Source organism: Periplaneta americana, chromosome 4 (assembly GCF_040183065.1).
Source record: "Periplaneta americana isolate PAMFEO1 chromosome 4, P.americana_PAMFEO1_priV1, whole genome shotgun sequence".
Classification (NCBI taxonomy): domain Eukaryota; kingdom Metazoa; phylum Arthropoda; class Insecta; order Blattodea; family Blattidae; genus Periplaneta; species Periplaneta americana.
This window is the reverse complement of record NC_091120.1, coordinates 26,779,281-26,851,369: the sequence shown is the minus strand read 5'-3', so window position 1 is coordinate 26,851,369 and position 72,089 is coordinate 26,779,281.

Genomic DNA, 72,089 nt, shown 5'->3' with positions numbered 1-72,089 from the left:
TTCTTGTGGGTTTTAACATTACTAGGCTTCAAATTTTTATTTTTAATTCGTTAAACTTTAATATGACATTTACTAAAAATTAACTCTACAATTTTTTTACGTGGTTTTTCCAAAAAACGGTTAAAATACGAGGTGTTGAATACTTACGTGGCGAAACGTTTTGCTTGATACGAGCGCCGGGCTAAAGACTCCTCTGGGAATCGGAACACTCGTTGTATGTGCCATTACATCAATGGGAACCACATTTCCTGCCGGTATTCAATTTATGAATTCCATAAATGTAAATTATAAGGTAAATGATGGGATCGCGCGTGAAACCAGATGAAGTTTACCCCACATAATAAACAAACTGTTATTATTACCTGCAGGGCGCCTGGGAACCTCGTCAGGAACATCCCAACTATAACAAAATACATTAAACTTCGCAATTGCAATTAGTAATTCCACGAACCATGGAACTATAATGATAGCGAAAGAGATGCAATTGGATTCGTGCAAGATAACACATGGGATCCAAACACAGAAAAATCAGCCAAACGCAATTCATAAAACTGGTGACCAAAAATCATAAAATAGGTATGTTATAGCACTGAAGTTACATTCTGTCACAGAAATCTCAGAAAACTAATTAATGAAGCAGCCTACGTTAGACTAGCCTACTAGCGAATGTTGACTAGTTACACAAACGATTTGTTAATATCTTAAATAAGTTTATGCTCGACCATGCCGAAATGTAGTAATTATACACCTGGTAGCAGACCTTTAATGCATGTCATTAAAGTACACCTACTCATTAAAGGTCAGGTCTTTCAGCCAATGACGACTCAGGTTACAACTGTCAGGTCAGCTTTCTACCGTTATAAAACCGCAAGTACCGATTATTCTCGAATATGCAATCGAAAGAGAATTAGCGAAAAGTCACGGAGGCTGGAAATCCAATACTGTCGCAGAAGGTTATGTTCTGTTACTATAATAATTAGCGTTAATCGTAAATAATATGCAAATAAATTCAACTTGTCATCTCGTTTTTCAATGTCGAATTCAGTAATCAAGGTTACAATATTATAATATTACCAAGTTTAACGGGACTACGTCAAGGTCAATGACATTATTGTTCCTCGGAAAAAATCAATACTTTCGCGTCTGCGCACATCTAACAATTCAAGACCTAGAACAAGGTCACTTCCGATCTTGAGAGTTACAAATAAAATGTATACATCTGAATACCGGTAATTTCAAGTTAGAAATATGGTCGAGCATAAAAAGTCGTATGAAACTCGCCTATAATGGTAATTAAGAAGCTCGTATGAAAATTATGAAACGAGCGCAAGCGCTCGTTTCATAAATATCCATACTCGATTCTTAATTACTATCATTATAGGCTCGTTGCATAATGTACTATAATGTTTCCGTAAAGATTAATTTTTGGTCATACATAATTTATCTGTTATGGTAACAATTGTTAGTAGAGGAGAAAAATTCGCTCCGGCGCCGGGAGTCGAACCCGGATCCTTGGTTCTAAGTACCAAGCGCTCTAACCACTGAGCTACGCCGAAGTTCAATCCACAGCATCGGATCGAATCCTTCTTCTCTAGTGCTTTTCCCGGGGCTGTGGATTGAACTTCAGCGTAGTTCAGTCGTTAGAGCGCTTGGTACGTAGAACCAAGGGCCGGGAATCGATCCCCGGTTCCGGAGCGAATTTTTCTCCTCTAATAACCCTTGTTACCATAACAGATAAATTATGTAGGACCAAAAATTAATATTTACGTAGATTCTTCGCCCAACAGTGTATATACTGTGGAATCCCGGCCACCAAGTCACTCAATTCAGTGCGCTCCTTGTATAATGGCAGTTGACTTTAATATATGTCAACGTATCGATGGGTGAGAACCAGACTGTTCTAAGTCCAATTTTTTTATAAGAAAGAAATGTGTTTCATTGTGTTACAGTTCTTGTCTCCATTACATCAATCGAACAAAATTGTTAATATTTCTCTACATAAGGTTGCTATGAAGCTATTCCAAATTGTTTCATGAAGCTTTGAATGTCAGTAGCTTAAAATAGGAGGAAAAAATTAAAGCCGTTTTGGGACATATATTCACTTTTTGTTTATTTTTAAGCAAGCTCCATTAATTCAATTGTAAACAAAACTATTTTACGTCGTGTATTATTCCCATATAAATTCACACAAAGATAACGAAGAAAATCCGTGGACAGTCGAAGAGAAATTTCTGTGCAGAAATAGCATGCCCAAAACCAGCTTAATGGTATCGCAGATATTTAGGCCTGCCTTTCCGTGAAAAAAAAAAAGAATATATATACACACACACGGGTTTTTTTTTTGACGACATGGAATAAAATATTTTGACCTCTCGCGAAGCACAAATGTAATTTTCCATACAAGATATGCTATTACTAGATTATAAGATAGATCATTTGAGAATACATATAGGCCTACTACATTTAAATACATTACCACTATACAAGCAGATAAAATTACGAGAACAGCAGTTTCAGGAGAATTTCTACACCAATCTAGAAGCCGTAAACAAAATTCCTTTTGTAAATTTTTCAGTATCTACGCAGTTAACAATCTTTTTCCTATTCCATCTCATGAAAATTTTAGATATGTGCAATAATTATCACTGCCCTCATTACATATTTAAAGTACAAACCTCTCTGTCGCCTACCAAACGCCTCCTTTAACAGGAACTCTATCGGGCGATGTGGCAGTTGGAAAAACTCGACAGGGCAGTTCAGTAAATAAGAAAACGCAGTTTTTTTTTCGAATGTTGAATCTTTCGTACACTACTTTTCACACTTGAATATAAATAATTGATTAAATGACGATCTTACTCGTGTTAATTATGTAAGCATGTGCGGCTTACAACTGTTTCGGTGCTATTCGACACCATCCTCAGAGCCTACTAGATCTCGGCGCTATCTCAACTTCGCTGCCTGTTGTGTGAGTGCGTTCGTGTGATGAAGAGTTGTGTCAAATAATGTGTGTTCTAAAATGTTGAGAATTTGATTGGGGTGTGTTTTAGTGTGTCTGTATATTTCATATTGTTCTAGTTTTTGGTTTTTGGGTTGTATGTGTAGGATTTCCATGTCTGTATTTATGTTATTGTATGTGTGGTTAGCATTGGTTATGTGTTCGGCATATGTAGATGTATTGTGTCCTCTGGTTATTGCTTTAATGTTTCTTTGTATCGAGTTTGGAATGATCTGCCTGTCTGTCCAATGTCTGTCCACATTAAAGCAATAACCAGAGGACACAATACATCTACATATGTCTAACACATAACTAATGCTAACCACACATACAATAACATAAATACAGACATGGAAATCCTACACATACAACCCAAAAACCAACAACTCAACATACTAGAACAATATGAAACATACAGACACATTAAAACACACCCCAATCAAATTCTCAACATAGATCAATTTCAGAACACACACACTATTTGACACAACTCTTCATCACACGAACGCACCCACACAACAGGCAGCGAAGTTGAGATAGCGCCGAGATCTAGTAGGCTCTGAGGATGGTGTCGAATAGCACCGAAACAGTTGTAAGCCGCACATGCTTACATAATTAACACGAGTAAGATCGCCATTTAATCAATTATTTACTTTTTTTTTTTTTCGTGTCTTGCAGATATGTCCATAATGTTTACATGGTGTCGGACAATGTACGTTCCGTTTTGCATAAGCACAGGGGCAAACACTAGAATGTAATTTAGTTTCATGATTTCCCAGCATTTGACAACAAAAGCAAGTCACTAAAGAAAATTGCAATGCACTTGTGGTACTCTACATTTTTTCTTAATTCAAAGTAAGTTACAAATTTTATTGTAAAGTATCTTGAAATATTTACAGCGCGTAACAATTAAAACAATTTGGTGGCTAGTAAAAAAAACGTTATTCTGTTCTAAGATATTAGTTATGCGTTTTAAGTTGCTCTAGTCTTAAGTCATGGAGAAATGTTTCTTCGAAAATGGTCTTAGGATATTTATGGATCTCAAAAGAAGGAGAATTGTTATGAAAGATGTAGGGGAGTGTTGGGTAGTATCGGACATCGGGTAATATCGGACAGTGAGTCTCTTTGATCTACCACCAGATGACAGTACCTGAATGACTGGTTACGTTTCTGTGATGTCGCATACAGAAAAGTAACCATGTCATTCAGGTACTACGATATGGTGGTAGATGAAAGAAACGCACTGTTCGATATTACCTGATGCCCGATACTACCCAACTCTCCCCTACACAATGGAGGCAGTTGAAAATATTACACTGGATAAAGATTGAAGCTGGTAGGATGATTGAACCACGAGGAGTAGGCCTAGTTCTATGAAAGAGGCAAGGAATGAAGAAACGATTTAGAGATAATTTGTAAAAATCGTTATTTTAAGCAAAGAAAATAATTTCGCTATCCTATAACATTTTTTTTTAATAAAGAGGCTTACTGGCAACAGGCGATGTGCTACAACGATTCTCAGGAAGAAACGAAGGTTAAAACAGGGCAGCGTAAGAGAACATGTTAATCAAAAGCTAAAGTCATAATTGAATTTACACATTTTGTATTTAATTAAGACCGGAAAGTCATGTTTAGCAATATTAACTTTCCTTTTGGTAAATTCTCCCACTTAGTAAGTATAACATATTAAAACGCCGTATTAACGAGCACTACATAACCTATTCAAATTAAAATCATTTTAATATATCCAACTCGCGGACTAATATCTACGCGTCTGGCCGCATTAAAATTGCCAATCAAGTGAATGGAATTCAAACTAATTTTGTGCAGTCGCATGCCATTATTATACACACCGGGGTAGTCAAAACGTGTTGTCATAACAATAACCAGACAACAATTAAAACACTTCTTTTCCCAAATATTAGGGAGGACTATTCCTTCAGATATCGCAATTAAAGACGAAAAAATGGGAAAATAAATAATTAAAAGAGACGCGATCCAGATATATATTTGTTAGGTCATCCTATCTCTAGGTCTATCCTACTTTCACGCGTATATGAGAGGGTTTCTTCATCTTACCCAGCAATGATATTCTTTGTGCCGTCATTTTTACGTGGAACAACTCATCTTCTACACTGAATTTTCTTTTTGTTGAGAAGATTCTCCAATCTATACTAATAATAAATCTGTAACCAAAATTTTTCTGGTAATTTTCGATTTTCCAAAAATAATTGATGTTAACATGTATAATTAACCATCCTGAAACCGAAAATCGCTTTTTTGAAATTTTTGTTTGTATGTCTGTCTGTCTGTCTGGATGTTTGTTACCTTTTCACGCGATAATGGCTGAACCGATTTATATGAAAATTGGAATATAAATTAAGTTCGTTGTAACTTAGATTTTAGGCTATATGGCATTCAAAATACTTTATTTAAAAGGGGGGGGGTTATAAGGGAGCCTGAATTAAATAAATCGAAATATTTCGATTATTATTGATTTTCATGAATCATATTACAAAACAAAAGTTTCTTTAAAAATAATTTCCGATAAGTTTCATTCTATACAAAATTTTAATAGGACTGATATTTAATGAGATAAATGAGTTTTAAAATTACAATAACAACACCATCTAAGGCGCTGTACTGAAATAAAAACAAATGACTTCGTCTATAAGGGGCTTTGGACAACAACAATCAAAAGCTATTAAACATAGCCTAAGAGAATTTTTCTGTGTTTGTATGAAGTAATATCGGAAGCTAATTAATTGTGTAATTATTATTTCACCATTGGAAAGTGTAGTTTCTCTAGATGGACATAATTCTACAATGTTGGTACAGTAACTTCTGAAACATAGGCTACAGCAAGTAATATGAAGTATACACATTAAAACTAAATGATATGTCAATCTTCATTAAACTATGGTTGCATGTAATAACAATTAAGAAACATGTTTAGGAATTATCTTTGCACCAAATGAGTGCTCTCTGGACCAAAATGACCGCATTTTAATTATTTAAATACAATTTAAATTAAGTAACATATTAAACGATTTATCCTTGTATCAAACACGAATGTTCCCTGGATTAATCGTCCTATTTTAATTATATAATTACTTTATATTTATTTCTAACAGGTGCAGCGGAGCGCACGGGTACGGCTAGTATTAAATAAATGTGTACAATTAAATTTATGGAAGAAGAATAAAGTGCACAAGATTTGCTGATGATATGCCGTAGTTAGCAGAAGAGGAAATGATATTAAAGGAAAATGCTACTGGAGCTAAATGACAGGTGTGAGCAGTATGGGATGAAGATAAATGCAAATAAGACGAAGACCATGGTGATAGAAAGAAAAATACAAAAGATAAACTTGTGAATTCTAAATGAGACAGTAGAGCAAGTAGACAGCTTCAAATACTTCAGGTGTACTATAAGCAGTTACATGAGCTGCTGCCAGGAAGCCAAGAGGAAGATAGCAATGGCAAAGGAAGCTTTTAATAGAAAAAGGAGCATTTTCTGCGGACCTCTGCGAAAAAAAAAAACTAAGGAAGACACTAGTGAAGTGCTTTGTATGGAGTGTGGCATTGTATGGGACAGAAACCTTTTCACTAATTATGGTACGTTTCTACGCGCATCTGTAAGCAACACCATGGTAACATATTGTAACATTTGAGCAGCATAGGTACGAGTCCTTTTAAATAACCAAATAATATAATCTACTAAACACGCAAACGAACAATCCAGGAATTATTCGCTTTTCGACAACAATATAAGAAACAATGAACATCATGGTGTTCTTTTTAATGTCGAATAACATAAATAATGCAAAAAAAAAAACTCTGAAGAATATATTTCACGGTGTAACATCAGACTGAGCTAAACACGTATATGTTGCAAAATTAAATAACCGTTTAGGAATAACATTAAATATGGTATGACTTCGACAAAAGTATGGGATCTGGAAGATATCTATACCTATTTTTAGCAGTTAAAATCGTCCGATATCACATCAAGAGAAAGACCAATTGTGCGTTCGAAAGAACCAGGGGCGTCATTTCAGTTTTGACTTGGAGCGGCAAGATTTTTTACGGAATACCTTATAAGATCTATCATGTGGAGAACCCCCCCCCCTCTCTACTTCCTCTGAATTGAATTGTTTTTCACACCGTAAAGTGGGGTAGATTTTATCATTGGCTGAGGTAAGATTGCCATTTAATAAATAAATAAATAAATAAATAAATAAATAAATAATATCAGATGCACTGAACATTTTTAAAAGTTAATTGCTTTCCTGTACTTCCTAAGTTCTTTTATTAAGTCGTAAATAGGGATGATATGGTACATAAAAAGGAGGTCCATAACTCTAAAGTACAGACGTGGACAAATTATTAGACTAAAACGTTTTTCTTGGACACATAATATAATTCGTCATATCAACTATCAGTATAATTCACAGAGTCTCTATTGTTGTAAATATGATTGTTTACATCTTCTGGTATATTTTTTCCAATGGTTAAGTATATTTTATCTGGCTGTGTTGGTACTACTGATGTTTTAATTATATACTGTAGAAGATATTCAACAGTTTGTTTTCCCATGGCCTGCAAGAAGACCGGACATGAAGGAAATTGAAAATCTGTGTTCTATACTGTAGAAGAAAGTGAACAAAAAGAGGCTTACAACAAAGCATGGACTCATTTAAGCACCGTCTGATATCTGGCTAAATAATGCTGATATTAAAAAAAAAAGTGTCAAACTTCGGTTTCCAGCATCCCTGACAAAATCAACGTGTTAATAAAGAATAAGGGAATGTTCACAAAATATTAGTAACCTTAAGACTCAATTTTCTGTTCATTATTTCTGTGCAAAATAAGTTTTTGTTCATTATTTCTGCCGATAAATACAGCTTTGTTGTACATATAGTTAATTTGGTCTAATAATTTGTCCACGTCTGTAATTGGGAATCATTGCTCTAGGCAACCTGGTGCACACAGTCAATGTGACATTCCCAAGTAAGTTTACTGTGAAAAAAATACCATGGAACTTCACCGATTTGTGTAATTAAGATTTTTCACTATGTCTATAGCGTCATAATTTAATGCACGACGACTGTGTAAATCTATATATATATATATATATATATATATATATATATATATATATATATAATTTGAACTGGTAATGGAAATTACGGGAAAACGGCTGAACGGATTTTAATAAATTGCCCCTCATTTTGAAGCTTGGAACCCAAAGTTTTTCGGAAAAATAGTAGTTTTCAGTGAAATGTCAATTTTCCTACATAATTTTCCTATTTTCCAAAATCCATCTGTCGTCAGTTTTGAGAACTAGCTAATTGCATTCAGGAGAAGCGAAGCGAGCATCAAGTCGGCCGTGTTGCATTTCATAATAAAACAAAACACACACTACAGTAAACAATATTACACGAAGGCCATGATCTGCAAGAATACTGACATATTTAGAGCTCAAATTAAATTGGTTATTAAAAACTTAACTTACTAAAAATAATTTACAGGTTCGATTCTGTGGTGTGTAATTTTCTGGGTACAGCTGTGTAGGCCTATTGGATATTAAAAACTACAAAACTTGAGGTGGTTTGATGACATTATTACTATTAGAATTGAAATATTATTGTAGTTAATGCCGTGATGTGACTATTTTTCATTAATTATACATACATATTAATGCTATATTGATGATATGAAAGTGAAACGTTTTGGGGTTATATAAGTAGATGTAGAGAATAACTTAAATTAGATTTTGATTTCTGTATTTTACTGAGTGGCGGCTATATAGTATATGTTACTGAAAGCTATAAAACTTACGTAAGATAATAATATTATTAAAAATAAAATATTTTTATAGTTATTAATCAAGTGGGGTTGGGCCTTTTTCATATATTTAATGGCGGTGTGGTGTAGATATTTATATGCGTGGTTCTCTTCAGCATTGGCTCGAGAGAATCTTTCATTATTATGGAAGCAAATAACTTTCAGAATGTCTGGTATTCTTCATTGAAAATAAATCTGAAAAATGTTTATTTGAACGTCTAATGAACTTAGTTTGCAGCATTTGCTGCACAAGCCACTAGTATATTATAAACCGATACTGGATCACACATGATATTAGGCATTTTTTTGTGTGGTTAAGCGTAACGGCATTGGTAGTTGCTCCTCAACCGGAGGTTCGAACTCGACACTTTCCTGCCTGAGGACACTGCACGAGCAGATCGGCCGTGCTCAAAGCGTGCTCTAATGCAATTTCACAGAGAGAGGAAAAGAATATTTTCACACTCGGAATGACGTGTTGCGGTGGAGTTGTTGACTAGATTCACTTCCCGGGGAGGGTGGCAGCGGTGTCAATAAACTTTAATATGCCAAAAACAGCGTAAAGAATAAATTGCGAAATCATGTTCACAAGTTCTTGGTCAATTATTACAATTAGCCTTTGTAGTGCAGAGCAGGACGGCGAGCGCGGGCGGGCGACACGGATCGTGCTCGATAAAACCGCACGATGACCGCGAGTGAGCGAGCACCTGCCACCGGTCGTCCGTCGCTCTGGCCGCAGCCCTTCCCGCATGTATTAGCCGGTGAGACTGTGACAGATGGGACCCTGCTACACGCTAGACCCAGCTGAGCCTCCCTGATTCCGTCTTGTTTTATAACAATGTCCTCGCTAGCTCGTCTGATCCCATCAAACTGATAAAACAAATTCTTTTTTTTATTCCGCAAGTCTCTTTAGTGACGGTTTTACGGGCATGCTTGTATCATCAACCTTTTAATCAGCTTACCAGGTTAATAGTTCCACCCCGGCACTCTTTTATTAACAACACGTACAAAAAGCTTCGGATTTTTGTTCGGCAAACGCAGCAAGGAACGCCGCGCAAGTTTCGCTTCTCCCTCACAGACCTCAGACGCCAAAATATGGCAACACCGGAATATATAATGTTTTAACAAGAAAGCAAAGGCAACATACTTGCTACGTTTTTTATACTGGAGCAACGCCTCCCGAGCTATTTTACGTCGCAGCAAAAACGCTTAATTAGCAATAACATGGCACTAATGACATTCTTACTGGCACTGTCTACAAGGCGAAGGTGTATGAGTACAGCATCGACTAGAGTTGGGTCGATTCGTGAACGAATCGTTCATTCGAACGACTAATAATAAAGAATCGTAAGAATCGATTCGTGGTATCAACGAATCGTCGTTCAAAAGAATAGTAAGGAATCGGCATGGTATCGTAACCCACGATTCTATTAGTTGTTTGATGTAACCTGTCAACGGACATTTCCGAACCGTGTCGAATGCTCCCGAGCGAGAGTGAAGTCAAAATATGTACTGCATTTGTTAAGTGTGGAAAATAATGAACACAAACCTGAAATTTGCATAGTTAAATAGAGATGTAATGCAAAAAATGTACTTCGTAATAAGGTTCAGTTGATAAATTATAATTTAGAGACATTATCTTGGGTAATTTTGTAGACTAATGGAGGTCTTACTGAATGGTTCCAGCCAATGAGAAAGAGACAATCCAATGTCTCGCCTCTTATGCCATCTATGCGAGAGATGTAGAACGTTTTTGTTCTACGCATGGTTTGCAAAGGAAAGTGTCTTGCGACGATTCAAAAGAATAGTTGGAATCGCAGACTGAGAAGAATCGTGAACGAATCGTTAGAATCGATTCGTAATGTGTGATTGAATCGTTGGAATCGACTTCTGAAAAAGAATCGTGTTGCCCAACTCTAGCATCGACATACAAATGAGACAGGGAGGTCGAACTACCGTAACTTCTTAAGGCCCATTCACAATGAAAATTAAACATAACCGTAACATAAACACAGAAGTTTGGGCCCAGGCTACCAAATGGGGTCATTCACAATGATTCACATAAGCATTGACATAAACATTACCGTAAGACGTTAACATGAAAGTTTGCAAACTCCAAACTTTCATGCTTATGCTTACGTGAATTGCAAACAGAACACAATCGTGGAGCGCTGAAGTATACGACAGAATATGAGGAAATTACGTCGTTGTTATGTTTCCATGGTTACCCAGTATGTTTGCTGTTATGTTTATGTTCCCATCATGAATGATGGTATGACTTCTTGATTTTACTGTAACGTTAAGTTAAAGTTTACGTTATGTTTAATTTTCATTGTGAATGAGCCTTTAGGGTGCTATTCATAGACATTTCGCTAGCCCGCGCTACGAGCGTGCTAAACTAGCCCCGGCTATCTACTGGTTACTTGTACGGGATTCATATCATATCATATATCGCTAATACTAGTTTATGAATACGCAAACGTTAGTTCGCTGATCATCCACCGAAAGCCCGCGCTAAGAATGTCCATGAATACGGCCCTTAAACACTGAACTAGACTGAGTTCAACATCACTCAATTTTATGATCTGATGTCCGTGTACACAATGTTGAGATGCATAGGGGACAGGGAGGTAGAACTTCCATGCTTTTATTAAGAAAGAAGTGGCGATCTCAGCATAATGCTTCGGCCGTTACTTAACACCGAAAAATATGCTAGGCCAATATAATTTTTAAGCGAATGTGCATTCCGGAACATTTCTTGAGGTTATGTAGTTCCACCTTCATTTGGACTCCAAACCGAACTTTCTATTCCATTGTCAGTTGCGCTACAAATAAGATGAACTCAGGCTGTGAGAATGTAGAAGTAGAGACTGACAGAAAAAAAAAATCTGACCATTTCAGTCGTTGTAGAGATCAATTCTGGTAGAGAACAGTATGTAAGGTCTACAGTACATACTTACTTACAAATGGCTTTTAAGGAACCCGAAGGTTCATTGCCGCCCTCACATAAGCCCGCCTTCGATCCCCACCCTGAGCAAGATTAATCTACTCCTTAGCATCATATCCCACCTCCCTCAAATCCATTTTAATATTATCCTCCCATCTACGTCTCGGCCTCCCCAAAGGTCTTCTTCCGTCCGGCCTCCCAACTAACACTCTACATGCATTTCTAGATTCGCCCATACGTACTACATGCCCTCCACATCTCAAACGTCTACAGTAGAAGCTTCATAAAAACAATAACTATACAGCAGAACTTCGATTATCCGTCTCTCGATTAACTGATCATCGGATTATTCGACGGTGCCTAAATCGCGTGTTCCACTAAAGTAAGATCTTTCATGAAACTATTTGGCAGAAGAGAGTGATTGTTGACACAGATTTTTTATTAATTTACCTTAGGTTTTTGAGAAGAAATTACAACTGTTTTCCCTATAGTAATTTTGATACGCCAAATGGAAACCAATTTTTCAAGTTATTACGTGTCATTTTGGAAGATATAAATTATCCAATAGATCCTACACATACTATATTGTTTGTTGCTGCCATAATGACGTATCGGCGGTAAACAAGTATATTAACTACAGCCCTAGGCATGTTATTAATTCATAGAAGAAAGAGCGCAGAAGAGAATAATGATACCTAAGGTACTCCAGTCATGGGACGAATGAAGAATTCGGTGTTGTGCTTAATACTATAAAAGGAGCGAAGAAGTACAGTCCGTGTCTTTTATTTTATACCCTAAGTATGAACACTAATCATTTTCCTCTTATTACTGCATTATGATAGTGGATTATAGTGATTTTCTAGTTATCAGGTTGAATTTTCTTTTGCAAACTTTGCTTCGAATTTCGGTACTGACAAATACAACTGACAGTTACTTCTAATTGTTATGTTGACAGCAATGTTTTTCTTTGAAGAAAGTAGACTACGTTCATAAAACAGACGTTACTAGCGAGTGTTATTTGATATTTGAACGTAATTAATATAAATATTAATATTAATAAATCATATAGTAACAATTAATAAATATGCAATATATATTTTAAGTGGTATTAGATTTTCGGAGTTCGTCGTAAAACTGCAAATCATTTCGAGCGGTAAAACAAAATCAACAATTTTTAGGTTACGTCTCATGAATCATAAACTGTTGAGTGAAAGCAATGAATTTCATGGAAAATTCCGAAAAATAAAGTAAATGATTACGTGTTGTAACTACAACATAGTACGAAACTGAAATACAGAAATTGGAAATTTATCCTTTGAAGATGTGGAAAAATTCAAATATCTTGGAGCAATAGTAACAGATATAAATGACACTCGAGAGAAAATAAAACGCAGAATAAATATGGGAAATGCGTGTTGTTATTCGGTTGAGAAGAGTTTGTCATCCAGTCTGCTCTCAAAAAAGATGAAAGTTAGAATTTACAAAACAATTATATTACCGGTTGTTCTGTATGGTTGTGAAACTTGGACTCTCACTTTGACAGAAGAACAGAGGTTAAGAGTGTCTGAGAATAAGGCGCTTAGAAAAATATTTGGGGCTAAGAGGGATGAAGTTACAGGAGAATGGAGAAAGTTACACAATGCAGAACTGCACGCATTGTATTCTTCACCTAACATAATCAGAAACATTAAATCCAGACGTTTGAGTTGGGTAGGGCATGTAGCACGAATGGTTGAATCCAGAAATGCATATAGAGTGATAGTTGGATCGTCTCAGGGAAAAGACCTTTGGGAAGGCCGAGCCGTAGATGGGAAGATAATATTAAAATGGATTTGAGGGAGGTGGGAAATGATGGTAGGGACTGGATTAATCTTGTTCAGGACAGGGACCGATGGCAGACTTATGTGAGCGTGGCTACGAACCTCCGGGTTGTTTAGAAGTCATTTGTAAGTAAATAATGGTTTTCATGTTGTCAGACAAAATACATTTTAATATTAGAGGAATTATAAATATATTATTGTTATTATTATTATTATTATTATTATTATTATTATTTCAGTATATAGCATTGTGATTTTACGTGTTTTAGTGATATCTGGTAAAAGTTGGCAACATTGAAAGGAAAGCCATATTATCTTTTTAGGAAGTAATATTACGTGAACTGCAATATACTGTGTATGAGACAAGAAGGCGTGCGACGTTTTGTGGGAGGTGGAATTCGATTGGTTTCAGATTAAGATAAACGTGACAGCATATCGAAGATTTACTCTTCTTTCACAGGACTATATTGCTAATACTGCTATGGATCCCAATAAGAAGTAACAAGTGTCGATGTAACGCCTTCTTGATTTGCAGTCCTTTGGTGCACCCCTTCCTTCCCACGTAACTACCTGCTTTCAGTTCCCTCCCATGCATCACCTCATGCGGCAGTAAACCAGCTCCGCCGGGGGCTGCGATCACTCAATCTGTCATCGACGGTGTTGCGTTGTCTACCCCAAGCGGTGCTGTCAGTGGGACGCGACGCGGTTGCGTGCGGTACCAGAGAGCAGTCACGCACCGCGGCTCTAGGACGGAGGAAGGCCAGTTACCTTGCCTCGCTGTAACCAGCTGTTACGATCGTGTTCAAACAGAGCTACCGGGCGTGGAGTGCAAAGTCTCCGCCAGCTTGCATGCAAATTGTTTTTAAGGGAGTCAAGAGAACATGATGGAGGCTGTCCCTTCCTCGGAAACCCGCCATGTATGTTATTAAGTACAAAGGAGTTGATTATTCTTTATTTTTCTACAGATTGCGTAATTTCATTATTTATGGAAGCTGTGTTTCTACAGTGTGGGCTAAAGCAAGGAGATGCACTATCACCTTTACTTCTTAACTTTACTCGAGAATATGCCATTAGAAAAGTCCAGGATAAGATATTTAGTAGGGGGGGGGGGAAACATGCTGAAACTTTCCTTCTGGAGTGTCAAAATGGCTTTAGAAAAGGAAGGTCATGTGTAGATCCATTATTTAGTATCAAACTATTGTTAGAAAAAAGAAGATAATTTAATTTAGAAACCCATATAGCTTTTATTGATTTTGTGAAAGCTTTTGATAAAGTCCGAAGAGATCTTTTATTCGACATATTACAATATAAAAATATTCCAAATTTGCTATTACAAAATATAATAGAAATCTACACAGACAGCAAAATAAGTGTCAAATAAATAACTGTTTATCCGAAAGAAAATTAGTTAATAATGAAGTTCGACAAGGTTGTCCACTACCACCAACTTTATTTAATATTTATATAAATGAAATTATTTTAAAATGGAACCACATCTACACATCAGGAATCAAAATAACCAGTGCTCTAACATTAAATACCTTACTCTATGCCGATGATCAAGTCATAATTTCCAATTCAGAGGGAAGTACAAAATTTCAATTATCTGGGTTGTGAAATATCTTATCAAAATGAAAAAGATGTGAACAAGAAAACTACCAAATTTACACAAATTCTTGGAATAATAAACAATACATTAAATGCTAAATTAGTACAAAAATCTACAAGAATAAAAATATATAATACACTAGCATTACCCTCCATCTTATACGGAAGAGGGATTTGGACATTAAAGAAAAAAGACATGAACAGAATCAAAAATTTTCAGGACAGCAGGATATACTCTTTTAGACCGAAAAAGGAATGAAGAAATTTTAGAACAATTAGAAGTAGAGTCAGTAGAAGAAAAAATCAGCAGATACAAATTCAATTGGTTAGATCATGTAAGAAGAATGGAAAATTCAAGAATCCCAAAAATTATGATGTAGTAGAAACCTAGAAGACATCATCGACCAGGAAGACCTTTTAGAAGACTGCTAGATGGGGCCGAAACAGGTCTACAGAGGCCTAATTCGTGAAGAATGATGATGATGATGATGAAGAAAAGTCCAGGATAACAGAAAGGGTTTGAAATTGAACGGGTTACATCAGCTGGTAGCCTATGCGGATGACGTGAATATGCTAGGAGAAAATCCAAAAACTATTACGGAAAACACGGGAGATTTACTTGAACCAAGTAAAGAGATAGGTTTGGAAGTAAATCTAGAAAAGACAAAGTATATGATTATGTCTCGTGATCAGAATATTGTACGAAATGGAAATATAAAAATTGGAGTTTTATCCTTCGAAAAGGTGGAAAAATTCAAATATCTTGGAGCTACAGTAACAAATACAAAGTGTATCTATGTATGTGTTCCATATATGTGGGGGCATATTCCTGACACCAAACCATAACAAAAAGTTCATATGAACATGGGTTCGCAAACCCTTCGTTAGGGAGTTATGGGTTTATTGGTAATGGTACATGCGATACATTTAACAACACACATTTTACAAAAACTGTTCAAAGTGACCTCCTCCTGCTTCGATGCATGCCCTGAGCCCGCGTTCCATGCTTTGCCGAACTCTGTGCAAATGTCCTGGAGTGTTAAGGATTTGATCAAATGACGTGCTGCTACCGTATTCCCATCTGCTAGGACATAAATGTAGTGCATATCCGTCATTTCTCTCACTGAATACATCTTGTGAGGTGATTAATGTTACTGTGAATAACACAAAACAAACAAAAGGCAATCAGACAAAACAAAACAAATGTCATGACTAACTGTAGTAAAGAAAGTGGAAAAAATGCAAGTTTTAGGTGAATTATAAAATCAGTGGTCACTACAGGGAATTCCTTTATTTTTTTTTTTATTTTAGTAGATTATTTTACGACGCTTTATCAACATCTTAGGTTATTTAGCGTCTGAATGAGATGGTGATAATGCCGGTGAAATGAGTCCGGGGTCCAGCACCGAACGTTACCCAGTATTTGCTCATACTGGGTTGAGGGAAAACTCCGGAAAAACCTCAACCAGTTAATTTTCCCCAATCTGGAATCGAACCCGGGCCACTTGGTTTCGCGGCCAGACGCACTAACCGTTCTCCACAGGTGTGGACAATTCCTTTCGTAACTCCCTAACGAAGGGTTTGCGGATCCATGTTCATATGAACTTTTTGTCATGTTTTGGTGTCAAGAATACGCGACCACATTTTTGGACTCATAAGCTAGGCCTATTCGGGACGAAATAAACGCAGAATAAATATGGGAAATGCCTGTTATTATCCGGTTGAGAAGCTCTTGTCATCCAGTCTGCTCTCAAAAAAACTGAAAGTCAGAATTTATAAAACAGTTATTTATACCCAATTTCACATTACTATGTGAGCCGTTCAGAGCAAAAGTGGTGTAAGTCAAAATTGGGTAATGATGTTTAAAGTAAAAGGTCTGAAAAAATACAGCGCAAAGTAGCAATTAATATGGCCTTCTTGCTATCCACTGACTACTAATAGTTTAAATAAATTGAATATTAATTGCTACTTTGCGCTGTATGTTACAGAATGTTTACTTTAACCCTCATGACCCATTTTTGACTTACACCACTTCTGCTCTAAACGGCTCATGTACTACAGTCTACTTTACACCTGAAACCAGGCAGCCGTACTGAAGTAATGTGAAAAAGAGGGCCACTCCATCATCAGAAATGTTGAGAAAACCTGTTATAGTCTGGTATTTCTCCCACTCTGCGGATGCACACGCTCACTTTCATATCATCGGACAAAAAATTCCGGTGTCGCATAATCGAAAGTGCTTCAAGAGATTCTACTACCGTGATAAAAAAGAGTATTAGAACTGTGTTCAGAAGATACAGAGCTGAAATTTGATCACTGTGATATTTAAAAAAATGCAAGAAACTAAAAATGTCACTATAAGAAGCGCAAAATCATTTAAACTATTCAGTACCGGCCCTAAAGGCCACAATTCGGATTCCTCCAACAGTCAAGTTCACGCATCAGATCAAGTTTTGATTTTTTAACACTGTTTCTGGAAAACAAAAGTAATTCAAATGCGAGTGTTTGCGAAACCCTGTTGGCTCTACACGGCTTAATGCTGTCTGGAGTCTACAATGGCTTTTAGAGGCTACACTCCACAGCGGGATCTCAACATATAAACCACTTTGTTTTCATTAAGAGATTTTTTCTTTTACATTTTAACGTATTAAGACTTCTATGAGGTTTGGAAGAATATGTTTATTGATTACAAAGTTTGCATGATATCACAATTATGCCTACGTCATAAACAAAATAGCTTACTCTTAATAATTACAGTGAAACCTCTCATTTACGGACATCGAAGGGACATAACAATCTGTCCGCATCTGGGAGGTGTCCTTTATTTGGAGGGACGCTCCCCACTCTTAACAGTAAATTTATAATATGCATTATGTATCCCTTCACTCTTTAAATGAAATGTATTAGTGTAGTTTAATTCTAAATACAGTCTACACTACTACAGTAAATTCCTTACAACTTTGAACTACAGTAGATAAAACTGAAAAAGGAAAATACAGTACTGTGCCATGCAATTTTATTCTAGATCTACAGTATACTACAGTACTGTAATTTACAGTTTTCAACTTAACCTTTACGTTCAGGTGCCATGTCTCTCAAAACAGAACTGATTGAAGTGAAGAGAATAATCCAACTAACCCTATCATGTGTTGAATACAATTTCACGATCGCGGAAACCTTAGACCCATCAGACAGGTTAAATTTTATGACTTCGTTTATCTACCCGCTAACAAGGGGTCAACAGCTGGGCTACTGGCAGCCTACGAGACCCTTATGTTATGTTTCATGTTAAGGAATTTCTGTACAGTTCTCAAAACTAAATTTTCCATTATTGTAAGTTCTGTCCGAGTCAGCAGGTAAAGCAAACTTTAGGGGTATAAAACAACTGTCCGCGTCCGTGTTTAAGAGTGTCCGTAAACGAGTGTTTAATTTATCATTATTTCTATATTATTTCAGTTGGGGCATAAAAATCTGTCCGTATATGAGGAGTGTCCGTACCATGGAGGTGTCCGTAAGGAGAGGTTTTACTTTATTACTATTACCGCCTGGAGCTCTTTATCAGGGACAGAGTTCCTTTACGTACTGTAAATCTAACACACGAGACCACAGCTCTACACCGGAAGCCATGTTAAAGTAGAGTATTATTGACCTTCAAAATCCTTCACCCTCGAATCTTTGAACGAGCGGCCGGCATTTTGTAACGGCTACACCACCTCCGACACGATTACTATTCAAAAGCAACTGGATCCACAGTAAACCTTTCACACCTTTACCGACAGTGGCATAGCCAGCGGGTGGACCTAGGCCCACCCAAAAAATATACGAATTTTTGCTTTTTTTATGAAAAATACTCAACATTAAAACTAAACCATGGATCCAGAGCAATAGTTACAGTCGATAGCATTAAAGTAAAAAGTCAAAAATGCGTTCATTTCTTCAATAGCCAATTTAACTGTATTGGATTGGGTCTAAAAATTGTCTGGCAGCGATAAAAGGAGGAACCTGTGGAGGCTACTGAATTGTTACATCAGCTAGAAAAATTTGGCACCTTATTTTATTTGATATATTTAAACGATATTCTTACTTTTGCAAATTTATTATCGGAAGCACCTCAGTCTCCAAAAATGGATATTAGTAAATGTTCGTCCTTCATTAAGGCAATGATATAAAACTTTTCAAAGCTCTGAAACGAAGAAAAATTCGACAATCATGTCAAGCACAAGGCTTTGTAATCTAGCAATTCTATCCATTGAGAGGGAGAAAAGTTAGGATTTGTTGAAGGGTCTATCATCAGCAATCGATAAATTCGTTGCTAGGAAATCTCGACAGCTCCAGTTCACCTTATGAAGCGTTTGTATAGGTACGCTTGCATGATTGTTTATCATAATTTTGCATGTTGATTAAATAAGACTTCCGAGAATGAGTTTCAAGAGAGTTGACGGCAGCGGCATTGTCAGGAGATGGGTCAGGTACTTTCTAAACCCTGCATACCTGGCCCAGCCAAAATAATTAGTCTGGCTACGCCACTGTCTACCGATATTACCCCAAGGATTGACCCTGTAAGTAGGCTACTTCCAATATATGATAGAAATTTGCACATACGGTTTCAAATCCATAATCATTACAATCTAACACATAAAAACACGAACACACACATACCTTCAAATTGGCATGCATTATAGAATATTCTAGCATTAGCAATAGAATGAAAGACATTTCGAGTATGAGACACGAAAGTGGTGAAGTTCCTGGCTGTCAAATCCCTTACATCAGCCTGATTTCCTATTCTTTTTGAGAACGAACAGCGGACGTTGAAATTATGTCTCCGCATGTTTATTTAAAACTACTTTCGAAGAAGCTTATGTTGACACTGAAGACCGCGAATTGTCGACGTTCTCTGCATTGGTTATTGATAAAAAAAGTATACAAAAACCGTACTATATTTTAAAATGTTATATAATAGGCTTAACATTAATGACCATACTCACAAAAAAAGCTATTTACTTGTATTTATGAAATCTAAATTGTATGATTCTTGAAGATGTATTATCGACATACTTTAGTGCAGTGGTCGGCAAAGATGACGCTATATAAAGTACAACCCTCAATACACAGAAAAGGGAAAGGTGGGGGGAGAGAAGTGTGAGTGGAGAAGACGAGGGACACTTTCACTATTGGCCTTGAACACAGCGTAACTTTGAATAAGTGATGGCTAAGGGGAGGGGGATTATGCCTTATCCCTCCGCCCTGCTTGACTCGTGAGTCAAGAAATGCCGCCATAGGTAACAACTTGGGAGAACCTTGCATTGCAAAAAATGGGGGGGGGGAATTAGGGAAAAGTTGAAAATAGGAATTAAAACACTGAGTTCAAGGCTGATTCAAAATCTTCCAAGATGTAGGATGATGGGAAGATGAACTTCCTTTTCTCCTAGTGTACTCCCATTTCTCTTTTCCCTTCACTCATCTTTATTCTTCCACTTTCCAGATGTTTCTTTTCTTTTTATTCGTATCTTTTCTCCTTTCGTTTTTTTTTTTTTTTTTTACACTCAACTGTCAACCTGGTTGAGTGGAAGAGACAGCCTTATGGTCTTAACTTTACCAGGCAAGATAAAACTGGGATCTAGGACCTAAAAAGAGTTACTTAATTCCCATTTTGAAATAATGTAGCCAGGCATATGAATCTCACATCAATAATACCAATTAATCAAGTCCGCTCTTCCGTGTCATAATGTTATGTAACATGTAATGCAGTATGTCTTTAAGCACTCCACAGGAAATTGATTGGCAAAGTTAAAATTTTAAGAAAGTAGTACATAATACTTCGTTTTAAAATAAATTACACACTACTAAGATTTATTTCAAATCATCCGTCCTCAAGTGAGGTTGACCACTGGGATACGGAATTAAAAAACATAAAAAGATAAAGGGAAAGGAAACGAGCAAAATGATTCGATTTGTACATTAAAACAAAAATTTACGTGTTAACGTATAGATGATAGTGTAGAATTTGAAGAGAGGCCTTCAGAGTTTCCATTACAATCTTCTGGACCTCATAAAAGGGAATTTGAAAGGATTTAAGGATATTACATGTAAATTTTGGTAAACAACCCCTCGCTCCAAATAGTAAGCCTGTAACATCCCAGTTGTAAAGCGAAATACCATATTTTTCACTGAGGTATGGAAGACAAGGTACATATTTAGCTCGCTTGTCATCATTTATCTGCAGTGCTTGATTTGTGTCTCGTTCAAAGCAAATCGCAGGGTCTAAGACCATCGCTTTCTGGGTTCTTCTATTGATGGCAATTATATCGACTCTTCTATGAGAATCATCTTCAGACATACAATGAATCTCTTCATGTACTTCCCATCCTCTGTTTCTTAGCAGGTTGGCAATTGCTGTACGGGCACGATGGTGTCTGTTGTTACGCATAGCTCTCCCTTCTTACAGAACCCCAGTACGTGGCCAGTACATGAATCAAAATTTGAGACTTTATCAATTGAATAAAAGGATGCTTTACCAACCATCTATACATTACTCCAGTTTAAAAGATTCACTATTTAATCGGTTTACATTCTCAGACAGCTTATTATAAAATTTAGGTCCAAGATACAGATAAATTACTATCGATGCAAAGTAAGATATACACAGGTTCTAGAACGGTTATTCTTATATCTATTAAACTACGGTTTAGGAAATAAATTACGAAAATAAATTTATATGAAGAAGACTTATACCATTCTTGCACACAAAAAACCCATATCGTTAATAGGTTCTATAAAGTCGTGATTACGTCATCCGTGGCCGAGTGGTTAGCCTACCTGCCTTCCACAGTGGCGACCCGGGTTCGATCCCCGTCTAGGTCACGGGGGGAATTTGTGGTGGAGAAAGCGAGCGCGAAGGGTTTTTCTCGGGGTTCTCCCGTTTCTCCTCAACAATAACATCATCATTCCACCAATACTCCACGATCAACCTCACTCTGGAAGGTCCTGAGCCAGGCTTCCAAAACAAATAAAAAATGGCTAAAAAGTTGTACACATCTGTATTTAATAAAGATTATTAATAAAGCCGTGATAAGATTCTGTAACGTTGTGATGGATTTAAGATCCAGAACGAAGTGGCGGTCTCTACTGGGTGTTCATTTCAAAGTGTGTCATGACGTCACTGTTGTTGGGTCACCGATTTGAAGCGAGTTTCAGCTTATATGTTAGAGAAGTTGCCTATTATTTAAGGAGTTTTTCAATCTGAACTTGAGAACGTGTACGGTATAACTTGAACGTTGTAGCAATAGATGGCGGTCTGTACGGTCTGTGTGCTACCATAACCTCTTTCGAACTGTGTTTTGCGCCGGCAAGTCGTACGCAGGGTATTTGTTATCATCGGTTGCGTACGGTAACATTCCACAACACAAATCAAATGCTCCGTGTCCATGTTGACCGTCGAAGTTAATGTCAACAAATACGTAAGTAATCGTCTTAACCCTCTCCCCATATCCCGACAGTACGTATTTCCAAACAGTTCACATTCCTGCCACTACCGGCGTTACCGTACGTATCGGCACGTACTCTTCAGAATGAACGCCGTACTTGCTAGCCAACTTCTCTGCCTCTTAGATTATACACCTGAGCTGCGGAAGTGTAGGAAGACTGAATTCTCTAGGCTCATCAGCTAGCCACATGACGGCACACAGCGAGCCATGACACATTTTGAACTGAACACCCAGTATATGGAAGCATATTCTTTGCCAGTCAACTTATCTGAAGAAACTCTGTTCTCGCAGATGTACTACATGTACGGTAATTTACATAGATTTCACTGCATTAAATATTTAAGGATCCAATGGTACTAAATGACGTATCCTTTCGAAGTATTTTTACCAATATCGAACTAACCTTTGCTTTGTTCCGCGGGAAAGCACACAATTACTCACCTACTTACACATAATTCCGGTAGCCGTATGTATAACACAACTATATCATTACCTTACAATAGGTTGTAACTTCCATACGCACATTTCAAACGAGAGTTTTAAAAAATAAACATTTGTTACCCCACGTGCTAGGTTTCTGCCCTCAGGGCGAATTACTGCGAATTGACAGATATAACACAGTCCGCTCAATAATTGCTAACAGATTAAGGGAACATGGTGAACACGAAGTATATGAGGAAGTTCAATGTCTTTCTACGGAAGGATCTACACGGCGTGCTGACATCAAAATAAATGACCGAGACAAAAAAAACTGGTCTTATTCTTGACCCCATTGTAAGATTCGAAATTAATGAAGATCAACCAAAGCAGGCACATGAAGAGAGGCTATTTACCGTCCATGCTGTGATCATCTCAGTCATAAATATAATATTCAAGATTGGACTGTCATTGGACTTATGTTTGGTGCGCGAGGAACAATTCCCAAATTTACATTGGAGATACTCAGAAAATTAAAGGTTCCTGATAAGACTCTTCAGACAATTGCATCAACCATTTTAAAATCTTCATTGAACATCATCAATCACCATCTCTATTCATCTTTATAATATTCAATATATATTATTTATTTTCAATAAATTTTTATCCTTTTGATAGCTAACACATTTTGTCGCAGAATATTCTTTTTTTTTTTTTAATTTCATTATGTATTTTTTAACATTAATTTACATTTTCTTTTTTGTTCATTTGAATTGATTAGGATGCCGATATTTTAAATCCAAGATTTGGACGGCTATCATTTCGATGATATTCTCTCTGTCAGATTCAACGAAAATAGGTTGAATACTTTTCATCCTCAGATGCTTATAGCCTAATTGCAGGACGGTAGAGTTCTCCTGGCTCACTGAATGAGGTATCGCGAGCTCCTTTCCCGAGACACAATTGTTCACTCATTCAAGAATCAATAATTAAACAAATCCAGCACTCCTACACACGTCCTATACATAGTGTCAACATGGAATTGATATGAGTGGCGTTCTCATTTCTACGAAATGCCATATATATTTCTTCCTAACCTCTGTTTCTATGCTTAATTTAGATTTTGCTTGTCGTCAGCTGTTGCGATACAGACGAGTGTTTTTTGCTTATATAAGCAAAAACCTACATTCTTGTTTAGTTGTATTTAGGCGAGATTGCGTATTTAAATTGTAGAAAAATGAAACATAATCTAAAAATATAATCTAAAAATAAAAGCAGAGATTATGACTTTTTAAGACACGAACACGGTTTAATCGAAATCAGTGAATAGCCAAAAACTAGAGCAGGTGACATACTTCAAATACTTTTGCTGAAACATTACACACAAAGAGCAAAAATACATAATTTTATATTTTGTGAATGAATAAAGATGCTGTTATAAATACTGACTAAAAAGATTTAATAATATCAATTACGTATGAATTATACTTTCAAAATACGCTATTTCCAAAGAAATTACAAGATTCATATCCCACATACCACAAATTATCTTCATGCGAGTAATAACAATTCCAGGTCATTCTGTCAGTGATTTGCCTCTCGGTTTACTCTCCTAGCTCCACATCATAATCGTAATACACGTTCACAGCACAATCTGCTGCTATCAATACCACGTCATCAGACATCTCTGTACTCAAGTTCTTTCTCAATAGCCATGGCCCGCTCATGGAATTCGCTGCCGCTGGAAATCAGGGGTAGTCTTAGTCCTCAGTTTTTTAAAATTAGGTTGTTTGGAAATATTTTAAATGCACAGAATGTTTTTTTTAGGTATAATTTTTATTTATTTATTTATATAAATGACACTCGGGAGGAAATTAAACGCAGAATAAATATGGGAAATGCGTGTTATTATTCGGTTGAGAAGCTCTTATCATCCAGTCTGCTGTCCAAAAATCTGAAAGTTAGAATTTATAAAACAGTTATATTACCGGTTCTTCTATATGGCTGTGAAACTTGGACTCTCACTCTGAGAGAGGAACATAGGTTACGGGTGTTTGAGAACAAGGTGCTTAGGAAAACATTTGGGGCTAAGCGGGATGAAGTTACAGGAGAATGGAGAAAGTTACACAACACAGAACTGCACGCATTGTATTCTTCACCTGACATAATTAGGAACTTGAAATCCAGACTTTGAGATGGGCAGGGCATGTAGCACGTATGGGCGAATCCAGAAATGCATATAGAGTGTTAGTTGGGAGACCGGAGGGAAAAAGACCTTTAGGGAGGCCGAGACGTAGATGGGAGGATAATATTAAAATGGATTTGAGGGAGGTGGGGTATGATGATAGAGACTGGCTTAATCTTGCACAGGATAGGGACAGATGGCGGGCTTATGTGAGGGCGGCAATGAACCTTCGGGTTCCTTAAAAGCTATTTGTAAGTAAGTAAGTATTTACTTATTATTATTATTTTACACAGTTATTACTTTATTTTTTCATTAACACTTATATCTAGGTAATTGTCATTGTCTCAATGTAACATGTGCTGTGCTGATCATATTAATTCTATTCCTTTAGTTGTGAGGTTATATTCGTATGTATTAATTCTTTTTTTTTTTAAGTTAATATTTGTAATATACTAGAATGTGTTTTCCTGTTTGTGATTATGTATTCAGTCTCTTTTTTATTATTATTATTATTATTATTATTATTATTATTATTATTATTATTTTAAAGTTAATACTGATTGTGTATATGTATTCAATCTCTTTTTTTTTACTTTATTATGTTTATTATTATTTTCAAGTTAATATTTGTATACGGTATGTATTTTTCTATATGTGATTTGATCCTGGTTGAGTGGAAGAGAAGGCCTGATGGCCTTAACTCTGCCAGGGAAAATAAAACTATTATTATTATTATTATTATTATTATTATTATTATTATCACTTTCTCCAGTCTGTAGATGCATAAAATATGCCAATTTGCATGGGCATAATTTAGATCCTTTTAAGATTTAGTTTTGTTTTGATTATTAGTTTTTACTGTTTGTACTAAATTTTATTTATGTATGTTTTTGTTATTTAAGATATTATTTATTTTTGTTTTGCACCTTTGTATCTTCTGTTTGTGTATTGTGCTGAACTATAATTGGCCTCTGGCTGTTGTTCAGCACACAAATATAAATAAATAAATAAATAAATAAATTATTATTACTATTATTATTATTATTATTATTATTATTATTATTATTATTATTTCACGACTGTTGAAGCTAGATTATTGTATGGATGTGAGCTATGGGGATTAGATGAAAAAGCATTGATTAATTTAAATAAAATAAGAGCCACATATTGTAAGAAAAAGTCTTAAATATTAGTCTAAATTCATCAAATAATGTAGCTAGAATATAAATGGGAATTGACAATATGAGTACAATCCTGGTTAGAAACACGAAATATTTAATTAAAAGAATCCAAGTGACCAAAATACGTTTATGAAACAATATTTACTAAATCAAATCGCAAATATGACAAATAAAGCAATCGTAAAAATTAAAAATAACATTTTAATATCGGATTAGGATGGATGTGGGATAACGTGTTACTAGCAATAGCGCAGCAATCCTCAATTTAATTAAATCAAGATGTAAAAATATTACAAGACAAAATGATTTTAGTAGTATCAATGAAATGAATATAAAAAAAAATATGGGGACGGACTAGGCCTACATATGTAAATAATATGAAAATGAAAGAAAGATTTGGGCTGGCCTGGTTCAGACTGGGGATTTGGAGATTAAGGAACAATAGATGTAATTTGCCTCAAGGTATTTTCCCATTATGTGGACACAGAGATGACATTCATATTGTTCTGGAATGTGAATCTACAGAAGAAATTCGGATGAAATTTATAAATGAAAAGTTCCTACTTATGAATAAAGAAAACTTATGGATAATAATAACAAAAAGTTACACAAGCAAATAGTTTTATATCTCTTTTTGGTTAAAAAATGAGAATGGAAAGAATGAAATAACAATAATTGAATAAGATAAGATTTAACAAGAAAAAAAAAAGGATTAGTTTTTTAGTACTATCTATAATTATAATAAAACTTATACATTAAAAAGATTTAAATGAGAAATAATTATTAGAAAAATATGTTTATACGCTTATTTATATAAAGAGTTGAGTCTTGCACAAAATTAGACGCAGGTGCAAGATAAAACATCTTATATTAAATATTTAATTTTAGAAATTGTATTAAAAATTGTATATCTATATGTAAACCATCTGGCTACGGACTGGAAGGTCCGGGGTTCGATCCTAGGTGGTGATAGGATTTTTTCTCGTTGCCAAACTTTCAGAACGGCCCCGAGGCTCACTCAGCCTCCTATAAAATTGAGTACCGGGTCTTTCCCGGGGGTAAAAGGCGGTCAGAGCGTGGTGCCGACCACACCACCTCATTCTAGTGCCGAGATCATTGAAAGCATGGGGCTCTACCTCCATGCCCTCCCCCAAGTGCCTTCATGGCACGGGGATACCTTTTACCTTTACCTTTATATCTATATGTAAATGTAAGTTTTCAATGATTATATGTATATACTTCTTTCTATAAACTATAAATAATAAATATTAAATAATTCTGTCAGTGAAGATTTGAGTTCAATGCAATTACTGTATGTACTTTGACTGTATTTGATACATATTGTAGTTACATTAAACATTTCATACGTAAGAAATTCAGAATATAATGTTGAAATGTTGTCGAAAGCAGAGACTAAAACAGAATTATTGTTTTTATTTGTAGGCCTATTACTTTCTTCTTCATATTTGTTAGCTAAAGGCAATAATTATGTACAGTAGTGGCAAAAAAAACCCGGACCGGCCCTTGTAGCTGATTTCAGAGCCTTGTTCACTCCAGAGCACGATAGACTGGTAACTAAGACTTTCGTGGTTCGAATCCTACCTGGGAAGGAAACTTGTTTTTATCCTTATTCAAATTTATTCCCAATACTTTTCGATTGCAGCGATATTTTACTACTTAATTAACTTGTTATTCCCAGAACATGAATTTTACCAGCAATCTAAAAGTATTGGGAATAAATTTGAATAAGGAACAAAAAAAAAAAAAAAAAAAAAAGCTTCCCAGGCAGGATTCGAACAACGAAAGTCTTAGTTACCAGTCTATTGTGCTCTGGAGTGAACAAGGCTCTGAAATCAGCTACAAGGGTCGGTCCTGTTTTTTTTTGCCACTACTGTAGACATATAGGCCTACTGTATTTCTACATATTTAGATATTATCTAAAAATCGAACCTAGCTCTGACATCAATAATTTTTACGGTGACTGGGTTGACAAGGATATTTACTACTTTTTTTATTCGTGTGCTCAGATACGATTTCTCAGACTTCCCGAAACTCCCGGAAGATTTCATCATGAGAATGATCATCGTACAAGACCTAGGACCTCCCACTCTGCTCTGATATGAAGATGAAAACGGAACTTTCAAGCAGTTCCGACGCTCAAGACTGAAAACCCCAGAATCTTCTTCAGACGGACTTCGTTTCTGAGCGCAGTCTCCCGCGCCAGTGTTGTGGTAGCACCGAACCGACTTCGTTGGAAGATACGATCGGCCTGGTGCATTGTGGGCCCGTCCCGGCCTCCGGAGGAGGTCCGTCTGCTGGCACCGCGCCAGGCATGTCTGCCGTCTCAAGGTTCTATACATCTCAATTCCGCCGAGGATCGCAGCATACCTCATCATAATGACTAATTGAAAATTCGTCACGACGAGGATGTTTCTCATTCAGTTCGATTAGAGCCTTGGAGTACACAGCTCGCGGCTTCCACGCACACTAGCACAGAGCCTTATTTTGCCTATTTTCGTAAATGCCAATAATGGACCGTTCCACCGGCATCACGTACCTCCTTGAACTTCCAAAACATTACGTTTTTAATTTTTTTGTATTTGCCTGTCTTGTTTCCACATTTATCCAAATCTGACGCACATTTTCTCGCGAAATTTTATATTTATGTATAGTCTTCTTTTATTCTTTTATAGATGGGTCATTTGCAGAATTTGTATAACAGATGATGCCCATCAATTCTTACCCCTCCCATTATTGTATTTATAACGATAGAGTTATAAATTCCTAACAGTAAGTAGTTTCAATACTAATGTAGTAAACGTCACAAGAATTATTTCCTTCATGTGAAATATTTCACGAGAATAAAATAAAATTCTCATAGTGACAGCTAAAAATGCAGTGTCCATACTAGTTAAGTTTTTAAAATGGAGCATGATTATGTCCAGATAAAGGTCTGTTTAATAATGTAATTGAGAAAAACATTAAAGAAACATTTGGTATTATCAAAACTTCATTTATGTCTGAGTTTATATTTCCTTAAATATGATTACATAATTACTCTAGTCCAGTAAGTCAGTCAGGTCTATTACACTAATCTGTTCCTATGGATACACAGTTGAAAAAGAAATCCCACAGATGTCAGCACAAGCCAAGATATGCACAAAGACCCATTTTGATTGTACTGCTATGTTCACTCATTTTGATTTGGCGCGTTTGTGTGTCAAACTCTTGCTTTGTGTTTTAGTCTAAGCGTGCATTTTTACTCTGTCAGATCTGTTTGTGTTGTGTTTTCCACAAATAACAACATATAAAGTCAAGATCAAGAGGACATAATAGTACACGTGTCCAGTAGTTAAGTTGCTATTTTGAAGATTTTTAAGCAAAAACATTTTAGGTTCGCACATGCTTGTTTGCTTTGTCATGTCTGTTACCTGTCAGATCTGTTACTCCGTCATGTCTGTTACATCATTCATAACAATTCTGTAAAGCAAGGTGAGTGTACAGCGGCTGATTACTATGGCAGAGACATTGTACTATATTAATACATGCAGAATATGCACTAAATAGTACTTTAATTTTGACGTCATCAATCGTTCATTTGTTTACAATTTTTGCAAATGACCCAGCTATAAAAGAGGATTCCACGTTAAGAAAAAAGCATTAGTTTTATGGGCCTTGCCTAATACATTGTACAAGCTAGGCAGGCGTTTCTATGGTAACTGGTCATTTGATGGAATAGCCCCTATGCTCAATGCTTTTTTCTTAACGTGAAATACGGAATTCACTGTTTTATCTTAAAACTGTTCACTTATACTTCGCCATGAATGTTTAGAAGGAGATATATGGTAAGAACTTGAACTATCTGGGCACTACTCTCCGGAAGTTGTTTCTCTGCATGTTTCTTCTGTGTTTGAAGAGCCGTTCTCTGTTGCACTACTGTCACACCAAAGGCTCTTCTCCTCATTCATAGTGCAACTAACTTGTTTAGTCAACTGTCCGAAGACAGGTCTGTATACCTGACAAGTGATACCAAGAAAATAATCTCTGAGTACATATTTCTCCGTACTATAACAACGTTTAAGCCAACTGTCCATTATAGACAAAACTTATAAAATTTGTGGTTGTGTTTAAAGTTACAGTCTTACACTGTTTAGTAACTTTAATAACACACGAAATTTGCCAACAGCAATCGGATAAATTTATAAGTTGTTTCAATAAGGGCCAATGCGCTTGAGACATTATTCCCATACCAGTGTTGCCAACTCGATTCTTAAAAATCCGCTGTGAAGCCGTGCAGAAACCGCTAAATTGCTATACTGTCAATGTAATATTATATTATTTTGCCGCTGTGAGTGCTAAAAATACCCGCTAAATCCCTATATCAGCAATACAAATTTAAAACATTTTATCCGCTAAACTAACGCCGAAAAACGCTAGATCTAGCGGGAAAACCGCTGAATTGGCAACACTGTGCCACACAAAGAAATCCTTCTTACAGTCTTACACTGTTTTTAAATAATAACACACGACGGTTGTTGACAAGTCAACGAATTGATAAGTTGTGCAAACTAAGGTCAATGCGTTTCTTAATACTGAATGAATAAAAAATGCCGATGTCAATAATATTCGCGGACGCCCAGAATGAGCTTCGCGGACCCCACTTTGTGAACCAATGGGGTAACTCATAGAAGTTAAAAAAGATTGATAATACTGCTCCAGTCACATCATAGAACTGTTCTTTTTTTCTGTTTCTATAGCAACCAGGGAAGTGTAGTAATGCAAGTAAACAGCATCGGTAAAAAAAAAACGATCGTCCAGTTTTTTCTGAAACATTAGGATACATAATAACACGTGACTGATATCCAAGAAATATACATGCAATATTGTAAGATCACGAAGTAATATAGCCTACCTTCATTTTGCATTTTTCGACCTTTTATTGTCTATTGGTCATATTTTAGGAAATCTTCTACTTTTTGTTGCATTTTTCTCCTCTTTCTGCTTATGGACATTTTTACGGTGTAGTCCAGCGGTCATCAGCACAGTGCACCCTCGGGCTAGCGTCTCTTACCCGCGGATAAGACATTGCACTGATGTGCAACCGTGGTGCTGGCGGATATGCTTTCTACCTCTCCCTTCTGCACGAGAGTGCATATTTCGATGCACTGGTTACCCGTTACTCATTTCAGCGAGTGCTGACGACCACTAGTGTAGTCGTAGTCTATATTCGAGAACCTACTGCAAATTCCTTATGCAATCCAAATGCATCTTAGAAGGATTTTTCCTATGGTTGCATCAGCTTTGACTCCTGATCACGTGTGTTACATGCTTCCCCCCATTCAACGCACCAGAATAAATACTGCAGCCGTAGTTCCTACAGTCAGCGTATAGTATTACACAAGTGAAGACATAAAAATGACGAAAGTAAAATAAACCATAAGTTTTGGGACAGTTAGTGACTGAGCTTGTTGACACAGATGAAAGTAGATTATTTTGTTTGTATTTTACTATTAAAATCGTGATCTTTTTTTTTTTTAATTTCTAATGTAATGTTTTCAGAAATGGAGAGTCCACTGCAAGAATGATGGATGTCACTTTCTTGTCGAAAATGAACCAAGACTGTCAATGCATAGCTTAAGACATATAGAATGTACATAGAGAGTTATATGGCATTAACACTGATAGTCGTTGTCCAGTAATGATCGGAAAATCACAGTTAAGCTTTGAGCGCTAAGCATTTCAAACTTTCAATTGCTTCTCCTGCAAAATGTATTCCAAATGACATCCATCATTCTTGCAGTGGACTGTTCAAATGTAAGGCAATTTTAGAGATCATTTTTCTGTGATTTTAGGTCATCAACTTCCGAGTCGTACTGATGTCTATATCGACTCATATTTCTGCAGTAAAAGCATATAGTAGGCCTAACCAAAAAGAGACGTATCGAGCAATTTACACCTGAGACTGGAATGTTCCATATGGGTTTATATTAGCTGATAACGATGGTCGATCACGACTGCAATATAAGCACGCGAGTCAAACTCTCCTGGACGCAAGTGATATAATGAGTTATAGTGCATTGTAATAGAATATTTATGCAACTGCACTGCAAAACTACTTTGACTTCGTCACGATTCACTTCTTCCTGCACACGCACAATCGACTGGTTATTCTATAATGCACCTACATCATACTTATGTGTAGCGGGCATACAGTAAAACGATTCTACTACTATAATAGCGAGCGGTATATATAGAAGTCTACAACAGCTTTGTGGACTTTTAAATGTATTTGATTAACAGACTCGGCGGATTAATGCAGACCTGCCGACCAAGCGAAATCCTTTGAGCGATAAAGAGGGAGCGCTTTTAATTGAAAAGACCTGGTCAGGTAATTATCACACCAAGTACTCATTCATAGCCGCTCTTGCTGAAGAGGCTTTTACACGCATGTGTTAAAAGTTCTTGACTGTTGAGCAACCAAAGGGCCCGGACTCCACACCTGTAAATTATCCACTCCAGGGCCATACATGCGGTCAGGATGGAAGGCACAAGTCGACTATAAAGCTCTCTCGGTTTAGTGTTCCATGTATCTCAGGCCATGCATTTGAAATATTGCAAGTATGAGCCGGGGGCACAATAAATGCAGAGGTGGTGCGGCGGGGATCCCCCTCACGCATTCTCATGTAGCGAGAGGACTGGCTGATACTGGAGCTGCTATTCTAGTGGCTTACCGTCGAGGGGGAACCGCAAAACCGCAAATAGCCTCTGGGCTTCCATATGTGAAACTACATCATCCGTTTTCCCTCCTAATCTGCCAGATATCATCGTGACCGCTGCAGAGTCGCGTCGCACCAACACGCGTGCTGCAACGTTTATAATCCGCTTGTTTCACACGCCAGTCAGCCTTCGCTTTATTCCGCCGGGGATACAAATTGAACGACTCGTCAGCCTCGTTTGCGCACCAAATGGTTAACAAATCCTCGCCAAAATGTTGCGTAACAGGTTGCTTCTGTTCCTGACACACTTTTATCCAGATCGGATTCCGCGCTCCTGAGACAATGCGCGTCACGCGACGGCACGCGCCGCCTGCATGTAACACGGCGCGTCAGCGGAATTCCAAATATGTGGCTTCCGCATTTCAACGTCCATCCGCTCCCATCACACGGCCAAACTCTTGTTTTTCGTGAGGCGTTGAAATTAATACAGCGTGTTATACAGTCATTTATATAGAACTAACACATTCCCTTCTTTCTTTATTTCAAAACGAATGATGCTATACTTTATTTTATTTCAAGGAGTGCAGTTCGGTGGTTCCTTTGAACACCCATTTACAGATTTATGACTTTCTACACAACAGCTCTGACAATTCCATCCTGTCCCCTAATCCCAACATTGCACAGTTGTCACAATCCTGATGACCTTCGAAATTATGCAGTGAAACTGACGGGATTCTTGGAATTCGGAAACGATGCGGCAACTCTGCCTCCACGTGGATTTGACGGGCACCTGTCAATTCTTCTGAACGAGGGTTGTGATTGGTTACTAAGAAGAGAAGACAAGATTTCCGTCATAGTAAGGAAGACATTTATTTATGACAACCAATTAGTAGGGGGCAGTAGAAGGTCTGTCGGCAAAGTCCTTTCTATGAAACTGCACTCCATGAAAAAAAAATAAAGTATACCCACAATTTGACATACCTCATTTCGATGGGTGAGAACCAGACTGTTCTAAGTCCAATTTTTTTATAAGAAAGAAATCTGTGTTTCATTTTGTTCCACATCTTGTCTGCATATATGAATGGAACAAAATCTATACTAATAATAAATGTGTAGCCGAAATTTTTCTGGTAATTTTCGATTTTCCAAAAATAATTGGTCCTAACATATATAATTAACCGCCCTGAAACCGAAAATCGCTTTTTTGAAATTTTTGTTTGTATGTCTGTATGTCTGGATGTTTGTTACCTTTTCACATAATAATGGCTGAACCGATTTATATGAAAATTGGAATATAAATTAAGTTCGTTGTAACTTAGAGTTTAGGCTATATGGCATTCAAAATATTTTATTTAAAAGGGGAGTTATAAGGGGGCTTGAATGAAATAAATCGAAATATCTCCCTTATTATTAATTATCATGAAAAATATTACATAACAAAAGTTTCTTTAAAAATAATTTCCGATAAGTTTTATTCCATGCAACATTTTTATAGGACTGATATTTAATGAGATAAATGGGTTTCAAAATTACAATAACAACGCCATCTAAGGCGGTGTAATGAAATAAAAAACAAATGACTTCGTCTATAAAGGGCCTTGGACATCAACAATCGAAAGCTGTGAAACATACGGTAGCCTACAGAGAATGTTTCTGTGTTTGTATGAAGTAATATCGGAAGCTAAATTAACCGATTTTTATATAATTAATTATTAATTCACCATTGGAAAGTGTAGTTTTCCTAGATGGACATAATGCTATAATGAATAATTTCGAGAGAAAAATTGTCCCGGAGCCGGGTATCGAACCCGGGACCTTTGGTTTAACGTACCAACGCTCTACCACTGAGCTTCTCGGGAACTCTAACCGACACCGATCCAATTTTTCCCTCTATATCCACAGACCTCAAAGTGGGCTGACAACCGTCAAGCAACCAACTTCGAGTGCACACTAACTCCGTGTGACTTAAATTGTGGTTTTCTGTTAACGAACAGTGACGTGTATTATGCAAATCTTGATTTGCATAATGCTATAATGTTATTACAGTAACATCTGAGTGAATCGAGGACAGGTAAGATTAAAATAGGTCTTATGCACAGATAACTTGATAGGCATTCGTTTCCTGTATTTCTTAAAATAATTTTTATGACCAAATGAGTGGTCTCTGGATCAAAATGATCGCATTTTAATATTTTTAATTTTTAATACAATTTAAATTAAGTAACATAATAAACGATTTATCCTTCTATCAAACACGAATGTTCCCTGGATCAAATGTCCTATTTTAATTATGTAATTACTTTATATTTATTTCTAACGGGTGCAGCGGAGCGCACGGGTACGGCTAGTTGTAAATATTCCTCTCCATAAGGTCGCTATGAAGCTATTCCAAATTGTTTCATGAAATTTTGAATGTCAGGAGCTTAGAATAGCTCTCCTGAAAAAAAATAGTAAAATGGACTTGGAACAGTCTGGTTCTGGGCCATCGATATGTAGAGAATCTTTGGGAGATTACTAACCTCTATAGCAAATGTTGAAAATTGTTTATATACTTGGCTGGAAATTCACTTAATGATCAATTTTTAACGTCAAATTAAGCAGGAGTTTTGATTCCCTGTCACGAGATGCGCAGATGTTTAATCTTTATTCTGTATACAGTCAGCTCTGGATATAGTGAACTCGGTTATAGTCAACATTCGGCCATAGTGAACCTAAGTCGTTGGTCCCGAACCGCATACATTAAAAAGTGCATTAATATTGCCGTTTATAGTGAACCCTCACTTCGATTATAGTGAACCTAAAACTAGAACTTTCCCGAGAAAATGTAATTTTAAAATGGCCAAAATGGTAATTTTCTCCTATAAACTTCCCAGAATATGTTCAGAACAAAATCTCAAACCTTCTACAGTACTTCTTAAGTACACTGAAAGACAAAGGGTTCGTTCAGCTTCCTGGACAGTTTGAAACATGGCAAAGAGAATAGTGTACGCAGTGAGGGATAAAGGATTAGTTCTGATCCCTTTAAAAGAGGTTATTATAAAAATAGGAAAATAAAGTATGTATTTTATTTTGTAAAAGGAAGTCGAGTGATGACCAAAGGGTAAATACAAGAAGGATTACAGTACAATGGTCCTCAATCCTTCCTCCCGCATCTTTGTAAAAGTGAAACCGGGGAAATTCCAAGGCCGAGTAGGCCTACATAGTAGCATACCTATAGTGGGAAGAGGTGGGAAATCGGTCAGTGCCTACTACCTGCATGACCAGAGTAGATTCAAGGTTCGAACTGTAAACATCAGGATGTCGAAGCGTAAAGTTAGTGTTTAAGTTGGAAGACAAGAGAACATTAGTACTGATATTGAACCTCGGATAAAGTGAACGAAATATGCTGGTCCGCAGAGGTTCACTATAACCGAAATTGACTGTATTTATTGTCATAAAAATATTTTAGAGATCCAGTTGTTTCCCATTTTTTTTTACCAGTCCCAGTGTTATTTTTCTTTGGGGAGGGGGGATTACTAACACCAAATTCTCTCTGGCATGCCCTTTGAGTAGCTGCAATTGAATTCGTAATCCAGTATCGCTTCATAAGGAAGAGCCGTTGATTTAATGTGTTCTGCATTTTCAGTGACTAAAACAAAATGTCGAAAGCAGCTGACAACAATAAGGAATAAAGAATAAACATTTGCGCATCTCGTGACAGGGAATCAAACCTCCTGCTTAATTTGACGTAAAAACTGGCCATTAAGTGAATTTCCAGCCGAATAAATAAAGAATTTCCAACATTTGCTATAGAGGTTAGTAATTTCCCAAAGATACTCTACATTTGAGGTATAACAAACTGTGGCTAGCATCATTCGTTTTGAAATAAATAAAGAAAGAAATGTGTTAGTTTTATAGAACTCACTCTATATATCTGTGCCTTTGCTAACCGTTCTTCTCTAGGAATTATACACGGAGCAGTACAGTTGACATATCACAGCCTTTCTCCTGAATGCCCGTCAGTGGCCGTCAATATTCCGAAGGTTTTGTAGTGAGGTTGTGATTTTTGTATGCACTACCCAACAGAGGTGACCGCGGTACCGTCAGAGTTAGGGCTTAACGCTGCAAAATCGGAAGATCGCGGATTTAATTCACGATGAAGTCATGGATTGTCTCCATTGATACAATCCTTTCGACCGCACTTTGGCTAAGGGGTCTACTCAGAAACTTATCTAACAGAAATGAGTAAAAGGGATATTTTTGGGTGAAAAGGTGGCGGACAAGTAGAACCGACACTTCTACTGCCTTTAATTCCAATTATTGTAAAGGTGGAGCCTTTAACATCTCGCCAAATTCTGAGCCGATTTGGCTTGTAAGATGGTTTGATTTCACCTATTTCACCCGTCAAAAAACTACAGAAACGTGATGTGTCAGGGCACCATTTACATTGTTTACGAAATCATTAGATGGGACACGAAAAGGGCAAATGAAGCAACTTATAGAAATTCAACTAAATGTACGGCGGAAAGTAATTAAGTTCATGCAAGCCATTACTGTAATATAATTTTACAAAATAAAATTAAGTGGACATTAATCTTGAAAACGTTATGCGCTCTTTCGAAACAAAGAATTTAAATAGGAAATAAAATAACAAATTTTATTAACACAGTAAATACCCCAATATTAATCAATATTATGTTCAAACATTTTATTTTATAAGGCCTAAATATCCGTAATTTTAAAAGGCATTTTTCATTGTTCCTTTAAATAGTAATTATATGGTTTTCCGAATCGCTGGTTGTGACAGTCTTTGATTGCTACAAGTTCATATCGTCATACTGGGCTGGTTCACATGATAAGCTATGCAACGATATTGTTTTTTTTTACTCTGTTATTTAACGACAATGTATCAACTGCGAGGTTTTCTAGCATCGGCAGACCTTGTAAAAGCGATACGAGTTTCAGGATTCGCCATGGAATTATCTAACATTGAATATGCAATTGAGGAAAAAACCACGGTGTTCAATCACATGTCCAAGCGCAGCGTCGAATCACGAGTCCAGTCCAGCTCGTTACCCCTGAGCTACGTCGGTGGCTACGAACTGTCGAACAGATCAACTGAAAGGGAACACGACTATAGATGTTCTTGTAGGCCTATGCCATACAGTGGCTTCAGCGGTGAAGTTTCAAATTTCGCTACGACACCTCTGATCTTTGTCAGAAAGATACAGTGTCAACCGTACGTAATGTCATTATTTTCAGAGGGCTATTCTTTGAGATATTTCAAATAAAAAGTTTAAAACAATTTTACTCGTTTTTGTTCCATTTTCGAGATAAAAATGCATTTATATGAAACATTTCATAGCGTGTTTTGGGAAAGCCACTGTTTTAATTCTCAATTTGCTCAGTCAATTTAAGAGAAGTGTATTATGATGATAAATGCTTGAAAGAAATTTAATTTTGTCCTTTAAATGTTTTTATAGTAACATATGTAACATTTTCAAATTTATTTTTAAAAAGAAAGTTATATTCTAATTCTAGATCATATGAGATCTGGGCTATTAGTTACGCATCCTCTGCCCTCTTCCTCTAGAAAGTCAAAACCGCGATGCAGTCACAGTGAGTAGTCTTATCGATCACTGCTCTTACTAGTCGTATTATTTAAATAATAATACTTAATATTTTTGGCTCATTGAAGGTTGATTGCAGATGCCTCAGGTAAGACGCTGAAGGCTGTAATATTTCAAGGCAGTTGAGGATATTTGAACTAATATTTTCACTGTCAATATAGACATTACATTTAAATTGTGCAAAATAAACGTAACAGTGATAAAAACAGCGCACTGAAAGACACTCCAATGCCAAAAGGCACAGAAAGTGTGTTGAACGTAATCTAAAAGAACCAGTACCATAAACATATGAAAATTATGAAGATATTAACTCGACGTTTAGAAAGGATTTGTATTTCTAGAAAAATACTTAGAAAATTAGTGGGTTTTCAGTGATGAGCGACATCAAATATCCTAATGAAACACGAAAAAATATCAGGAAATAGGAATATCTTGTACTACATCATGCACCAATAACGTCATGTGCTATTGAAAAAATTTCTTGCAGTATAAAATCTTTTAAAGTGACATCCGCATATGTTCAAGTTCCATAACTTACGAATGCACGTTATTATTCACTACAAAGATCATGACAAACATTAACATCATCGCTAAAGCATGTGTTTACTACTGTGCTCCAACCACGAGAAAGTCTCTGCCGGATGAGACGAAGGGGGATAATGCTGAGAATGAATGTTGATGTCATAAGGTCAAACACGTGGGTACTCTTATCTCTATTGGCTAGCTCTCACAGCACAAACCATAACATTCATACAGACATATTGATCTACCCTAGTTATAAAATTAGATCACAGTTAATCTCCTGATCTTTTAATCTCTCCACACAGGAAATAACATATGCAGGAGAGCGCATGGTTTTTAAACTGGCGTTATAACGGTAATATTATTTATCTACTTCGTTCCAATAGATGAGGCAAAAGTAAGCACATTCCTTTCACGGTTGATCTCCTGATTGGAGAACAGTAGTACAGCTTCAGAATGTCGGGAATTGACTGTGCCCCACGCACATGCAACGACGACCTGTTTGTTTACATCCTTATCCGTTGCATTACCTGTTCGGCGTACTATATATAACCCGTCTGACGAAACATTGCAGTTTTCAGATGAGGGAGCTCGTGTGTTGCGAATGCAATCCGCTCAGTCTCGATGCGTGGCGAGTCAGCTGGAGAAATGTTGGTACAGTCTGACAATAAAAACATCAACAGCTGTTATGAACATAATCAAGTACAATTACCAATATGCCTACCATAGTTGAATTTACTTTTTCTGTCATGTACGGTATATAAACATACTTTATTCCAGAAGTACATGTATGCCCGTGGCAGAGGTCTCAATTTCATCTGCACTATCAGTTGAACTGCCTTCGTCTGCTGTATCTGTGCTGCTGTCTGGCCTATCATAATCCATCTCATCTTCATCACTACTCACAATGCCTATGTTTATTACTACCCTTTCTACTTCCTCTTCCATTAACGCGTCACGACGCCAATATTCGTCCTCGATATGTTTAACAGATTGGCAGCATTTTATCCAGACTTTTTTTGCTGATTTCGCTTATTGATTGTGCGGTCATTTGTTTCAAAACTGACAGCCTCCAGAATGTATCTTTTCCGTCATTAAACTGTATCTTTTTCTTAACAGCATTCAGAAGCTTGCGTAGGGTCGGAATTTATTTTCTCTTCTCATAAAACTCGAAAAAAGTTCTGCGGATGACACATTTTTCAAAATCATGAAGTACAATTTTCTTTGGATGTGGGCGGCTTTTACCAGAAGTTTAAAATTGTCCTCCAATGCGCCTTGCTTCCTCACCTCCTTAGCTATAGTATGCTTTGTTCTTTCACTCTACCCCACCGCCGTTGCTGTTCTTTTCACAGCGTTCGTTAATGGAATGATCAGACCTTTCTTTTTCTCATCTCTACAAAATTTTAGAACCTCGTGTATAATATTTCTGCTTTGCGAGTGTAAGACTGCGCGTGACGAGTGTCTCGGCGGAGTTTCCATTCGCTCTTGTGTACACACACACTTCCGATACCGAATAGCAGACTGAACGAACCGAACTGAGGCATTTCTTTACTGCAGCGCTGTGCATAGTACGTCAGAACAGGGTGACGTAATGCAGTATCGATCGCATGTTTATGTCCAAGCTTACTCTACCTGCCGTCTGCAATGATTCTTCAGACGGGTTATACCCGATGTGTCTTTAACTTCAGTCTTCAGGTAGCTGAAATGCGGAGCCTACTCATCACTCTAGAAATTGTTATATTTAATTTACAAATTTTATCTTCACAATTGGACGGAGTTACGTGACAACAGGAATTATGTCAGAGTAAATTTAATATTCAAATCCAAACTTCTAGTATCATTTTCACGGCAGAAAATATTTCTTGTAGTTGATTTTGGTAGTGCTGGTGGTACTCGCGACCATCAGATATATTTAAATGCAAGAGCAAAGCAGCTGATTCAATATGAGCGGCATTACTCTCCACTGTGGGATCCGAAACAAGCGTTCATGTGAATGACATTTTTGCGGCAATTTAATTATGAGAGGAGACTTGACATACGTACTGACGCCACCATGTTATAATTGTAGCCAAGCACGAACAAAACAGACATTTCTGTGTATCTACAATTCTAATAATGTTTTTGGTAATTAAAGTACATGTTTAAACACATACATGAATTGTAGAAATTACAAATTGTGCCTAAAACAATAGACGGGATTGGGTACAGGAAAACAACTATCTTCACACTGAAATTCAGAGCAGTTCATTGGAAGAGAGTGCGGACACAAAAACCACACAAGTCATACTGTTCTGATTACAGTAGAACCAGGTTCGGTTCCATGCAGGGAAATATAAATTTTATCTCGTCTTTACAGGATGGAATTGAAATAGCCTTGCAGATTTTCAGAGCGAATAACCCATGTTATACGTAACAAAAACTATAATATCATATTGGTGGAAAGTGAACAGTTTTTTCAACAGTAATCTTACTAGAGGTTGTGATTTATCTAGAGAAAATCAAAACTCTAGTGGGATTTAATTGATTATTACACGATTAGAAGAAAGTATGTAAAGATAAGAAGTAACGAGGTACTACAATAAACTACAATAAAATATTAATTAACTTACGAAAGTACGACTGTCTTCAAAAGTATTATTGTACCATGCCAACATTACAAATACATATTACGTTAGATGGCAGTAGTGAGTTATGATTAGCTGTTTTCTTGTTATCAGTTGTGCCAACTATGGAATCTTCATTGAACTCTGTGGACGGTTACTAGTCTTTTCGGGATTTACTTCCAAACCTATCTCTTCACCTGCTTCCAGAAAAATTCCCGTGTTTTCTCTAACCGTTTGTGGATTTTCTCCTAACATATTCACGTCATCCGCATAGACAAGCAGCTGATGTAACCCTTTCAATTCCAAACCCTCTCTGTTATCCTGGACTTTCCTAATGGCATACTCTAGAGCAAAGTTAAAAAGTAAATGTGATAGTGCATCTCCTTGCTTTAGCCCACAGTGAATTGGAAACGCATCTGACAGAAAATGACCTATACGAACTCTGCTGTACGTTTCACTGAGACACATTTTAATTAATCGAACTAGTTTCTTGGGAATACCAAATTCAATAAGAATTATGTTTCAAATTTTCATTGTGTTGTACTGTGGTTCTCACTGTGGGTAATTAAATATTAAAACTGATGATCAATGTGCAGTATACTTCTATGGTTATTGTGTGTCAGCATTTCCATGCAGGCCCAAAAGTAAAATATGAATTGTGTCCAGGAATCAGCAGACAGAAAGTTGGGATCCTTAATATGCACTGATGGCATAATGTATATCCTATTTAAGGTCTACAACCCCAGTTTTTTCTTCCTGCTCTCCAAGGTACCAACATAATAATATATTGCAACTCGATCGATCTGCATAGTCACCATTCTCATCAATGCCATGTGTGCAAATTACCAGACAGCACAGACAGACTGCACGCGCAGTGGCAAAAGCATTCTATTATATTTAAATATATGTTAAAGGCAGACGAATGTCTGTCGTGTTACTGAACTTCAACGAAGACCCATAGGAAGACTTTTCGAAGGTCGATGACGACAGCGCACGCATAGTCAAAAATCACTCAAGGCTGTGAATTTTGAGCATCGCTAAAGCCTTACTGAAGTTCAGACACATCAATAGCATCGAGACTCGAACACGGGGCTCCGTCGCAATAGCCATGTTACTCCTATGTCACAAAGCAGCTCAGCCGAAATATTTTTACTTAGTTACTTCTAGAAACTAACAGTGTTGAAAAAATAAGGCATTATATTAGTTACCTTCTCAACAAAAATTTCAAGAGAATGGACTCGGAAAAATTTTGGCACCAAAAGAGCGCTGAATCATTTTTTCCTAGCTGCACGTTCATTTATTTAACGACTCTTTTAATTAGAACTCGGATTTTTACGTGCAGTAAACATTCGTTCTCAGATCTTTTCTGCGCTATTCTAGTAATTATTAGTATTTGAATCGTGAATTGTCTCTCAAATTCAGTTTTCATATGGTTGTAATATTAACACATAGGTCTTTCAAGTGGTGCAGATATCCCACACGACCAGCGCTCGGTGTACATTTCACAGCAGCAATAAGTTACAGTGAACTGCAGTATCACAAGTCCAGGGCATGTGGAATTTTTTAGAAAAGAAACATTTGTTCCAGTTTTTTTTATTGGTTTACAGAAATTTGAGGAATTAACTAAAACAACCACATAATATTCCATTTCCATGTGTTTGTGTATTTTTTTTTTCAGTTTCTTGGCTTAGATATACACTTCAAGTAGCCAGAAGATATAAAAAAATGCCCCTCTCCGTCTTCTTCACCTAATAATTGTATTACAGAAATCCTGGTAAAATGGTTAGGAATATTAACAGTCATGAATTGCAAAAACTTACAAATTCTTGCAATTCAAAATTTTTATACAGAAAATACTAAAGAAAAGCTTCAAGATTATGTTAGACACCACATCTTATTATGTTTCAATAAAATAATAATAATAATAATAATAATAATAATAATAATAATAATAATAATAATAATTTCTGTCCAATGATTTTCCAATTCGCTGCAGACAAAGCAAGGAGATGCACTATTACCTTTACTTTTTAACTTTGCTCTAGAATATGCCATTAGGAAAGTCCAGGACAACAGAGAGGGTTTGGAAGTGAACGGATTACATCAGCTACTTGTCTATGGGGATGACGGGAATATGTTAGGAGAAAATCCACAAATTATTAGGGAAAACACGGGAATTTTATTTGAAGCAAGTAAAGAGATAGCTTTGAAAGTAAATCTCGAAAAGACAAAGCACATTATATGATTATGTCTCGTGATCAGAATATACTACGAAATGGAAATATAAAATTGGAAATTCATCCTTTGAAGAGGTGGAAAAATTAAAATATCTTGGAACAACACTAACAAATATAAATGACACTCAGAAGGAAATTAAACGCAGAATAAATATTGTGGGAAAAGCCTGTTGTTATTCTGCTGAGAAGATTTTGTCATCCAGTCTGCTCTAATAAAAGCTGAAACTTGTACTCTCACTTTGAGAGAGGAACAGAGGTTAGGAGTGTTGAGAATAAGGTGCTTAGGAAAATATTTGGGCTAAGAAGGATGAAGTTACAGGAGAATGGAGAAAGTTATGCAACACAGAACTGCACGCATTTTATTCTTTACCTGACATAATTAGGAACATTAAATCCAGACGTTTGAGATGGGCAGAGCATGTATTACGTATGAGCGAATCCAGAAATGCATATAGAGTGTTAGTTTGGAAGCCGGAGGGGAAAAGACCTTTGGGGAGGCCGAGATGTAAATGGGAGGATAATATTAAAATGGATTTGAGGGATGGGGATACGATGCTAGGGACTGGATTAATCTTGCTCAGGATTGAGACTATGGCGGGCTTATGTGAAGGCGGCAATGAACCTCCGGGTTCTCTGAAAGCAAGAATATTAATAATTGCAAAATACCAAACGCATTTGAAGATAATCAGTTTTTTGTATCTCCTGAAAAATTTACTCAAATGGACATGTGGTGTTTCTGCTATTCACGATTCATTTAAAACGTTAAAATGCCTGAAATTAATTTTTAAAAGATAAATAAGTTATTTTGCATAGGCATGTAAAGGAGGTCAATCAGGCTGTCGCGGCACAGAAGAAGAAGAAGAAGAAGAAGATGATGATGAAATTATTTATTTTGTAACATTACCTTATTATTGAACAACTTAAAACTACGCGAGAGGGGAATCAAAACAGTGAAGTCCAAATTATGTCTGCGATGTATGCTATTGGCCATCGGCACGAATGTAATTAAAATCGGAAAATTTCTAGTGAAAGTGGGCTTTTCCTGAACAGAAGAAGTAACAGAAGTTTTCAAAAAACAAAACTTTACGATATTTAGTGCATAAAAAATAATAAGAATAATAAATTTCGTTCTTGAGCCTTAAATGCACATTTTTGCTCGTGGTTTGTGATGTATTGATGGGCTACAACTGGAGAACGGAAGAAACCCAAGGTATTTAATTCTCACGGGTGAAAAATGGCTGATGAATTTTTCCTACAACCATCTCTCTCAGGGATTGGATTCTTTTACGTGACGCAAATCTGTGACTGTCAACTTCCTTTCCGAAGAAAGCCAAACTGACGATTTTAACCAGCCTTAAAATTGCATCACTCTCAGCCAGATTTTAACCTACAAACCTCGGACATAGAATAAAGTAGATCAACGAACTACACGTTACGTGATAAACTGCGTCCAATGTATAATTTCGTGTCTCAACCATACATATTTGCATATTCCTTTCTTCTGTGTTCTACATCAAACCAGTGCCGGTTCAATCCGATACATCCTCCGACATATCAACGTAGCCTATTTAAACTTTCAACAGAATATTGCAAGTCCGGCCCATTAGGACGTCAAGAATATCTCTGCATCATTCTTTCTGTTCGGTCTTTATGGATAGGGTAGTGTGAATCGAGTTTGTTGCTACTAAATTGTGGATTTGCCATCAGTTTGCTTCGGGTAAATATTTTAACACACACACTCAACCAACCTGCGACTATGTGGCTTGAATCGGTCAAATCCCGAGTGTATCGGGTCCGGTTAGCGATGTGTTCAAACGAACGAAGCTGCCGTGGTTTCCCAGTTCAAAAGGAATTTCAATGGGAGAGCGAACACATGCCCGGGCTATTCTTTGTATGCAAAGGTTTTATGCAGAACAGTCCGCTAATTTATTTACATATATCAAACTACAAGCATACTTTAATGCACGTCCGGCAGATTTCTTGAGGAAATTACTTCTGGCGAAATACATAGGTTGGATAAAAAGTAATGGCAACAGTTCGATATTTCTGACATGGCTTTTATTCACAGGGGTACGACATTTACGTACCTTCTATATAGTAGCACCCCTTATTTATTACCTTTTGCCAAATGTTTGGAAGGCGTCGTACACCATCAGCGCGTCCATCTTTGTTGATGTTACGTATTGACCGCCCTATAGCACGGATAAGTTCATCTCTGGTATTGTACCGGGTCCCTCGCAGTAGTTCTTTCACTTTGGTGAAAATATCGTAATCGCCTGATCATATCGGGTGAGTACGGTGGATGTTCCAGAATCTCTCATTGCCAGCGGCGCAAGAGGTCCTTGACAGCAGCAGCGGTGTGACTCCTTGCATTATCATGAAGAATAATGGGATTCTGTACCACCAATGTCTTGCACAAGGTGGAGCACAGTTTTGTGACATACTCAGACTTCCGCTGCGCAGTCCATCGGCAATCAGCATCCAACAGGGAAGCAAGGAGTTGAACTGTGTTGTCCTCCACGCGGGGTCGTCCTGTACGGAGGCGGTCCTGAACGGCATCCCTGCCTTCCCGGAACGCTATAACCCATCGTGCCATTGTGCGATATGGCAACGCTGCATAGGCATATGCTTCATGCAGTCCCTGAAAACATTCTTGTGCACTACGACTTCGTGTCACTTCAATTTTGATCCAGGAACGTTGCTCTAGTTTTGTAAACGTGGTCTTAGGGCGCTCCCACTATCCTTAAGAAAATCAACGTTCTACACACTGCAGTAGATTGACAGAGTACGGTCGCTGCTGGCTGCACTAACTCATCTAACAGTCCTTGTTCATGTTCACACAGCTGGCAGCTCTCGAACGCACCATCGTCACGTGACAGCAGTGTTGCCATTAATTTTTATCCAACCTATGTAGCAACGAAGCGAAAGAGCCAGACGTACGAAACTGCAGGAAGTTATTACAGTATACTCAGCAAAACAAATACTTTCAGCGAATCAGACGACAGTGGTTCATTCACCTCCACAGAGCAAGATGAAGAGACCAAATGAAGCAAGGAGCATCAGAAATTGAAGTTTACGAAATTATCACGTTTCAAACAAGAAGGAAAAGTATTGGAAAATTAATCAGCGTCTCCGCACAACTGTTCTGGAAACATATCAGTAATGTCGGCGGCACAACTGTTAGGCACATCTCCTTTTCCTAGGCCATGCAAGAACTGCTGTGTTGGGAGGGGTGGCAAGTTATTTACCCAAATTGTTAAGACAACGACGGAAAACAGAAATAATTAACATTGCTCTCAACAGCTCAGACTAATGTTTACACGAGTAATTTGAGCAAGAACACGGAGGAGACAGACGCGATGAAATTCAAATAGCAGCGAGATGCGGGCGGCACCGCTGCCTCATGACCACACGAGAGGAAAAGAGTTTTAAAATGCCGAGACAACTTCAGAATGCAATTAGAGTGTTCAAACTTTAAGATCTGGTGTCGCAAAGTAACGAAAGAAATGCAGCAAGTTTGAAACTCCACGATTACCACGAATACTGTTACATTTCGGCCATCGGCGGCGTCTACGGGACTCGTGCCCCGACACCATGGGTTCAAATTCCGCTTGGACAGCTTGCTTCGTTGGGTGCATTCGAGTATTTCCCAGCTGTGGCAAGACTATTTTATTTGACAATTTCAACCACACAGATTACTCAGGGTGGAAATTCAACGTTGGAGAGACACGACTAACGGATTTTGCACTTTTTTTGATCATTTATTGCATTTCATAGATTTTTACATCAGCATTGTAGCGTTAAGATGTGTAAGAATTCATAAGTTACATAAAATGTACAGTACAGCAGAGTCTCGATTATCCGAGGCTTCGTGTTAACAGAGACCGATCCAAAAAAAGTGTAAATACTGTACGGTATTGCATGTTAGTTGTTTTTTTTTTTAATCTGTACGTACTCTATTTTTAAACGACTACAATTCATATTAACCTGATTTGTCCATTCTATTTTTCGATCTCACGAATAAGCAATGCATAATTATTATACGAGACTTATACAGAGTTGGGAGAGCAAACATTACTAATAAACCATGCATAAATGATGAATGTATAAGCTGCGTATAACTATAGTCCCGTCGCTCTAATTTCCGGCAGCCAATCACATTTAAACGTGTGCGTCTTGTGATTCGCTGAAGAAGACGTTATGCATTTTCTAAGGCTCGATAAATACTTAATATAATCACCCGCCATTTTGGCTCTTTCGTTGGCGTTCGTAGAAAGCACACGAAGACGTTATTTGCCGCTCAATTATTTGCTGAATTACGGTGCGTTTGACTTATTATCATAGGAGCTGCGACATGATAATGGTTAACTATGTGGCAAATAGATTCGTCGTCTGGTAGCTCGGCAACGAAAGAACAAAAATGGCGAACGATACTACCTACCTAGACATTATAGAGCCTTCATTTCCTAAGACGTAAGCTAAGAGGAGGAGTCACGCAGGGAATAACAGCGACACGACTATATAGACCTACATGAGAACTGATTTGCAGTAGTTATACATATAAAACTCTCTGTTGTATATAGAGAAAAAATGGCCTCCTTTTAACAGCTGTTCGTCTCGATTGTCATTTTATGATGATAGTTGCCTTGTAACCACAGAAGAACAAAACATAAAGGAACAGAATAATTAGTATAGTATTGCTGTAGCTGTACTCCTTGATCAAAATTTAGCGTGGTAGTCGATCAAGCCCAGTTGTACTATCGATACTAGCGGGGCACACTATCAGAATCAATAGAGAATCTCAGTTATTCTGTTACCTTTCGTAATAAAATAATGACGAAACTATGACGTAGCTGTGTAACAGTTATATTGTTATACATGACGTATGTAGTGATAATTAGTAAGGAATTTACACACGACTTATAAACGAGCTATGCACTGTATAACTATAAGACAGTTACACTTCTGTAGAAGAGATTTTATTAGTAAAACAGTTAGTCTATAAAGTAAATAGTTTTTCTAACTTCTAATCAAAACACAGTTTTTCAGTAACCATCCATTTTATCCGAGTTTCCGCTTATCCGAGGTAGTCTTGGTCCACATTAATTTGGATAATCAATACAACATTGTATATAGCAAGCAATAATTCAATTTATGAGCAAAGACAATTCACCAGTTGCGTATAAGGTGTGGGTTTTTTAGTTTTAGTTAGTTACTTAACGACGCTGTATCAACTATTAGGTTATTTAGCGTCGATGAGATTGGTGATAGCGAGATGAGGCCGAGGATTCACCATAGATTACCTTGCATTCACATTACGGTTAGGGAAAACCTCGGAAAAACTCAACTAGGTAATCAGCCCAAGCGGGGAACGAACCCGCGCCCGAAAACAACTTCAGAACGGCAGGGAAACGCCTTAACCGACTGAGCCACGCCGGTGGCTCACAAGGTATGGGTATGAAGAGATTTAGTTAATTATGTTCTGAACATTTTCTTTTGACCCTTTAAAGTACCGGTACATTGGGCACCGTAATACATTAATATATAAGACGTGAGCTACTGCAACCTTATTTTCCGGAAGTCTAATTATGCGGCATGAGACATTTCTAAAACATAACAGCTGATTCCTTGATATTATCATGTTATGACTTGAGGAGAAATGATATTCCTATATGGAATCATCTCAAATCCCATTTTTAACTTCGTTGTTTTCAAATTAGAGACTGTGGAAAAAGACTGTTCCATATTACCAATTTTCCTCTAACACATAAAAGGGGGGGGGGACGCACGACAGAACAGCATGAGGACAAGAACGCCGGAAGATGTTAAAAGCCTGCACATTGAGATGAGGGTTGCGAGTTCTTGCACTGTGCGAGTGACATTCGAGTAAACTTGCCCGAAGTATTGTCGTACCATCGGATCTGTGCCCCCGTAAGATATGCGAACTCAACTCTAATTCCTTCTCGGCCTCGGTAATTCATTTCTCTCCCTGCATTCCTAACTCTCTCTTTTCTATCTCTCTCCCTTTCTGTCCCCCACTACTCACAATTTTGGCCTTCTTGTGGGACAGTTTATTTGCACTTGCAGTAGAGTGATGTCAACTCAACATGAATACTGTAGCACGGAGTGGCGAAAGAAATATTATTAAGCAAGTGCGTAATAGCATTTTGCGATGAAGAGAAACAAACAGGTCAATATGTTTCCTATAAATCAGGCAACGAAAAGAGCAACTGATATCACAGGTGATAGGTGATTACGTATTAAAATTACTTACTTAACTAATACTAATAATACAACATTTTATGTAATTTATATAGACGGTTCAGAGCTCCTAATAAAGAAAATCAGGAGAGAGGGAGTCTGTGCAGGAGATGAAAAGCTAGAATGACCAGGGAAGAACAGACCAAGGGAACTTTTAATTCTTGTAGATGATATGAACCGATGTATTTTAAGAAGAAAGATACAAGAATTTTATACCGTGCAGAAAGAAGTTCCAACATTGAAGAAATTACTGAAGGTTGCGAGAGAAGCAATAATTTCCAAGTTTGGAGAGAAACCCTATGGAAAGGGATTCGAGACGTGGGATTTAGGTTTTAAAAATGTAGAAATACAAGATGTATTTTGATTGAAAGAAATGATATTGTAGCATGGAGGACCAGTTATTTATGATACCGTTTAACGGAAGTTTGGCAACATCCCTATTCGGCAAGGTTCGTGGCCTGCTGTTTAACGTGGTGGGAGGAAAGCGGGTGGAATGGAGAGAATACAGGCGTTAACTTTTCCAAGAACGACGACAGCGCTGAAGGGGCACAGATCCGATGGTCCGACAATACAGTATAGTAGACAAAACACGAAAACCAAGGCTCCTATTCCGAAGACTTTAATTTGGGGGAGGGACGGAAATATGCATTTTTGGGTGGGGGGGGGCGGTGTTTAAAATCTCGCGGCACATTAAATAGAGAATGGACAGCGACGGACAGCGTGGAAAACCACTCGCACTTCTGTCTCCATGGTACCACGAGTGACGTTTTGTTAAACCGTTACAATTTTTCTCTCTTCTACCTAGATTACACACAATTCACGTCAAAATAACATTGAGAAGAATAATACAAAGTGAAAGTTATACAATAATTGTATTGCTATTTCAATAAATTACGGGACTTTTACTTGAAGCAACGAAAGAGATAGGTTTGGAAGTAAATCCCGAAAAGACAAAGTATATGATTATGTCTCGTGACGAGAATATTGTCCAAAATGGAAATATAAAAATTGGAAATTTATCCTTTGAAGTGGTGGAAAAATTCAAATACCTGGAAGCAACAGTAACAAATATAAATGATACTCGGGAGGAAATTAAACACAGAATAAGTATGGGAAATCCCTGTTATTATTCAGTTGAGAAGCTTTTATCATCCAGTCTGCTGTCAAAAAATGCTGAAACTTAGAACTGATAAAACAGTTATATTACTGATTGTTCTTTATGGTTGTGAAACTTGGACTCTCACTTTGAGAGAGGAACATAGGTTAAGTGTGTTTGAGAATAATGTGCTTAGGAAAATATTTGGGGCTAAGAGGGATGAAGTTACAGGAGAATGGAGAAAGTTACACAACACAGAACTGCACGCATTGTATATTCTTCATCAGACATAATTAGGAACATTAAATCCAGACGTTTGATATGGACAGGGCATGTAGCACGTATGGGCAAATCTAGATATACATATAGAGTGTTAGTTGGTAGGCCGGAGGGAAAAAAGACTTTTCGGAAGGCCGAGACGTAGATGGATTTGAGGGAGGTGGGATATGATTGAGACTGGATTGGTCTTGCTCAGGATAGGGACCTATGGCGGGCTTATGTGAGGGCGGCAATGAACCTCCGGGTTCGTTAAAAGTAAGTAAGTAAGTAAGTATTTCAATAAATTATTTTTCCTGGTAATATGGATATGTGAATTTAGTATTCATGAAAAGAGGGGTGCTGTGGTAGACCTAGCAGCAACCCATAACCCGTTAAGATGCATGGTGTTCTGTGACAGATTTCGTACAATCCGTCGAGCACAGTCGAGCAGCCAAGGCTATAGGCATCAAATATTACCCCATGCAACGTATAAACACGTATAATCGAATGGGAAGGGTGGAGACGGCGAATGGTCCAATGGTTCCAATCCAACCTAACCCCCCAAGTTATTACCACTGAAATCCGTGGTTGCTGAAGAGGAAGCGAGATTAACGTTACCATTCGGCCATCTCGCACTGGGGTGGGAGCGCGACGGTTGCTCCCTTCAATCAGCACATCTCTATCAATCAATTTCGTTGTAAAATTAATGTTGGGAGGGTTGTCTTCGACCTATCAGCAAGGCTTCTGAACTTTAAACTTGGAAGAACAACCCCAAGCATCCGGTTCCAATTGCGCATGCTTCCATTTCGCACCTCCTCCCGCCCCGGCAGCATTCTCATCGGGTGGTGGTGGTCTTCGCCATTTTCCAAACAGTTCTACCGAGTCCGTGGCCACCCGACAAACAACACATTCAGGCAATTTGAAATAAATTAATCGAATTACATTAAACACGGAAATGCACGAAGCAGGAGGCGAAGCGCCACGGCACACAAGAGAGAAAAGCGAGGGGGTAGAAAAAAAGTCATGATGCACAGGATATGGATGCATTTCCGTTCTCAAAGGGGTTTGTAATTATGGCTGCTAATGTGATTACCTCATTTCTAGAGGCCTCGTCCATTAGTGCAGCGTACGTATGTGCTCTCTCTCTTTCTCTATCCCTCCGGCATGTCACTGCGGGACATCCCACCCCACAGAATCACGGAGGCGGCCACGTTTTATGGACTCGTACAACATCCATCTTTACTAGCGTTGATGAGGCCCTCCAGGAGTCTGATGCCACGAGAGGATGAGCCACACATTAGGCAGGCTTCGCCAAAAATTAGCAGCCACCTGTAATTATTCTCCAACTACAACATACTCTGCCGTGCTCCGTAGGGCTACTCCAGTAATGGTGCCGCGCGCACCGCCATCAACACATTTTAAAATACGACGGCGCTTCCTAAGTTTAAAATACTCGACATTACATTACTCGGGCGGCGGGATAGAAATAGCAACGTAAAAATTCTCCATTATAATCAATTAGTACATTTTCAAGACAACGATCTTAACTCCAACATAAACATACTGTTGTTACAGACGAAGACACTGAAGTGTAAGTCCGAAAGAAATACCACTACCAGTCGTATTTTAGTGTAGCTGCTACTGACATGTTTCCGTTGTCCAATTTACACCGTTACTTACTGTAGGTTAAATAATATAGGACATCGCATTGTCAATCTGGTAATTTTGTACGTAAATACATTGTGAACCGGGATAGTGTTTTCTCACAATGCCCTTGTCAATCTTGTATCGGCAGTCAAAAGGTATGGTTCGTCTGCGAGGGTGTGTGTGTGTGTGTGTGTGTGTGTGTGCTAATGCTGTTGTTGTTGTAGTGTTGTTCATAGTCAAAACAATAACCAGTTTCCTGCAGCCATTTCCAGAAGAGAATAATTGAAACCTGACCGAAAAAAAAAAATTAACATCAAATCATTGAAATACAGTATAGCCTCGATTATCCGAGTTTCGATTAACCGAAATTCCGTATTATCCGAGCGAGATCAAAAATTGTAGTAGTAGTAGTAATAATAATAATGATAATAATAATAATAATAATAATAATAATAATATCACGTCAATATGTTAGGAAAAAATCCTCAAACGCTTAGGTAAAACACGGAAATGTTACTCGAAGGAAGTAAAAAGATAGGTTTGAAAGTAAATCCCGAAAAGACAAAGTATATGATTATGTCTCGTGACCAGACGTTGTACGAAATGGAAATATAAAAATTGAAAAATTATCCTTTGAAGAGGTGGAAAAATTCGAATATCATGGACCAACACTAACAAATATAAATGACACTCTGGAGGAAATTAAACGCAGAATAATTATTATGGGAAATGCCTGTTGTTATTCTGCTGAGAAGATTTTGTCATCCAGTCTGCTCTCAAAAAATCTGAAAGTTAGAATTTATAAAACAGTTATATTACCGGTTGTTCTTTATGATTGTGAAAGTTGGACTCTCACTTTGAGAGAGAAGCAGAGAGTAAGGGTGTTTGAGAATAAGATGCCTAGGAAAATATTTGGAGTTATAAGAGTGATGAAGTTACAGGAGAATGGCGAAAGTTACACAACGCAGAACTACACGGATTGTATTCTTCATCTTACAAATCTAGGAACATTAAACCCAGATGTTTGAGATGGGCGAATCCAGAAATGCATATAGAGTGTTAGTTGGGAGGCCGGAGGGGAAAAGACCTTCGGGGAGACCGAAACGTAGATAGGAGAATAATTTTAAAATGGATTTGAGGGCGGTGGGATACGATATAGATTGGATTAATCCTGCACAGGATAGGGACCGATGGCAGGCTTATATGAGGCCGACAATGAACTTCTGGGTTACTTAAAAGCCATTTGTATGTAAGTAAATAATAATAATAATAATAATAATAATAATAATAATAAATACCGTACAATATTGCATGTTAGTTGCTTTTAAATGTATACGTACTGTATTTTTAAACGCCTAGAATTCATATTAACCAGATTTGTTCATTCTATTTAGTTTATTAAATAAAGAGTTTGTCTAATTTCTAATCAAAGAGCTTTTTTCAGTAACCATCCATTATATCCGAGTTTTTGCTTATCCGAGGTAGTCTTAGTCCACATTAACTCGGAGAACCGAGACTACTGTACGTAACTTAGGTGGAAGGAGTAATTTTGAATCATTCATTTATAGCAATAAATTACTGCAACCAAGAGCTCGATAAACTTGTATTCTTGATTAGTCAAATAATTAAGCTATTAAATGTAAGACTAATGAAATATGTCCCTGAAATTATTTTCGCTCCTCCTTAAACGTCAATTAAAGCTTTGTTACATCAAATATTCATTATATGAGGTCTCGTCATCCTCATTGAATATTAACACGACCACTATGAAGTAGTCAATGTGTATTATCACCATTAAATCGAGAAAAATTCGTTCCGGCACCGGGAATCGAACCCGGGACCTCTCAGCTCTGCGCGCTGAGGGCTCTTTCCAACTGAGCTATGCCGGGACTATGAGAGGAATTCGACCGCCACCGTGGATCGTGTCCCGGTATAGCTCAGTTGGGAAGAGCCCTCAGCGCGCAGAGCTGAGATGTCCCGGGTTCGATTCCCGGTGCCGGAACGAATTTTTCTCGATTTAATGGTGATAAAGCTTTGTTAGTTACATATGTATTCCTGGGAGGTCTTTCCAACTGAGCTATGCCGGGACTATGAGAGGAATTCGACCGCCACCGTGGATCGTGTCCCGGTATAGCTCAGTTGGGAAGAGCCCTCAGCGCGCAGAGCTGAGAGGTCCCGGGTTCGATTCCCGGTGCCCGAACGAATTTTTCTCGATTTAATGGTGATAAAGCTTTGTTAGTTACATATGTATTCCTGGGAGGTCTTCAGTTAGGGTCTAGTTCATAGGTAAAAGGAAATGTATTTTAGAGTGTTAATAACACGGTGGCAATGGAGCGCCTTCCAACCTTTACCATCACTAACTATGGCTCACAGTTTTCCTCTGCAACACCTTTGGATTGAATAAAACAGCCTTTTCTTCTTACCCAGAAAAAGTGTGTTACCAGCTTCACAGTGGTGTGCAACTCTAATACATTTTAATTCGTTATCTAACAGCGCTGTATCAACTTTTAAGCACTCCAGCGTCTGCAGAATTGGAATAAACGAGGTGAATCCAGAGGATTCGCCGAGGATTACTAGACATTCGCGTTACAGTTGGGAAAAACCTCGGATAAACTCCAAGTAATCAGCCCAAGCGAGTTCGAACTCACGCCGGAGCGTAGATCGAATAAGCATCTGTAATACTGAAGAATGACGTGTGTAGCCTAAACCTTGTGTTGAACGGCTGTCAATAGGACATACTTGCAATGACACAAATGCTTTTTCCACTCGCTTCTGCAATTGAAGGGCTTAGTGGGAGAAGGGGGGTATACCTCAAAAGTTTGTTTTTGAGATATCTAGCATTTCGTTAGATTCTCTGTAACTTAAGGAAAAGAATATGAATCACAAAGTCTTTTGGGTAATGTGTTAGGTAGGTATTGCACTAACTTTCTGCAAATGTACAGCATAATATGTGTTTATTATTATAGGAAAATTTCACTTATGATATATTATATTTTATAACAAAGAAAGAAACAAACTTTGAAAGACATTAATCAAAAGACACTCAAATAAGGTTTATTTATTTGTTTGTTTAGTCAACTGTCCGAGGACAGGTCTGAACCTCATAAGTAATATCAACAAGGCATCACTTATGAGGCAACTAACCCAGGAGATAATGGGTTATGATCATTGTTCCGTACTTCACATCCATTATCAGATTTCAAATTTAAATAAAATTTGTGATGAATTGGAGGTAACTTATGGACTTTAATATTAACAGTATGTCTGGACGCTAAGCAGCTTTGATGAGCATTCCATTGGGGTGCTTTGGTTCCATAACTGTGCCTGCTATATTTGGTGGCTTTCCTTTTGTCTGTATATTAGTGACATTACTTTGTCCGTGCGTGTAATATATTCTTGTCCACTCTTTCGTGTCTTCTTTCTGCTGTTGTTTTTCCATTTCCTGGGATTTCTTTTCCTCTTTTTGCTATTATTTGTCTTATTTTCACCATTCCGTCATTTACAAAAACATTAGTACGGTCGACATCCACCATGTTGCTTGGAAACTCATTGTATCAAAGCTGTTCTCCCATTGGTCAGTTAGGTAAACAGCTGGCCAATCAGAACCGAAGTTTCAAAGAAATGTGGGATACCTCCTTATTCCATTCAGAATTTGGTACAACTTACAAAGACCTTTCATATGTTTATATTTATTTTAAAATGGGATTATCTCTGACTCACATAGCACATTAAACTAACAGTAAATGGACTCAGCTTTCATAATATGGAGTTAATTCACTTTTTACCAAAATGTGGGATACCCCCTTATTCCACTAACCCCTTCAATTCTTCGACCCCTAGTCACGGTATCAGATATTCAAGCAGTAGTGAAGTAAAATGGAGTGCCAAATCAGAAATATGCCAACAAAACACTGCGCAAGCATCATTTAACAAGTACTTTTCGATATTACATTCTTCATACCATAGAAATGTACTATTACAGCGTCCATAAATTAAGTTACTTCAGTTGCACTTCCGTAATTGAGATAAGGACTTTCTGTTTGGCTTCTTTTCATTTCTCTCCTATTTGCGTGGCTTGTTTACGTTTTTAACTGATATCATTTCCGGGAAGGAAAGATAAAGCAAGAAATTAAAGTAATGCAGGGATTTCCCGCAAAACTCGCGACATCAGAGATCGGATGCCTGGGAATAATCTCTCGGCAGATGAAGAAAGTTCACCCTTATAGATGTTTCACACATTTCTGACAAGTCAAATAAGTAGGACCTACTGTACTTTGCCGCTAGCGTTTCAGTTTAAAACTAAAGTGAAAAATGTTAGTATGATATTTGTTAAATTTTATTATTATTTTAAGTGTTACTAGCATTATATGTTACTAATATTTATAGTATTTATCTGCTGCATGTAACCTTTAAGATAAAACATTGTAATAAATATAAATAGATCATTTTCTTAATTAATAACAGGGTAAATTTCCAATAAATTATTTCTTAGCATCACCACAGATACACTTGATTGCACTTGTCACTATCTCTGTCACTAGAGAGTTCTTGAAATTTATATTTCCCCCCCATTCATAAAATAATTTGATATGATGAAAGAGTAATGGAACGGAGAAAAATTATCTCCGGCGCCGGGATTTGAACCCGGATTTTCAGCTCTACGTGCTGATGCTTTATCCACTAAGCCACACCAAATACCCACACCGGCGTCGGACAGAATCGCCTCAGATTAAGTTCCAACTCTTGGGTTCCCTCTAGTGGCCGCCCTCTGCACTACGTCATAGATGTCTATGAACGTAGGACTGAAATCCACACATGTGTTGAGATGCACTCGTTATGAGTGACTAGTTGGCCGGGATCCGACGGAATAAGCGCCGTCTTAAATCACGAAGTGATTTACGTATATCACATATATTATTATAATGTACCGAAGTACATATGATATTTCCATGCAGATATTCTGTGTCATCATGCGATGAAAGAGTGATGATATGATACCTCTTGCACAAAAGGAGAGATCTATAATTGAAACTTGATTAATATATGTCAGTATTTTTTGTATTTATCCTGGTAATAGTGAACAGTTTGACACGCAGACATTTTGTTTTTCAGCATTAACTTCCCATGATTGTATGAGAAGATTCGAAGAGAACGGCAGTTACGTAGATCTTCGGCTCCCCCCTACTACCAATAATGCATAGGCTAGCACAATGTCAATACGGCGGTTGCTGTCGTCTGCGATACGACGAACTTTTTTGTTGATTTTCGAGTTCGTTTTTTTCTGGTTATTATATGCTTATTTAGGTTGTGTTAACTCTCGCTAAGTGGTTTTATTATTTTATTTTATCAGCCTTAGTATTTATTTTATTATTGTCAATATTTTTATTTTATTATTATTAATAATTAATTAATGTGTATTACTATCTTTGTATTATCTCCGTCACGGTTATTTTATTATTATTATTATTATTATTATTATTGTTACTATTATTTCTACTGTATCATCAACATTATTATTGATATCTGTAAAATATATGTAGACTCTATTGGACTGTACCCGAGCACGAGCATATGCTCATTTCGAGTATCTTTTCATATGTCCCATTTCAAATGTAAATTGTGAATAAATATGAATTTGAATTTATCGATGTTTCCAAATTTAGACGTTATTCAGCACCGAAATTAAATGAGAAGTGATCAACAATTTTGCCTGCAACACTACCAGACAGATTTCTTTCACGGGTCCTAAATCTAGAAAACTCCAAAAAATCAAATTATGATTTAACGACGCTCGCAACTGCAGGGGTTATATCAGCGTCGCCGGAGTGCCGGAATTTTGTCCCGCAGGAGGTCTTTTACATGCCAGTAAATATAGGCTACTGACATGAGCCTGTCGGATTTAAGCATACTTAAATGCCATCGATCTGGGCCGACGTCGAACCCGCAACCACGAGCACAGATGGCTGGCGCTATACCGACTACGCTATCCAGGCCGACTAGAAAACTCCATACTAATGATTTTATCGACCTATAAAATCAATTGCACTCGGTCGGGTTTGAACCCGTGAACCTTGGCAAGCGTGTCGCTCTCTTGCAACCTCTGCACTAGATGACAAATGGTTGGCATCAGATTCCGATTCTGAGTATTCATCTAGTAAAAGAACATAAATGCTCGCTGCCATTTCAAATATGTATCGTTTAAGCATGGTTTTCAATGTCATTACACCCTGAATTACAAGGCGTCATGTTCTTTTACATTTGAAAGATAGCAGAAATTAATCCAAAGTTTCGCAATTCCCGTCAGTTTATCATGAAAAATAAAAATATAATCATACTATTGGCTTGTGCAGCAAATGCTCCAAACTAAGTTCATTAGACGTTCAAATAAACATTTTTCAGATTTATTTTCAATGAAGGATACCAGACATTCTGAAAGTTATTTGCTTCCATAATAATGAAAGATACTCTCTCTCGAGCCAATACTGAAGAGAACCACGCATATAAATATCTACACCACACCGCCATTAAATATATGAAAAGACCCAACCCCACTTGATTAATAACTATAAAAATATTTGATTTTTAATAATATTATTATCTTACGTAAGTTTTATAGTTTTCGGTAACACATACTATATATAATATATAGCCGCCACTCAGTAAATTATAGAAATGAAGATCTAATTTAAGATATTCTCTACATCTACTTATATAACCCCAAAACATTTCACTTTCATACCATCAATATAGCATTAACATGTATAATTAATGAAAAATAGTCACATCATGGCATTAACTACAACAATATTTCATTTCTAATAGTAATAATGTCATCAAACCACCTCAAGTTTTGTAGTTTTTAATATCCAATGCACAGCTGTAACCACAAAATTACACACCACAGAATCGAACCTGTAAATTATTTTTAGTAAGTTAAGTTTTTAATAACCAATTTAATTTGAGCTCCAAATATGTCAGCATTCTTGCAGATCATGGCCTTCGTGTAATATTGTTTACTGTAGTGTGTTTTTTGTTTAATTCTGAAATGCAATTAGCTAGTTCCCAAAACTGACGACAGATGGATTTTGGAAAATAGGAAAATTATGTTGAAAAATTGACATTTCACTGAAAACTACTATTTTTCTGAAAAACTTTGAATTTCAAGCTTCAAAATGAGAGGTAATTTATTAAAATCCGTTCAGCCGTTTTCCCGTAATTTCCATTACCAGTTCAAATTATATATATACTAGTGGCTTGTGCAGCAAATGCTGCTGCAAACTAAGTTTGTTAGACGTTCAAATAAAAATTTTTCAGATTTATTTTCAATGAAGAATACTTGTCTTTTTGATAGTTATTTGCTTCCATAATAATGAAACATACTCTGAATGGATTTTTTTAGGCCAAATACTTTTTCTTGAACCTATCCAACTTCAGTTTTTGAGTTTCAACGCGAAAACGCAAGTATCAATGTCAGGACGATAGCAGTAGCTATTTCAGGTCATTGTGGATTGTAGGCGAAAGTTTAAAAAATGTCAGGTTTGCTAAGCTTTCGAACAACAGCATTTTCGTATAGCTGCTGCATGTAGAACTTGGAATGTAGAGCGTAAAATCATTTTATTCTACTAAGAGATCTTGCTGAAATAATCTGGAGACTACAAAATTTTCTAGGCCTCTTATTTTATCAGCAAGTAATACGTTTTGATCTTTCCTTAGGAACTGTAATTTTTGCGCTCTCTCGAGCCAATACTGAAGAGAATGATACATATCAATATCTACACTACACCGCCATTAAGCATATGAAAAAGACCCAACCCCACTGGGTTAATAAGTATAAAAATATTTGATTTTTAATAACAATATTATTATCTTAAGTTTTGTAGTTATATATAGCAGCCACTCAGTAAATTATAGAAATGAAGATCTAAATTAAGATATTCTCTACATTTACTTACATAACCTCAAAACGTTTCACTTTCATGTCATCAATATAGCATCAATATTATGTACAATTAATGAAAAATAGATGCTTCATGATATTAACTATTTCATTTCTAATGATAATGTCATCAAACCACCTCAATTTTCATAGATTTGAATATCCAATACACAGCTGTACTGAGAAAATTATTATACACTGCAGAATGAGTTTTTAATAACAAATCGAATTGAGCTCTAAATATGTCGGCAATCCTGCAGGTCATGGCCTTCGTGTAATAGCCTATTGTTTATTGTAGTGTGTGTTTTGTTCCGAAATTCAATCAAGTCGGCCGTGATTCGATAAAATTAGTTCTCAAAACTGACAACAGATGGATTTTGGAAATAGGAAAATTATGTAGGAAAATTGACATTTCACTGAAAACTACTAATTTTCCGAAAAACTTTGGGTTCCAAGCTTCAAAATGAGGGGCCATTTATTAAAATCCGTTCAGCCGTTTTCCCGTAATTTCCATTACCAGTTCAAATTATATATATATATATATATATATATATATATATATATATATATATATATAGATTAATTGTTTTGACAGCATTTGGGCATTACTTCGCATTTATCGTCATTGCTAAATCTATAATCGATGATGATGAAAAAGTAGCCGATTACTTTCCTAAGTGTAAGTCGAGGGGGGAAAAAAGAGATCGTAAAACTTGTGAACATAGTTTCGAAGCAAGTACGAGTTCCCCGTGTATTTGAGGCGGCACATATAACTCTTAAAAGTCTCCTTTCCCAACTTTTGCAGCTTCTCCGGGAACTGCGCCGTAGTATGAAGTCAGGAGAAACCAAACCGAGGGACGGTGGGTAGAGCGAGGTTCAAAGTTTTGCACTGATACAGCTCTTCATGTAGATATCCAATAATTAATCCTTAGTGTATTATTATATCTTGCATTAACTAACCCGCATTATCTAATATGTTACATGCATAAATCAAAGCTAGAGTTTGAGGGGAAACATCCACACGTGAAGTACGGCGGGGCTGTTACAGCTACATCATAACATGTTTGGACGCATCAATCAAAGCCACATACAGCACGGCGATGAACAAGATTACAACAACGAAAGCACTCACTGACTACCCAATTCATATATAACCATCAGTGCAACACAGGTTGGTAGGGCCTATCCTCGCGTTATCTTACAGCAGATCGCCGAATCTAATCAAGCGCACCTCCATGTTACATACACGTCAACATATCAAAAAACTTGCACACAGTGGGTGTACAGCACGAAAACCTCAGCTTATGATGGCATGTTCATTACCGCACGGCGTGGCGTGGCGTGTGCGTGGAGCGAAGACCACGCATCTCACACGCACATACCGCTCAGCTAGCCTTCCAGTACTGCCTATTCTTTGAACACGAATACCATGAAGGGATGAGTCGTACTATCCACATGAACAGGGAAACTGGTTCGCCATACACATCTTAAGAAATTGGGGAACGAGATTTCACGATTTAAATCCATTAAAGTCCAATTTACTTTCATAAAGAGGATTTATATGCGCATCTTGAAGATTAACCATAACTCTTTAACGGTATCATCGATTTTCATGAATAAAAGATTTATCAGCGCATCGTCCAGCGTTCTTTCATAATATAAGCAGAAAAATGAGTACCGGTATACTAATGTTTTCAAACTAGCAAAAAGGTACCATCTACCTGCCCCGTCAACGTCCAGACACGCCCTACTACCATATATTTAACCTGGGCCCACCCCATCCAAATCCACAGGCGAGATAGTGCACTGCAGCGGGCATTACTGGTCTCTGCGGACGTGCTACACGACTGTGGGACACAGGTTGCATTAGTGCAGACACCAGCTCAGCTTGGACTTAGCTTTAGTCTGGTTCGTCTTGTATCGGTTAGACACAACAAATAAAAAAAAATATCTATAACGCATGTTCAGAAATTAGAATGTATGTTAAAATCACAGCTAAAATTTTAGAAAGTCATGGCTGTACCCACCATTCTACATGATAGTAAGACAAGAATAATAACTCGAAGAGATTATCAATCCCTAACAAGAGCAGAGATGAAGTACATTACACTCTGTACAAAAAATAGCTGTCCATACTCAATGTATTTTATTTTTTTATTTATTTACTTCTTTATATTTATTTTATTGGGTTATTTTACGACCCTGTATCAACGTCTAGGTTATTTAGCGTCTGAATGAAATGAAGGTGATAATTTTTTTTTATATTTTTATTGGGTTATTTTACGACGCTGTATCAACATCTAGGTTATTTAGCGTCTGAATGATATGAAGGTGATAATGCCGGTGAAATGAGTCCGGGGTCCAGCACCGAAAGTTACCCAGCATTTGCTCGTATTGGGTTGAGGGAAAACCCCGGAAAAAACCTCAACCAGGTAACTTTCCCGACCGGGAATCGAACCCGGGCCACCTGGTTTCGCGGCCAGACGCGCTGACCGTTACTCCACAGGTGTGGATCACTTATTTATACTGGCAGAGTTAAGGCCACAGGACCTTCTCTTACACTCTACAAGGCCACAAAGTATACAAGCAGTAAAATTTAACAAAAAGTTAAAGAACAGGGGTGCTATTCATAGACATTTCGCTAGCCCGCGCTACGAGCGTGCTAAAATAGCCCCGGCTACCGACTGATTACTTGTACAGGATTCATATCATATCGCTAACACTGGTTTATGAATCCGAAAAACGTTAGTTCGCTGATCATTCACCGGAAACCCGCGCTAAGAATGTCTATGAATACGGCCTCAGAATACCAACATATTACAAAAAATAATAGCATAACAAAATTGACACTAAACAATATGAAAATAATACCGTAACAGAAAAAAAGAAAGTAAAAGGAAAAAGAAAGTAAGCTTGCAAAATTACATTCTAAATAAATTATCAAGAAACTGAGTGAATATAGCCTTGAAAATGTAGTGCTCACTCAGCTGGGGAAGTATCATAAGGAGGCTTCGGCCTAGTGACACAGAGTATACATGACGTCATGACCCGTGTGCAGTCACCCGACTGCAACAGCACAGGTGGGTCCGTAATGTGCATTACCGTTGTGTGTAGGCCTATTGTTGCTTGGCTGCGGTACGTGTAACAGGCTTCGGCGTAGGGACACCTGATTGAAGGTTACAACTCACGCTAATACTTTAATGGTAGACATTTATTGTCTACATTAGGAATGTACTGTATATACTGCATCTGTATCGGGTGAAATATATTTTGTGCCGTACTGTGACGGACTGTTTACAGATTGAGACACAAAGTAAGGCGCGCTCCATCACCCACGCCACTCGACCAACACAACACTATAGTCCGTGCGTTCTGAACGTCATGCGTTTCTGTACCCAGGACCAAAGCCTGGTCATAAGTAACCAAACTACCTCGCAAGACACATGACGGGATAGATATTCACGTAGTATGGCAACTGAACTATTAGAAGTCGCGCACTTGATATTTATGGCTACATTCCAAATTTTCACACCTCTATAGTTTGAGCAGCTAATTTCTTTTATACTTGTCTATATGCTGTAGAGAATTGTATGCGCAGTTTGAGGGGAGGTTTCAATAGTAGCTCTTTAATAAAAGTTTCCTATCAGCCCGTATGGGGAAAGATAAAAAAATCTCCATTTCCCTAAAGAAAACCGAACCTGGATCGGCTAGATCTGAGCCGCAGACGAGGACTTCGTGGTTAATGGGAAACATGCATGGACTTTGCCGGTCGAACGCGGGAGATGTTACATAATCTCGTAATATATATTCGAAAGCTTAAACTTTTATCGATTCTCATTAAAATGTAAATAGAATGAGATAAACATAGACGTCACATGACTTGGGAAAGCCATTTTATTGGTGGGTCATCCCAGCTGCTGAAACAGCCTTCGAAAATCAGACGGGAATGAAGATTTTCTCCGTTTCGTATTTAGACTACATTATTGCCAGCTGCTTGAAGCCGCTTTAAAAAATTACAGTCGCATCTACTCCTGCTGAAAAGATGCACACTAAAACATTTTATTCTTGGTGTGCTGTGGTAACGTATAAAAACATTCCGCTTCAGTCACTTGTTCAGAACACACTGTGCAGCTCACACTGTGGTGGACGCATTGTGCAGAATTGTAACCCGTAAGTGCACAAAATAATCTATAATTGGTGTAGGGCTTTTGTTATTAGCGACAGACGCGAAATGTGACACAGAGCCCAACGAAGAAACGCGGGTTTATCATAAATATGGCTGATTTATGACAGCAAATTTGTTGCGAATTTTAAAGAAAACTGTATGTTTCTGGGAAAAATCTTAATTTCTGCGATAGAAAGGAAAACATTATATTTTTTAAATGTATTTTTAAAATTACAATATATTAATTTTAAAAATGTTAGCTGCGAAAGAAAAGGGATACAAATTATTTGGGAATTCTAATACTCTTTAATGGCATACAAGACCACTGATGATTGGGTTTCTGTATAAAACTGAGTTAAGTACAGCAGGGGAGGGAAGATCTGTCCTGTGACCTCTATCACAGTCTAGTATATACAGTCGCGAAGCTCAATACGTAGTAAATATGAAAAACATTAGATAGTTGCTCACCACTAGGATCGCTAATATCGCCTCATTACAGGAAATGCAAAATTGTACCGTCACAGTCTATTGTTTCTAGCACCTTCGTGACTGTATATGGTAGGCTGTGCGTCTATTATCCGTGGTAATGAATGGGTGAACCGAAAAAATCGGATAATCCGTACCATAATAGTACATTATGCAACGAGCCTATAATGATAGTAATTAAGAAGCGAGTATGGATGTTTATGAAACGAGCGCAAGCGAGTTTCATAATTTTCATACGAGCTTCTTAATTACCATTATAGGCGAGTTTCATACGACTTTTTATGCTCGACCATATTTCTAACTTGAAATTATTCAGATGTATACATTTTATTTGTATCTGACAAGATCGGAAGTGACCTTGTTCTAGGTCGTGAATTGTGAGATGTGCGCAGATGCGAAAGTATTGATTTTTTCTGAGGAACAATAATGTCATTGACCTTGTGTAATCCCGTTAAACTTGGTATAACCTGGATTATTGAATTCGACATTGAAAAACGAGATGACAAATTGAATTTATTTGAATATTATTTACAATTAACGCTAATTATTATAGTAACAGAACATAACCTTCTGCGACAGTATTGGATTTCCAGCCTCCGTGACTTTTAGCTAATTCTCTTTCGATTGCATATCCGAGAATAATCGATACTTGCGGTTTTATAACGGTACAAACCTGACTCGTTATTGGCTGAACACCTGTAAGCTGAGTTGTCATTGGCTGAAAACACCTGTACTTTAATGAGTAGGTGTACTTTAATGACATGCATTAAAGGACTGTTACCAGGTGTATAATTACTACATTTCGGCATGGTCGAGCATAAAAGATATTGTGAATTAAGTGAAAAATACACTATCGTGATTTCCTCCGTGGTCTTCTATTTAATACGCTAGGTTGTGGATGAGCTCATTAATGTAAGTCTGATTGTGAACGACGTGTATTCAAGGGTGACAAAGATATACCTGCATTATAATAAAACCCAATTTTCTATATTATTCTATTGTCTTAAACAGAGTCCTTGTTACATGATGAACGAATTATCTCAAGCTCCGTGTTTCTTTTCATTTCTTCACAGTTTTAAGTGAATTTAAGATCAAACGCGTCAGAAATCAAATCCTACAACGCATCGTGACTCGAAGCTCCATTTAGCTCACAAGTCTCGAACCAATCTTCCTAGGCCCCCTGTAGTAACAGTCGGTTATCAAATTAGCGACCAACAATATTCGTTTCCAATACAAAATCGATAGACTATCTAATGACGCATGAGATTCTGTAGCGTCTTCAATCCTCCGTGCAGCTCTCGTCCTACCAGTCTAGCTTAGCATGGGCACCGCATTAGTCTAACGGCTACGAACAGAATTACCTTCCCTTACACTTATGATCACATCAAATCAGAACAGCAACACATTCAGGATTCCCTATACCTAAATGGATTTTTAAATGCAGGCTTACGATGAAGTTCTTCACATACTTGGTAAATATTTTCATAATTACGTCTATGTAGGATCACTTAAACTGGGCCAACAGACTAAACATGTACGTAAAAAAAAAGTATTTTTTATACTGCATTAAATTCGACGAGTAAAAAATTTTCTTCCTTTTAAAATTAAAACAAATCTTAGTCAAGACACCAGAGGTCACCATAGAACGTTTTCGCTCGAGCGCCAAGTAGTTCATAGCATAATCCGATAGATAGCGCACATGCATGATGGAAAAAATTGTCGCGAGCGATAAATCCTCGAATGGTATAAGTCGAGCGTTACACATTCGTTCTTGTTACAGTGATGAACTGTGTAGTAACATCATAGATGTTTATCATTTCAAAACTTTGCAGTGTTTAACTAACCTCTCCATACAAAACTTGCTTTAAAATGTAATATAAATGTTGTAGGTAAATGTTTTTTTTTTTTTGTCCACACAGGAGTGATTTTGGTTTTGCCACATCTGTTAGATGTTATTGGATGTAAATGTAATTATTATAAACGGAGAACACAATCACGATAATGCAAGAACCGTATCAAGCTTTCTAGTAGTAGTAGTAATAATAATAATAATAATAATAATAATAATAATAATAATAATAACAATAATAATCTATAATAATTAGTGTATCAATCTTTGCGTCTGTAACAGTTGTGCAGCATGATTATTCGTTTTATTATATTTTCTGTGACGTTATCTCTGTACTAATACTGTTATTAATCTACTGCTATATCAGTAATATTTTGTAAAACGTTTCTACATTGTCGCAGTATATAGGCGGAAGACTATGTGTGGACCTATCATATTATACATGTGGTAAATCAAATATTGAATAATTATTAATTAGCAATAATAACTGTATATCGAAGTTTTTCATACTATTTTATTTATAACTTCATGTTACTGTTTTGGTACGTTCCATTAGACTGCTGCATTAAACGTTTGTCATAAACGCAGAAAATAAAGCCTTATTTTTACCGCGTGAGCAAAACATATGTGTATCTTATCTGTCGTCTTACATACAAGATAAGACATGTCGGTGAGATGACCTTGTACTGTGCTTCTATTTATTACGAGCGTATCACGACCGATCTTATCTCACTCGAGGGTGCGACATTCGACCGAGTTCAAGCGAGCGATTTAACTCCAATGCAGCACTCTGCCAGACACTTATGCCACAGTTCGACTACTGCGACGTTCTATTAAGTGATCTCAGCCATTATCTGACTCAAAAATTACAGCGTGTCCATAATGTCTGTGTTCGGTTTATATGTAATATCCGTCTGTATGATCATATCTCACCGTCTTTCAATGAATTGTCTTGGCTCCGGCTGGCTGACAGAGCAGTTTGCATTGTCTTTCTCTTCTCTATCAGATTTTGCATACATCAGCCCTTGAATACCTTGCATCACGATTTCATAATCTAATCACACATCATAATCTGTATACCCGGTCACGACACAACACTATTGACAGTCCGTCTCCACAGAACTTCTGCGTATTCTTCGTCTTTTACAAGAGACACTATCCGTTCTTGGAATTCATTACATACACATGTTAGGGGCTGCCCAATCTTAAACGCTTTCAAGTCCAAAGTGAAATATCTTATTTTAGAACGCACGTCCAAGGATATATATATATATATTAAAATTCACAATTGAGGGGTTTTGGGCGAAAAACCAGGCAGTTCCAATTCAGTACTTCTCCAGATAATGAAGAAAAGCTTACCGGCCAAACAATAAGCATGTACAGAAGAGGCAGGTCCAAAATGCATTATAACTGTGAATGTAATTCTTGGAACAATCAAACAATAGTGCGTATTTTTTTGTCCTCTGTGCATAAATAACTCAAAAATGAAAAAAATTGGAGTTGCCTGGTTTTTCCCTCCAAACCCCTCAATTGTAACTGGTTTATAAAGTAATCATATAATTTAATTTGTCGTACTAATATTATATTATCATGTATTTCCTTTTTATCTTCTGGTTGAGTGGAAGAGAAGGCCTCACGGCGGCTTTAACTCTGTCAGAAAAAAAAACATTATTATTATTATTATTATTAGTATTATTATTATTATTATTATTATTATTATTATGTAAGGCTTGAAATGCAGGATCTTCAGTGTGGATACTTTGTAACTACAATGTCTTGATTACTAACCTAAAGATCGAATTAATTTAGAACATTTTCACATCGGTTTGAAGAAAAGTAACTTCTTCCCCGCTTTTCCATTAAAAAGAGACGATGGAGAATAGAATATCAGAACTTTGGCTTTCTTTTGGTCTTTACACTCATGCATGAGGTCACTATTTTCCGCTTGTCTCAAATTCCATTACTGATATGAAACATTCCTCGGAAAAGAAAAATAGAAACAATAAGAGAAAGAAGACAGATTTGCAATATATTTAGAGTACAGTATATCGTGTAGAAGATATTAAATAACTCCCTCGATGTAGATTAATAGAGAGTTATTTTTTTCATTTTGTAAATATAATGAATGGACTGGTCAAGATGAATCGCCTGTAGACAATCTGACTTTTCGGATTTTTAGCCTCGTTTAGCGTAGGCTGAAACAAACGTTCTTTAATGCATTTAGTTTTAGGTACTAACATCGCTCGAGAGTTCCTCGTGTTGCATACATTTAGGGAATTTTTACATAATATTGTTGCAGCCTATCCTATTCGAGCCTAAAAATCCGAGATCTAGTAATAATAGGCCTATATAGTTCGAAAGCTCGTTCAAAAAACAGGATACTTGTGAAATCGCAGAAACTTGTTAAACAAATACTACTTAATTCACAAAATAATAGATTTTAATGCCATAATGCTGTATCAAAAAGCTCTTTCCAAAATAAATTTTGTCCTATAATGCTGTCATAAATGAATATCGAAAATGCTATCAATAATTGTGCATTTGCTGTACCAGCCCAAAGGGTAGAAAAAGATTCAATCTGATGGAGATCTTTCATGAGAAAAACATTTTTACATATATTTTTCTTTTAAATAAGTCCATCAAGTATTGTTTCATATGGGAATTTTCATCACAGTCTACTCTACTGGTTTCCAAATTTTCCTAAGACATAATTTTTACAATTTTCAAACATACAAGAAAACGAGACGCAGCCCAATTGCCTTAAATCCTATAAATGAGGCAAAACATGTTTGTTGATTGCGTTTTCTCTTCACTATAACACCATATTATAGTTTTAAGATAAGGTTATGGCGTAGTTAAAATATGTAGGATAAAGATTGTTAATATTGTGATACTTCTTTTTGAGAATTTATTACAATTTTACTGAACGAGAAGAAGATCGGGTTTTTGCGTCAACGTTACGGTAAAATCAAGAAGTCATACCATCATTCACGATGGAAACATAAACTTAACCGCAAAAATACTTTGTAACCATAGAAACATAACAAAGACGCCATTTCCTCATATTCTAACATATACTTCAGCGTTCCACGATTGTGTTCTGTTTGCAAATCACGTAAGCATAAACATGAAAGTTCGGAGTTAGGCAAACTTTCACGTTACCGTCTAACAGTAATGTTAATGTCAGTGCTTATGTGAATCATTGTGAATGACCCCATTTGGTAACATGGCCGCAAACTTCTGTGTTTATGTTACGGTTATGTTTAATTTTCATTGTGAATGGGCCTTAAGGGGAGAGGATGGTATTTTTTAAAACTTTTTTCCTATTTGGTGTAAAATATTAACTTTATGTATGTAGAGAGCTCATAGCTGTAGGAACTCAACCAAATATAAATATTTTGAAAAAAATATATATATTTGGGAGCCCAAATTTGAAAAAAAAATATATATACCCAATGCAGGATTGTACTAAAACAGATATATCTAAATTGTTTTTAAAGATTGATTCACACTTTTTTTTGCAATATATTTGCAAAAGCATGTTCTACAAACCGTCTATAACAGAATTTTGATATTAGCCCCTACGTTTCTAAATAAACAATTAAAATTTAATAACAATTTTCTGATTTCTTTTCTTGCAAACAAACGGACGTATTTTTAAAATGAAATCAATTAACACAATTCTGTTACAGAGAAACGTTTCCTAATAGTCTAAAGAATGTGTGTTCTAAATTTCATGCATGTATCTTTAATAGTTCAGAAATTATATCCATTTTTGTCTGGCAATGCAGGAAAAAAAAATGAAGTTACTGGAAACCGATAAAAGTGAGCGTGTGATTTAAAAATCCATAGCGCAGGAAGTTTAAAAATGACGTCTCAGCATCCAATAAGGGCACAAATACCCACCAAATCGTAAGCAATGCATTCCACACATATCACAGAGTATTTTAAAGAAAAAAAAATTAATTTAATTTACCGGAAACAACAATAAAAGTGGGCGAGTCATTTAAAAATCCATAACACAGGAAGTTTAAAAATGGCGACTCAACATCCGATAAGTACACAAATACCCACAAAATGTTATGCTATGCATTCCACACATATCACATAGTGTTTTAAAGAATTTTTTTTTTAAATTCACTCGTTTTTCACCAAAAAATACCATCCTCTCCCCTTAATATTGTAATAAATTGTCAAAAAGAACTATCGCAATATTAC